This window comes from Alnus glutinosa, chromosome 7 (assembly GCF_958979055.1).
Source record: "Alnus glutinosa chromosome 7, dhAlnGlut1.1, whole genome shotgun sequence".
In the NCBI taxonomy this organism is placed as follows: Eukaryota; Viridiplantae; Streptophyta; class Magnoliopsida; order Fagales; family Betulaceae; genus Alnus; species Alnus glutinosa.
Window position 1 is genome coordinate 28,787,962 of NC_084892.1, and position 70,237 is coordinate 28,858,198.

The 70,237-nt window shown below is 34.6% G+C and overlaps 8 protein-coding genes across 13 annotated transcripts; 3 read left to right on the plus strand and 5 right to left on the minus strand.

Moving 5' to 3' along the window:
• Nucleotides 1–938: 938 nt before the first annotated feature.
• LOC133872955 (uncharacterized) lies at nt 939–3,743 on the minus strand. Of its 2 annotated transcripts, none has more exons than XM_062310642.1 (3): nt 3,533–3,743; nt 1,588–1,936; nt 939–1,223 (listed from the first exon to the last, which is right to left on the minus strand). In XM_062310642.1, the coding sequence occupies exons 1-3, from the start codon at nt 3,641–3,643 to the stop codon at nt 1,150–1,152; spliced, it is 534 nt and encodes a 177-aa protein (XP_062166626.1). In that variant the 5' UTR covers nt 3,644–3,743; the 3' UTR covers nt 939–1,149. The 2 variants fall into 2 exon arrangements, with proteins under 2 accessions (XP_062166626.1, XP_062166627.1); XM_062310643.1 differs by having other exon boundaries at nt 1,736–1,936; nt 3,533–3,737.
• Nucleotides 3,744–4,963: 1,220 nt separating this feature from the next.
• LOC133873591 (uncharacterized) lies at nt 4,964–8,897 on the minus strand. The gene is made up of 2 exons (XM_062311322.1): nt 8,655–8,897; nt 4,964–5,307 (listed from the first exon to the last, which is right to left on the minus strand). The coding sequence occupies exons 1-2, from the start codon at nt 8,763–8,765 to the stop codon at nt 5,080–5,082; spliced, it is 339 nt and encodes a 112-aa protein (XP_062167306.1). The 5' UTR covers nt 8,766–8,897; the 3' UTR covers nt 4,964–5,079.
• A 6,711-nt stretch (nt 8,898–15,608) lies between these two features.
• Nucleotides 15,609–25,365, plus strand: LOC133872911 (protein SIEL). 4 transcript variants are annotated; one of them, XM_062310566.1, is made up of 10 exons: nt 15,609–16,364; nt 16,731–16,808; nt 17,441–17,674; nt 18,605–18,796; nt 19,320–19,460; nt 19,558–19,647; nt 20,812–21,353; nt 21,831–23,377; nt 23,495–23,743; nt 24,800–25,365. In XM_062310566.1, exons 1-8 carry the CDS (start codon nt 15,696–15,698, stop codon nt 22,747–22,749), a joined length of 2,865 nt encoding a protein of 954 aa, XP_062166550.1. In that variant the 5' UTR covers nt 15,609–15,695; the 3' UTR covers nt 22,750–23,377; nt 23,495–23,743; nt 24,800–25,365. The 4 variants fall into 4 exon arrangements, with proteins under 4 accessions (XP_062166550.1, XP_062166548.1, XP_062166551.1 ...); XM_062310564.1 differs by having other exon boundaries at nt 24,811–25,365; XM_062310567.1 differs by having other exon boundaries at nt 23,495–23,635.
• A 258-nt stretch (nt 25,366–25,623) lies between these two features.
• LOC133872362 (uncharacterized) lies at nt 25,624–32,231 on the minus strand. 2 transcript variants are annotated; one of them, XM_062309858.1, is made up of 11 exons: nt 32,078–32,231; nt 30,803–30,978; nt 30,233–30,414; nt 29,373–30,065; nt 29,186–29,263; nt 27,925–28,249; nt 27,642–27,841; nt 27,363–27,439; nt 26,901–27,002; nt 26,115–26,301; nt 25,624–26,007 (listed from the first exon to the last, which is right to left on the minus strand). In XM_062309858.1, exons 2-11 carry the CDS (start codon nt 30,975–30,977, stop codon nt 25,909–25,911), a joined length of 2,118 nt encoding a protein of 705 aa, XP_062165842.1. In that variant the 5' UTR covers nt 30,978; nt 32,078–32,231; the 3' UTR covers nt 25,624–25,908. The 2 variants fall into 2 exon arrangements, with proteins under 2 accessions (XP_062165842.1, XP_062165841.1); XM_062309857.1 differs by lacking the exon at nt 32,078–32,231 and adding an exon at nt 32,011–32,073.
• A 10,404-nt stretch (nt 32,232–42,635) lies between these two features.
• On the plus strand, nt 42,636–45,126 carry LOC133873160 (patellin-6). Its single transcript, XM_062310893.1, has 4 exons — nt 42,636–43,558; nt 43,646–43,770; nt 44,118–44,259; nt 44,643–45,126. Exons 1-4 carry the CDS (start codon nt 42,830–42,832, stop codon nt 44,925–44,927), a joined length of 1,281 nt encoding a protein of 426 aa, XP_062166877.1. The 5' UTR covers nt 42,636–42,829; the 3' UTR covers nt 44,928–45,126.
• A 5,948-nt stretch (nt 45,127–51,074) lies between these two features.
• LOC133873438 (aldose reductase-like) lies at nt 51,075–52,144 on the plus strand. Its single transcript, XM_062311140.1, is given in 5 exon segments — nt 51,075–51,257; nt 51,372–51,407; nt 51,409–51,447; nt 51,536–51,784; nt 52,055–52,144. Coding segments are annotated over 5 exon segments (597 nt in total).
• Nucleotides 52,145–52,254: 110 nt separating this feature from the next.
• On the minus strand, nt 52,255–55,277 carry LOC133873975 (probable protein phosphatase 2C 73). Its single transcript, XM_062311787.1, has 5 exons — nt 55,206–55,277; nt 53,514–53,945; nt 53,302–53,419; nt 52,969–53,192; nt 52,255–52,750 (listed from the first exon to the last, which is right to left on the minus strand). Exons 1-5 carry the CDS (start codon nt 55,260–55,262, stop codon nt 52,463–52,465), a joined length of 1,119 nt encoding a protein of 372 aa, XP_062167771.1. The 5' UTR covers nt 55,263–55,277; the 3' UTR covers nt 52,255–52,462.
• Nucleotides 55,278–60,687: 5,410 nt separating this feature from the next.
• Nucleotides 60,688–62,752, minus strand: LOC133872672 (uncharacterized). The gene has a single exon (XM_062310250.1). It carries the CDS (start codon nt 62,420–62,422, stop codon nt 60,866–60,868), a length of 1,557 nt encoding a protein of 518 aa, XP_062166234.1. The 5' UTR covers nt 62,423–62,752; the 3' UTR covers nt 60,688–60,865.
• Nucleotides 62,753–70,237: the final 7,485 nt, after the last annotated feature.

The window sequence follows — 70,237 nt, forward strand, 5'->3', positions numbered from 1 at the left end:
AGAACCTCCTGCCAAAGAAAACGAGAAGAAAGAAAAAAACCAAACACAAACAAACACAAAAACTCCAGAGCCCGGAAGGCTCGAAGAACACAAACTCCACAACCTAAACGACTGGGATAACAATAACCATCCCCATGGAACACACCATGGGGAAAACAAAAAACACCACCGGGGAAGGGAGGCGTACAAGCCCCCCTTCCTGGCAAACAACAGCCTACAAGGTTGTGGTCAGAACCGGCACAATCGAGAGAGAGAGAGAGAGAGAGAGAGAGAAAATGATGGTATTCAATTGTGGTTATTAACATGGTGGAATGAAAGTGTAACGAGAATATAATATTTAATATTATTCTTATTTGTAATTGTCTATTCATACAATCGGGCAAACAATTATAAAAAGACTTTGATCAAACCCACTTAACCGCCTGTTGGGGGTTTCACAATTGCATGAAATCTCCTCATACATAAAATTGTAAGAAATTATGATACTAGAAATATAACTATATCTCGCTAATTACTTTAGCTCAAAAATTAGTGAGCGGCTACCATACTCACCAAACCTTAAAAAAATAAAATAAAATAAAAAATAAGAAAAAACTTTTGACTCATACATATACTTTGGAATGTTCTGAAAAAAAATAATAATATTAAAATAAAATATTGAAAGTTGATAACTAAAATAAAACATAAAATATAAATTCTTTAAAAAAAGTGAATAACTAAAATAGAAAATATAATTTTAGTTTATATAGAGAGAAAATTTGCAGAGCAAACCTGAGTACTCTTATTTAGTCACTTTCGTTTCACTCTCTCGCGTCTCTTTCAACGAATTTTATGTGCAGTACAAGTAACAACACCAATTCAACACATTTGGTGAAAGCAAATTGCCATGTTGACTAAGAAGCAAGCTAATTATTAATACAGAGAACAAGCCCCAAAAATGCAAAAAAAAAAAAAAAAAAGTTTTATTAAGGCAGCATATAAGATCCACAAATGTTCCACATTTCCTAACACTAATAGCACATAGAGAGGAAATCATATGTCCTTCCCAGCATTACATAAGTACTTTTGATACCAAATAAACTTCTGATACCAAAAATAACAGGATGGATATAAGATAGCCATATATATATATATATAGCATCAAGTCTATTAGGAATCACGACAGCATGCCAGAATTCCCACAGAATTTAGAAGGTCGACCCATTCCATCCAAAGTTGGAACCCTGCAAAAAATAAAAATGCGGCATTACCATCAAAGGTGAGAGCAAATAGCATAAACCGAATGCTAATGTGGACATAACAACCGGCAAGGATCCTCTCCATTTCAAATTTGGGGAGAAGTCATTTCATGGTTGAATTCAATGTTATTGCATCCAACGGTATAAATGATACTACATCATTTAAATTTTTTGAATAGTGTGCCAACATATTTATCACATGGCATCATTATCTACTCTGTTAGATACAACAATATTAAATCCTAAATATGAAATGATTGGATCCTTTTCCGGGGGGCAGAATATGGATTATTTAGAAAAAGCTAACAAGAGTTTTGCTGATGGTTTTAAACAGTAAAGATTTATTTACATGATCTAGTTCTGGTGTAAAGCATGCAAACACTGTGCATATTCTTGAGTTTGATGTGCCTAAACAAAAAGGAAAAATGCAATGAGAAGAAAGAAGTGCACAGCAACAACCCTTCTTCATGACAACTTAGGAAGTTGAGATAGCTTGCCTTGGTGTCATAGAATTTGAGGAAGAATCTCGACTTGGACACAGACAACTTGCTCTCAAGAATTGTGGCAATTGCACCACTCAGCTTCTTGTTTGTATCAGGGTTAAGACCGCCAATGGACACCAACTCACCATAGGCCGCTGGCTCCTCAGTCCCACCAAATGATATGGGTATTGATCCCTTCAACACAATCATCACATACTGCACATTAACAGATACCAAATGGTAAAAATTAGAGAATAGGTACAGGAAATATATATATATATATATATCAGGCTGACAAAACCACCATTCCTTTTAGTTAGGTAAGTGAAAATATGAAAACAACTAGAAAAAAAACTGAACTGAAATGGTAATCTACATACGCCAAAGGATCTCAAAATTTTCAAACTAAAATAAAGCCACCAGTAGCTCTGGCATAGATTGACCAAATACATTAAAGTAAGCTTAATCAAAGCACACAAACAATATCTGACTAAGTGCACGATATTAGGTTTTCACCATTTTAACGGAAACTGTCCTTGTCCTAAGTATGTCCATATGCTTCAACTACCACTAACACAAGTGAACAACTTAGGACATGTTCGAGATGAGTTACAGGTTACATAGCCTTATTACAGGGAAAGACACCCAAGTTGGAGTATCCACAAAGACTTTTCATCCCTGTAACACTGTTCAATAATCAATTCAATTTAATTCATGCATAGCGCAAGCAAAAGTATTAACCAAACTGACTTTACCTTTGTCAATGCCTAGTATCAAGCCAATTTCAGACCACATTATGAATCGGTTTGTTTTGTCATCAATCATGACTCAGTCACTAAAGACAGAAGCAAGCAGACTTTGAGACTCTTCATCTCGTTATAACTTTATCAATGCTCCCAGAAAACCATTCGAGAAAATGATGAAACCCAACTATTAACAGCCACAAACAAGATTCTCACTCACAAGCTCAATGATTGATCCTTCTTACCCTTTTTCCATTTACTATTACTTGAACAAAACCAGTAGGGAGTCAGCTAAAACAACACTAAAATTCTTTTTATCAACTTCCATTTTCAGCTAGAATACATCCATCAAATGATTTAACAACTAGGGAGAGAACCTGCCTAAACCATCTAAAATCTTTTCCTAGCTGATAAAAGCCCACAATATTATTAGCCCAGAATCAAAATAACCGATCTAAGGAGTTTCCAATGCACAAGTCCTAAATGGGTATTAGAGTTCGTTTCAAGGGTAACCATACTCAAGAACACTCGGCACAAATCGGTCCCTAGGAGACCACAAGGGCACACATTGCCCGAACCTTTTACTTTAACAATATAGTTATAAATCAAAATTGCAAAGATATTAGAGACATGTTAGACATCCATCACCTAACCATCTCCACCAAGTTTCAAATTCACCATTGGATTTGTGGGGACCTAATGTGGTTCGCACAAATCAAATGGTAGATTTGCAAATGAGATGGGTATGAGATGGATTTGTATCATTTTTCTAGTTATAAATCAAAATCGCAAAGATATAAGCGTAATAAAAATCTCTCCGCCCCAAATTCGCAGGAATAGAAAGTTATCTATCTATGCCCATTCTAACATATAGATCCAACTAAACATAAATTTCACTCAGAATTTATTATTTTAAAAAAAAAAAAAAATGGTAGACAAAAACTAGAAAAATGAAATGTTCGACAGCTAAATCAGTCATCAGGAATAGGAGAGAGCACTAGTCGCAATAATTTGAACAAATTTAAAAATCTCCAACAGAAAGTAAATATTAGAGAGAAAGGGAGCGTACGGCTTCAGGTTTGCCGATGAGCTTGGCGACGGTGGAGGTGGCTTCGGAAAGGATGGAGGAGGTGTCAACGCCGTCGAGGCTCACGTTCGTCGAGATGTTGAGGCACGGCATCTTTTCTCTCTTTCTCTGTGTCTCTGGTCTCTGGTCTCTGCTGGTGCTAATCAATCGCTGCTTCCAATGAAAATGAAACCCTCTGTGTCTAAAAATCTAATCCATTTTATAATTTAAAAAACAAAAATAAAAATAGTTGAGAATCGGAGAGACATTATCAACATGCCGAAAATACCCCTCTATTTTTGCTTTTTGGAACCATTCCTCTTCCTTTAGGCTTTATTTGTCTTTGCCCCCTATGATAGATACCCTAAAAATTCTGAAGAATATCCTGTTCGGGACATGTCTTCCAAATTTTTTAGGTACTGGGCCTACATGTCAAATCTTGGGCCTTATGCCTGGTTGTGTTTCTTGGGTTTATTTAGCAATTGTGGCTAAATTTTTGGAGTTGGCTTCAATATTGTGGGTTGGAGCCCTTTTTCTTTTTTTTTTTTCTTTTTTTTTTTTAAGTATAAAAATATATGTGATTGTGTTATAAATATATTACGGACAGAAATTTTTTACAAACCGGTTTGTAGGAAATTTCGTACAAACGACATATAAGAGTGACGTGTCTTTTAAACTTGTGAAACATGTTTTTTTTTTATTATTATTAATGTCATTAAAAAAACATGTGAGAAGCACATGCTATTAAAACAACATGTACTTCTCAAATGCTAATCTTAAATCTGGTTTGTATAAAATTTCCTACAAACTAATTTGTAGGAAATTTCTATCCATATACTACACTGTAGAATATAAGGGCACTGTTTGATAAACAATTCCACTCCCCCTCTCCTTTTTTTTCACTTCTCCAAAAAAAAAAAAAAATTAACTTCAAAACATTTCAATGCTAAAAAATAGAAAAAGATTTGGAATTTTTTTTATGGAATAGTAAAAAAGTTTTATTTTGTAATGGGTTTTTTATTTATTATTTGGATAATAATAAATAATGATTGACATGATATAAAAATTAAAAAAAAAAAAGTCAAAATGCTTTGAAATTGACTTAATTTTAGGAAAATAAAAAAAATAATAATAATAAAAAAAATTGTAGGGATTTATCAAACAGGGCCACTATAATTTAAGTGTGTTTGCTTCCTTCCTTCTCCTCATCAATCCCCCTCTCTAACAAAGCATATTCTCATCACCTTGGCTTATGGAATATCTTATTGATATCATTGTAAAACAATTGCACTAGGCACCCCAAAGCCTAAGCATCATACAAGCAAGTATGGGTTGATAGGGGAAAGTGTTTTAAGTGCAAGGCTTTAGACCCGAAGGTAAGGATAGAAATCATATTTTATTTTATTATTTTTTTTCATCTTGTTGACGTAGCAATGTCAATCAGAATTTAAATTTTTATTTTTTTTCTTCCAACAAAAACTGTTCCAATTACCACAATAACATAGGGAAATAAAAATTTAGTTCCCAGCGTAAATGGTTGTACTAGGTTGTCATATTTTGGAATAATTACGCCCAACAGTCGTATCATAGACTTTGAGGAAAAATCGGGTTCTGGGGATGGACAGCTTGCTCTGCAGAATTGTGCCGATGGTGGCAATCAGCTTCTTCTTCACTTCTGAATTAATGCCTCCCATTGATACTATCTCAGCATATGCAGCCGGTTCTTTGCTCCCGGCGAACGATATTTCCACCGATCCTTTTAGTATAACCATCACAAACTGCAAAAAGTTATTAAAAAAAAAAAAAAAAAGGATTAAATATTGTCTTCTGCCAAAAACATGGGCCGTTAGATCAAGTGTGAACAATAAAAAGGGGAAGGTATAAAGGAGCCGATTGTGTTGTATATAACTGGAAGAGAAATGGAGTTTGTAATTTGTGTTCGCATGTCGGGTTCAAGTCGTATTAAAATATAAGTATAAAATTATATAGGTCAATCATAATTCGACATATTAAATTAAAGGGGTCAAATTCCTCAACCCTAACTCTTTATTCTCGTGTTGAGTTTGTGTCGGATTTTTTGGTCGTGTCAAAAATTGACAGTCCTAGATAAAATATGAGAGATCACAATTTGCAACAATTATGAAGTGATAATCATCTGTTAAAGTGATGAGTACTATTAGGATTATGTCGCAATTTACGTGACACTTATTAAGTCAAATCATTAAAATATAAACGGTTATATGGTAGTCTACATAACACTTACAAAATTTACATAGAGACATGGGAGCTCACGCATCATTTATCACGTCAGTTACAAAAATATAAATTGTAGCAAAGTTTGTAAAAAATTGTAATAAAATTTATATTACTCCAAATACTTTCCTAAAGTAATTGTGTTGAGTGTTGACATATAAAAAAATAAAAAAATAAAATAAAAAATAAAAACAAAAACAAAATGGGGCAGTTATATATAGATTTTTTGCAACCATTATAGAGTAAAAATCATGGGTTATAGTTATGTTATTTGGCATCAAAAAACAAAATGGAGATTTTCTTTTTCTTGTAAAACAGTAAAGGTAGTGTTCTTTTCAGGTTTTTTTTTTCCTATTCAGAAGTTCTTTTAAGTTGATGGTGATAAATTATTAATTAAGAAAATACTAAAATTAGAACAAGTACATAACTAGTGCACAACTCCAAGACACAATGTCTCCCACATTGTGTCTTAGAGTTGTATACTTGTAGTGCATGAATCACAGCCCTATCAATTATAGTTGTCTAACACTCTAAAAAATGATGGTATGGTAGGAGTGGGGACCGTATATGAGTCTCCTCCTAATTTTTTTCTTGTGGTGCTTTTAGCCGCCGAATCTTATCTCTATTTATCTACTCTTAATTATCACTAAGGAGAATGGATTGCTTTAATTTGTTTGTTAATTTTTTTTTTCTTTATTTAGTTTTCAAAATAAAAATATTAACATTCAACCTATAAATTAGAATACAAAACACTTATAAAATATTTAAAATTATTTTTACTTTAATGTCAAGTCAAAACGCTTTTTCAAACTAAAAATAATAAAAAAAAAAATTCATTTAAAACAATTTACTTCAAAACTTGTCAACAAATAGAGTCAATTAGGTTAAGACTAAGAGAAAAGATATACGTAGTTAAACTTTTATAAATGAAGCCTTACTAACTGATGTGTAGCTTATTCATTGGAGATGATCAAAACAATTAATAAAAATAAGGACAAAAATTTCCTACAAACCGGTTTGTAGGAAATTTTCTACAACCCACTTGTAATAGTGATATGTGTCCATTGACATGTAAGAACTACAAACCGGTTTGTAGGAAATTTTTTACAACCCACTTATAATAGTGACATGTGTCCATTGACATGTGAGAAGCACATATTGTTTTAATAGCATGTGTTTCTCACATCTTTTTTTAATAGCATTAATAAAAAAAACATGTAATTCTCACATGCTTAACGGACACATGTCACTCTTATATGTGGATTGTAGGAAATTTTCTACAAACCGGATGTATCCATTAACATGTGAGAAGCACATATTGTTTTAATAGCATGTGTTTCTCACATTTTTTTTTAATAGCATTAATAAAAAAAACATGTAATTCTCACATGCTTAAAGGATACATGTCACTCTTATATGTGGATTGTAGGAAATTTCCTACAAACTGGTTTCTGTCCTAAAAATAATGCTTACTCTTCATAACCATTTTACATCGATTGACGTAACGTATTTTAATTAGTTTCTTATATCAATTACTTTTTTAAAAAAAAAAACGTGCGATTTGAATTTAATTATTTTTTAATTTTGAAAATTAAATGCCCGAGTTTTCAATTATTCGAAATAGATTCCTTCACAAGTTTGCCGTCCAAGTTTACTGTAGACCATTAGTGCCACGTTAACATTTTTACTTAAAATAATAGTTTTCTTTTTGAACAAGAAGCTAGTTCTCCTTCCATTACTAAACAAGCCAAAAGGTATTACAAAGACAGATAAGGGGTACAAGACACCCCTTCATCCATAATTAGACTCGGTCTGACAAAGCAGTTGCCTAAGCAATACACAAAAAAAAATTACATGAACACCTGTTGGAGCCCCTCTTTACTTTAAATAATAGTTAGATCCTAAAAAAGAAAAAATTTAACCGTTGAAGAAGAAGATGAAGAGGTTGGAGAATACTTTTTTTTTTTCTTTGTTTTCTTTTTTAACATTTTTCCTTTTTGAGGTTTTATATTTTAAATTTTAAATTTTAATAAAATAACAAAAAATTTTATTTTAAGCAAAAAAAATACTAACGTGCCACTAACGATCTAAAGTAAACTTGGATGACAGACTCACGGACAAATCTATTGCAAAATAATAAAAAATTTAGACATCTACTGTTAATGGCATATAAATAATTGAGGATAAAAAAAGTCCAATGATTCAAGCTGATTGACAGCCCATGATTCAAGAGACTCACAGCCCAACTCACAGCCATGATTTGCCCTCAAACAGCTCTCCATGCTTCCTGTAACAGCAGCCCCTCGATCCTTAGCCGTATTTTACTTCTCTTCCAGCATAATCTAACTCACAACCGTGGCAACCAAAGATATATTTCCTCTCAATTCCTTCTTGTGTTTACTTGTATCATGTAAAAGCTTTCCTTTTGTGTTCTTTAGTTTCTGAACTACTACTCTGTTTTTGGTTAAGTTAAACAAACGTTCAATGCATGACAAAGAGGCATTTCTGATTTCTCTTTACTGTATTGTGCAGATTAACTGTTTGTTTGAATGAAATTATAATCCATCCAATTGAAATAGAGAGATTTAGTTTAGAAACATTCTGATAAAATAACAATTAATGATGACAACTTACAATAAGAATATTTTATGCAGCTAAAACAAGTGCGAGAAGTTGTTATATATATACCCAGAAAAAAGGAGGAGGAGGAGGGGAAAGGTAAGAGATTCTGCTATAAGAAGCTTTTTCCGTTTCCGTGAAATATATGCATCAATGGAGGATTCTATTAAAGTGGGGGTTTGATACGCATAAAAAGCTAATAATTAATAAACTTAAATCGCAGAAAGTAAAGAGAGAAAGAGAGAGACTGTACATTTTCAGGTCTTCCGATGATGGTAGAGACGGCTTTGGTTGCTTCAGAAAAGATAGGATCGGTGTCAACTCCATCCAGGATGACGTTGGTGGAGATGTAAAGACAAGGCATCTTCGTCTACTGGTTTGTGTCGGAGGGGGTAAAACGAGTACGTGTTAAATGTTCAGTGGCCAAAGGAGCTCCGATTCTGGCTTAATCTTCTTCTCACGAAAGTCATATGCTTTTATAAAAAGAAGGCCTCAGTTAATTATCCTCGATCAATATAAATACACGTTTTTTTATGTCGCCATCATTTGTCTTTAATTTCTCATACAAAAATATAAATGAGAAATTAACTTCTCATAGAGAGGAGGCGCCGGGGAGGGGGGGGGGGGGGGGGGGGGGTAGGTGTGAAGATTGTAAAGATTGAAAGGAGATGATGATCCTTACAAAACAGAAAAAGAAAAAAGATATGATAGGATCTAAATTGTGATAGTAATGTGAAAAAAAAAAAAGATAATTTTTTAGGATAGTTCCGTCACACCCCTTATGATCGATTTAGACAAAAAAAAAAAAAAAAAAAAAAAAAAAAAGAAGAAGAAGAAAAAAGAAAATGAAAAAGAAGAAAGGAAAGAAAGTGATTCGGCCGCCTCAACAATTTCTCACAAGCTACCCTTTTTTATTTTTCTTTTTTTTTTTCATTGTTGTTACGTGTTAGATCCAAAAATCATCACGTACAAACTAGGACGGTTCTCTCATGTGAAACGAATAAAAGGTTGTTAACGGTTCTCTTAAAGCATCTCCAACAAAAAAAAGCAAATGGCTCATAATAGTTACATTTGACTATTATGAGTCATTTTTCATCTACAGCAGAATATAATTTTTATTTCTAGCGTAAATAGTAAAAATAGGTAAAGAACTTATTCACTATTTACTCTACAAACAATTTTTTATTGTTTTCTCTCTCTTCCTTTTCTTCTTTCACACACTCTCTCTCCCCAGTCTCCCTCTTTCTTTCACACTCTTTTCTACACAAAATAATATTTAAAGAAAATAAATAGTAGAATATAGAATCTGTTGGAGAGAATATGAAAACAAAGTTGCTAAAGTAGAAAGTTGTACTTTTTCAATATCTACTCTGGTTATTATTGCTGGAGATGCTTTTAGGTTGATAAGACTCGTAATGAAAAGGAAAAGCACAGGTGAATTCGGCGGATGTGTCGGAAGGGAAATACTCCAATGCCTAGTTAGGGTTTTCGCTTAGCGAGGAAGGAAACAAAGCTATTTGAGGAAAGAATGGTGTATATCTTATGAATGAACTATTATCTTTCATTTAAGGAGTTTTCCCACATGATGTTCGTTTCAAGAGAGGCAGGTCCAGAAATAACCAATTTGATTTATTGGACCTCACTCTGAAAAGTAATTGCTCCTTTATTCCTTAAGAATATCGGGACATTAGGGCACGCGTGGCCAGACTATAATCTTTTGTAGACGTTTTCTTCTGACTGGTTGGCATGTGCTGAATGATCAGTTTTTAAAAGCAATCTACTAGTTGAGCTACTTGGAGTTACGCATGCAGTACTGGCAAGAGATCTTAAATTGCTTTTATTCACTATTTGAGAAAATTTCTGTCTTTTGTTTTTTCTTTTCAAAACAAAAAATATTAATAAATAATTCAAACACAAAAACACTTTTATATCACGTGATAATACTTTTCAAATTATTAAAAATTAAAATCCATATAAAACACATTAACCAACTGATTTATATGAAAAAAAAGAAGAAGAAAAGGACCACTAACACACCTATAGATTTACAACTCCAACTAGGGGATGGTCAGAGTAAAGGGCGCATGGGAACAATGAGTGGGACGCATGCCCGATAAAAGAGGGGTGTGGGGGACAAAAAGAGGACCAACGAAAAGGTGAAAATGTAATGTGAAGTCTAGGAGTTAGATTCAAAGAATTACAACAAAAGGACAACGAGTGAGAGCAGAGATTTCTGAATCAATGAATTCGACATGTCACAGATTTCATTCCGACTGGACCGATTTGGAATTGACACCGACCAAATTATGAAAAATGTACGATTATAGCAAGCCTAACACGAAATGCCCACTATAAATGGTCGTGGGTCCTTTTACCTTAGCACACTAAATGCATTTTTTCTAGATGGTCCTAGGATGTTTGGCAAGCATTTTTTTCTAGATGGTCCTAGGGTGTTTGACAAGCATTTGTGTTGTTGCAAAGTTTTTGTTAGAATAATAATAAGAAGTGATTGATATGATATAAAATATAAATAAATTTGAAACAGTTTAATAGAAAAGTGAAAAAATTTTTGTTTTGTAGTGAGTTTTTTTTATTTGAATAATAATAAAAAATTATCGATGTGATATAAAAAGTGGAAAAAAAAAAATTAGAATGTTTTAGATTTGACTTTTTTAGGAAAAGTGAGAAAAAATAGAGAGGGATGAGATGCTTGCCAAACACCCCATAATGCCGAAAAATTTACCATGATTACTCTTGTCTAGTTCTCAATTCGAGATTTCTGTAAGATAATCAAAGATCACAGTGATCTGCCGCCAAACAAGGAGAGGGCGGCGGCACCAACTCTGATGCTAAAGTTCGTAAAACTATGAAGGTAAGATTGAGAAAATGATAGAGATTAGGGCAACAGAGCATACTTGGTCTAGTCTGTTACTGACCTTTCGTAAGTATCATTTATGTTGCTTTTATAAGGCAATTTGTCATTAATTCTATCACCCATTAATGGGTTGTTTCTCTATAATTTTCGCTATATGTTGCTTTCTATAAATGATTCTTCTGAATGTATGTTCCAAGTAAGCTGTGTTTTAGGTCTTGAGCAGGGCTTTAAGTTGGGCCTCCATTCTAGTAGATTCATTCCAACAACCCTCCATTCCCTTGAGTCATAGTTGTGAGCCAACGAAAATAAGAGTAAAATATCAATTTCAGTAGCCCTTATTCCCTTGGACCACATGGGTGGACCAACAAAAATGAGAGTAAAAGATCCATTCCAACAATCCCCCATTCCCTTAAACTAAAAGTGTGGACCAAAAGAAATAAGAGTAAAAGATTCATTCCACAATATCACAACACTATTTTTGTATTATCAATTTATAGATAGGAAAAAAAAAAACCAAGCTAGAATTTAAAATACCAAATAAAATAAAGAAATAAGTATTTGTAAAAATAGTACAGAAGAAAGAAAAGAAAAGAAAAATATTTAAATATCAATTTATAACATTTAAATATCAAATCAATTATTGTGATCTTATAACGAGCTCCTAGCAGGCTAGCAATCAACCCATTACTTTATTATTGCTATTTTTAAAAAATGAATTTAGAATGAATAATGGAGAAGCATTTGGTTAATGCGTGACCTGCTCAAAGAAGGGCTAATATGGAGGATAGGTGATGGAGTAATATTAGTGCAAATATGGAAATTAAAGATTAGTGGTTACATGCCCCCACCATATATATTTGCATTACAATCACTCAGAAAGATTTTAGAGGAAGATGTATGAGTGAAGGATATATCTGATTGATAAAGATACCAAATGGTGGAATATTACATCATTGATAAAGGAGATTTTTTCACAAGAATTAAGCTTCCGTTATATGTCACTTGTCACCAAGACTATATTTTCTAGAGGATCAATTGATTTGGAGGGGCACTTTTAGTGGCCAGTTTACTGCGAGAAGTGCCTAACATCTAAAACAAGAAAGACAAGTTGCGAATAAAGGGGAGGGCTCAAGACAACTGGGGTATAATATTTACAGCATGGAAAGTGCTTTGGTATTCGAATGTGACGAATGCGGTTAAGATGTTCCTTTGAAGAGCTTGCAATAATTTACTACCAACAAATTAAGGAGAATCTAATCTAAAAGTGGAGAATGTGAAGCACATTTTATAGAGTTTCCCATCATACCTCATACATGCATTGAAGGAGACGATAGACAGATGTAAAGCGAAAGAGTATGAACCCAATTGCTAGGAAGGACGGAAGAATCTCGAGCCAATTACATTGTGAAAAAAGTCCTCTAGAGGCTGTTTATAAAGTTAATTAGGATGCCGTGGTAGACAAGCAAAGCAAACGCATAGGCGTGAGTGAGCATTATTGTGAGAGATCGCAAAAGGAGTGTGATTGCAGCAAGGATTTCGACCAAATCTGTTTGTTTGAGTTCAATCCTACATGTACAAACGGAGAGTACTCCAAGCTTTTGTTCTTAGTTGAAGATGAGTTCGATCTCCTTGTTTTCTGACTACGTCAAAAGTCACTCACTTCATTGTCTTGGTGATGTATTTTTTGTTATTGAACTCAATAGAAAAATGATATATTACCATTTACCAGTATATTTTAGCAACTAAATGCCAGTATTAGGTGAACAACGGGACATCATGAGATGCCGTGGATATATGGTATATAATTAAAGAAAAGCACGTTCAGGATCAACTTGAAATTATCAAAATGATTATCCCCTAGATATGATCAAATGCCCTAATTAATGTTTCCAAATTAGATGTTTGAAATTGAATTTGGATAGTTTAATTATCAACTTGAAGTGACTTAATCATACAGTGATGATATTATTGGAGTGGTTGGTTTAGTAATATGATTTAGTGCTGGCTCCTAGCTAGCGGGAAAATCTTCGACGGTCAAGTCAATATTTTTGACTCGAGAAAAGAAAATAGGGTGGAGATAATTTTTCTAAAAGAGAAGATATACCTGAGTTGATGAGAAGAGTTTTTTTTTAATTAATTAATTAATTATTATTTTAGGCTTCCTTGGGACTTTGATTTGTCTGAATTCTATCCACATCAAAAATTAAAATTAGGCTATTATTAAAGCAATGAAACTAATGTCCATTAATCCATGTCCACTAGCTTAATTTCTTTCACTGTATCCTTGATGAGATTAGAATCCTTGCGTTGCGGGCCTTTCTAGATCCCTCTTGATTAATATCCTAATGCCACTATGGTTGCTTCTAGGTAGATAGTCTGAATCTCTAATCACTTCTCTTGCCTTTTTCACTTGGAAAAAGTAAAGTTTTACGCTATGATGGTGAAAAGCTACAAACACTGCACGGGTCAATATGCACAACGCGCAATGTCAATGCATGGTATCCACCATTTACTGCTAGATTTATTGGGATATCAATCTCATTCGCTCTTTTAGCTTTTGTCTCTCAATATCCATGTTGGCCTAGCAAAGTGCTGTTGGTGTCAGAGTTATTTTCGATCCCTACGCGTTTCACCGCTCCACTAAATGAAGTCATTTTTGAATATACAAATGCTTAAGTGGATAGTTGAATGGGTCTTATTAGTGGTCCATCAATCTATTGTTCCATTTTCTCTGCTTTTACAAACCCAGCCTGAGTTGGATGCTTTCCAACCCACCCCTCTCATGTTGGGTACCACAAACACTTGCCCCATTTTCTCTCGTCTTCTACCAACTCTATGATAGGTACTTTCTGCCACATAATATATATATATATACATTTTTTTTTTCCCTCTCTCCTAATTAAAATCTTAATCATTAGCTTTACCGAAATAGATCAAGTTAATCTCATTATGAAAAAGGATAAACCCTCATTAGAACGAGAATCACTCTCTCTGAAAGAAAAAAGAAAAAAAATAAACAAATAAAGCAAGAAAAGAAGTAACAACGACGAAGTGAAATAGATACGGTTCATTTCTAGAATAGATTTAGATTATATAAATCTAATTGTTACATATCCAATATATTTTTATGTCACTTAAAAATGGATATAAATTTCTTACAAATATTATTGCATAAAAATTTATCTAACTCGGCTTATAATGTTTCTCAAATGTTTTTTTAATAGCATTAATAAATTTTTTAAAATTAAAAGTGATTCTCATGTGCTAAAGAGACGTGACATTTTTAAAGACTAAATTTTGGAATTCCCACAACCTAACTTGTAAGAAACTTATGGGTTTGTTTGTTAAGCTTAGGGACAATACAGAATAGTGCCGGTCACTATTCACTTTTTTTTTTTTTTTTTTTTTTTTTTTTTTTTTTCATTTTTCAATAACAATCAACATCAAAATATTCTTATTTTTTTTACTTTTTAGATCACATCAATAATTTTTTATTACTATTCAAATAAAAAAATTAACTACAATACAAAACTTTTTCACTTTTTTATATAAATTCTTTTTATTTTATATCACATTATCATTTTTTACTAATTTCAAAACTAACAACCCACTACTCTGTTTTGTTCTGTTCTTTGTCTAACAAGCCCTATATTCTTTAAATTCTTTAAAGAGTAATACTATAGCTACAACTTTGTTACGACTTGTGTCAGCATGTGATTGAAAAGAGTAATGTTATACATTGCATTTTAATCTCATTATACTGATGTGGTACTGCAATTAATTTTGGATTAGTCTTTATTTAAAAAATAAATAAAATATAAGCGATGATTAACATTGTCATATCAGTACAATAAAATAAAAGTGTGGTATATAACATTTATCAACTAAAATATGTTAGCCACTAAAAAAAATTAACACCCACTAATCATGTAATTATACGTATCATCATGTTATAAAAAAAAATGGTAAAATGGCTATAAGGATAAGACTTTTAATTTTAAATAACGTGACACTAACAAAGCAAAATATTAACCTCACTTGAAATTAGAGATGATGCTCTTCCAAAGAAATGTCAGAAATTAAATTTTTATTTTATAATTATTTTATAATATTGACATGATAGTCTTAATTAATTCTTTGAATTTAAGAATTAGTTGAAATTTTTTTCAAAATAATAAATGGTTAAAACAATCATATCAACGTTATACGATAATTATAAAATAAAAATGTGATATATTAATATTATTCTTAACAGTTTCCACAAAAGGGTCTTGGTATTTACTATTTAATCAAACGACATGTAGTACACGTGTGTTTTCTTTTCACCAGACGACATGAGTATGACGCTGTTTCTCTGGTGAGACACCCTTCCTGTAAAGCCCTAAAACCACTTTCAGACCAAAGCTTCGCTCTGCTTCAATGGCGCAACACGTGCTCAGCACGTGCGAACAACCTCTTAGCAGCCTCTCAGCAAACCTCCCCGAGGAACCTCTCTCTACCAAAACCCTAGCTTCCTTCATATCCCTCATCATCGTACCCTCCACTCCCGAAGCCACGATTTCCTCAATCTTCGAAACCTTAACTCGTTCTCTCCAACTCAGTCGCGACCCAGTCGTCCTTCACCAAACCCTAAAGCTCCTCTCCGACATCGCATCCCACCGCCCTAACCTCTCTCGCCTCGTCTCCGACTCGGTCCGCACCCACTCGCCCCTCTCTTCTGAGTCGACCCGCCTCGCCGCTGAGTCGCTCGACGTGCTCGCCTCGATAGCGGAACGCGACGGAACCCTAGTGGAGCTCGACGACCGGTCATTCGTCTCTTTGTGCTTCGGTCCCTCCGTGTCTATACGGTCATGGCTTCTCAGAAACGCCGAGCGGTTTAGCATTGGGCCGTACGTGTTGCTCACTCTGTTTCTAGGGTTTACCAAGGATCCATACCCGTACGTGAGGAAGATCTCTCTGGATGGACTCGTTGGATTGAGCAAGGCCGGTGATATCGAGGACCCTGGTATGATTCAGGGCTGTTATTGCCGTGCCGTTGAGCTTCTTCGTGACATGGAAGATTGCGTAAGATCTGCTGCGGTTCGCGCTGTAAGATATTTGTCTCTAAAATTTATTTTCCTTTTCTTTGTCATTGTAAATTGTATCTAAAATTTAGGATCTCTCTATTTTATGGAAAACATTTCATCGTCCAGATTAGATTTTATAGATTTAATGGTTTATGTATTATTGCTATATCATTTAAACTGAAGCACTATTTCTTGAGTTCTACCAATGAGAAGTAGAGTGCAAAGGCTATGATGACGATAACAATTTCTTTTCCTTCCCCTTTTAATTATAGTTTCTTGTTTGTTATATGTTGCATGGGATCAACAAAACGGTGGGTTTTCACGTTTTAGTATGTAAACCCTGTGGAAGGGATTAATGCTAATGGACTTTCTCTATGCTGTAATTTAGGTGAGTGCATGGGGTCTGATCCTCGTAGCATCCAACCCAGAGGCAAAACTGCATTGGTCGGATGACTTATTCGTCAAGGTATTGCTCAAGACTTTTCTTTGTCATTTATATGACATTGTTGTCCTCTCTTGTTTCTGCTGTGTGCATTAAATTTGATCGCGCTATTGTTCCTGGCGCATCAACAGACGAATGCTCATGTAACTTTATTGTCAGTAATATGTTCTGTGGAATTAGCTTGACTGTCCTTGTTCATGATGCTGTTGTAGTTTTATCGTGCATCTTTGAGAATTTTGTCTCCATCAAGTAACCTTATAAAAGTTAGAATAAATAAAGAATACTTTTGTTCAGGCAGTAGACGGGAAGGAACTGTCATAAATTTGACCCAATTTTATTGCATAGGTGCCTGTGATTTTTGTGTTAGGCATCTCATGAGTTCAACTGTTATTGTAATCTGGCATTAATATTCTCTCTCTTTCCCCCCTGCGATGTTCATGCTTGCAATTTTGGATAGGCGCACTAATCTGATTGAGTCAAATATTGTCTAGGAGCTCTTCATGGAAATAAATCATCACCCTTACCTTGCATCAGGTGTATGGTAGGACATTCCCTTCCTGTCATATATTGTCTCAATGTATGTTATTTCATATGATTATTTTAAGCATTTTGTGGAGTTCTTACCATGATATCTCATGCATTTTGTACACTTGCAGCTCTGTTCTATGGGAAGAGATATGAGCATGGAGGTCCGAGTTGAAGCTTTTGATGCCCTTGGGAAGATACAAATGGTGTCTGAGCATATTCTTTTACAAACCTTATCTAAGAGAGTGCTAGGGATCACAAAGGAGATGAGATCTCTTGGTCAGTGCCCTGCTGAACAATTTGAAATATTGGCATCGAGTATGGCTGGAGTTTTAGTGCATGGGCTTGAGGATGAATTCTATGAGGTAACTTTTGTTGCCTCTGTCGTTGCACTTTCTTTTTATTACGTTTAACTATAGATGTAGCTTTGATATCTTTTATGTTTTCTAATCAACATAACCTCAGACCACGGCCTTTTTCTAGAGATGCTTATGCTATGATGGTTTGTGAGACTGCTGTCCAGTCCCCTAGATTTTTTTCCCCCTTAATTGCTTTTATTGTCAATTTGAACTGTGATTGGACTGAATTCTTGGTTTTACATTTCATCCAATTATGCTCACTATCATAAATATATCTATTTTTTAGATATGTTACTTTGGGAAAACTTCACTTTAACCCTCCTAAACTTTCATCACATTTGCGATTACCTCCCTAAATTTAAAAAACTCTCAATTTAATATATTCATATTTAATTTTTTTTTTTCAATTTCACTACTTCGTTAGGATTCCTAACGGATGGGTGTCAAAATTTCCAAAATAACCCTCATTTTTTAGGAAAGAAAAAAAAATTGCAAGGATTTAAGCGTTGGTCATGATTTAACGGAATTCGCAAAAATACACACGCTTGAATCTTTGAAATATATATATATATATATATATATATATATATATATATTGAAAATTTTGAAAGGACGTAACTGAAAATCCTAACGAATGGGTGAAATTGAAAAAATTTGAAAGATGGATACACTAAATTGAGAGTTTTTTAAGTTTATGGGGGAATTGCAAAAGGGGCTATAATGCAGGGGGATTAAGTGAAGTTTTCCCTATTAGTTTAGGAACCATTTGATGATTTTATGTCACTTTTGGGAAACTTGTGATATTCGTCGATAGTTTTGTGTCCCACTTATAGAGATCTTGTTTGACTTTGACTGTGTTTGTTCTATATGGATTAGATCCACTTTCTCATACACATTGTTCTTGATTATTTGCTGGTGTTTGTGCTAAATCTGAAGGTTAGAAAGTCTGCCTGTCATTCCTTCCGGACACTCACCATCATCTCTGCAGAGTTCGCTGGGAAAGCATTAGATTTGTTGATGGATGTACTAAATGACGATTCAATTTTTGTCCGATTACAAGCTTTGGAGACTATGCTGTATATGGCAACCTTTGGCCATCTAAAGGTCCAAGGAACACACATGCATATGGTAAATTTCTGATCCTTCAGGATGACCCTGACTAGATTTCCAATTATACCATATATTAAATGTTTGATGAATTCGCTTTGCGTACGGTCTATGAACGCAAGATGCACCTTCTATAATGAGGTGAAACTAGCCATTTAGATGGTTCTGTGAGTGCTAGGTTATCTCACAGGATTTTATTCCATGGAGTGACTGTGTGACTGAAATTTTGAGTGTGGAATACCGATGGAGTTGCTTTGGATAAAGTACTTAAGTTTTCTGAACTCCTAACCAATAAGGATTTTTTTTTCTCCTTTGGATATTCCTAAGGTTGTTCTTCCAATTTTTTTTTGTCCAAATAAATCGTGATTATATTCCCTCTTTTGGTATATTCTGTTTAACATTTGTTTGGTTGCATTCTTAACAATTTCAACTTGTTCATTGTAAGTTGTGACATATCCATTTATACTTGTTTTGTGCACCATGTAACCTGTTGAAAATATGAGTAGCATACTGGTCTGATTATGTACACAATTTGATCTTGCAGTTTCTTGGCACTCTAACGGACAGTAATATGATCATCAGATCTTCTACGCGGAAAATACTTAAATTAGTGAAGCTGCCAAATATAGAGTTATTTAGATTATTTGTTGATGGCCTCATTGAAAGTTTGGAAAAACATCCACAGGTTTGCTTTGTTGGACCAGCGTGTATATATATGTATGTATGTAAATTTCTTCTTTATTCTGTTACTTCTTTGGCTGATTCATGTTACTTCTTTCCAGGATGAAGCTGGCATATTCTCTGCTTTGTTTCACATTGGCCGTAATCATGGGAAATTTGTGGTGTCCATCATCAACAAGGTGTCTGAGGAGGTTCGTATGCTATTACTGAATCCATTACCTAGATAATCATGGATCACCCATGCCCCAAGTTAGGTTTTTTTTTTTTTTTTTTTGGGGGGGGGGGGGGGGGTGGGGGACAATTTCTGTGTGTGCTCATCCTTTAAGAAAATTGTATTTCACTTGTCCTTGTACAAATTCTGTCATGATGCATAATGCAAGACTTTCATTATAAAAGCATGTAATCCTTTCCTGTTCTCCTAGGGTCCTGTTCTTCTAAGGCTTTGGCTACGCTTGACAACCAACTTTGCCTTTGTTTTCACTTCTCCCAAAAAAATGTCGACCTCTTTTCAAAACTATTACCAAACAACTTTCTTCAATTTTCTCTCACTAAAAAAATTCAAATTTCATCTTTATATCATATCAATCACTTCTTATTACTATTCAAACAAAAAATCCACAACAGAATTCTTTACCAAACTCACTATATTACTTTGAGTTGGTGAGGTTAATATTAGCATCCAACCCCAAGATCATACCCAGCCAGCCAGATGCATTCCTTCCAATGTAGCCAAAGCAAAATTTCACAAGAGTTTACTATTTTAGTTAATGTGTTAATCCGGTTTAAGTAAAGAACTTAAGCGTTATCAGGACTAGCTTTCAACTATAACATTTGAATCAATCATCTCTATAGTTCAGTTATTAATTTTGAAAGGACATGAAATTAAAAACTTGGATATCTGGCAAAGTAAATTAAAAAACACAAAACAGAATTTATCATGTAAATAAAAACTTTTCCATGCTGATTACTACTGAAAAGTCAACTTAGCTGAGCTGTTGTCCTGTCCAGTTGGGTCCGACATGCTGAATACATCATATTCCATTGTTTGTTTTAGTTAAATTTGAAAAAGAAGTTAGATAAAGATGGCATTAAATAGCAATGAGAGCAAACCTTGAATCACAGTTCAAATCTCTCTAGTTTGATCTCTTTTTTTGTTTATGATTATTTCAGTCTTTCAATTATTTTTTAAAATATATATATATATCAGTCTCTCAAATTTGTCTGTATTCATCATTGGATTGAATTTCTCAAGAAATTTTTTTTGGCAACCCCTTTTTATCTCAACTATGAACTTTAGTATCTATGAGATCTAATTCAACTATTGATCCTTTTCTCTGCCTTTTCATTTACTTCAGGTAGAGCCGGCTTCTGAAGGCAAGCTGGGCTTTGATAGTGCAAGAGTGGCTGCATTGCTAGTTTTGGCCATTTCAGCTCCTCTCTCACATAAGCAGCTTGCTTGCAGTATTCCACCTAGAATATTTTCTTATGCAGTTACATTGTTGGGAAGGATCTCTGCTGCTTTGACTGATGTTATGAGTCAAGATGCTCTTTTGACGTACTTGACTCGATGCAGTAGATCGACAAGATTCTCTGCAACGGAGTTTAATTTCAGAGAGGCGGACCCAGGCTTGCATGTAATTGATATTCCAAATAGCACTAGCGATGAGATCAATGATACTGTTGGGACACCATTGCAGCAAGAAGAAGAGCATGGGACCTCCAAACTTCAGTCTTGGACAATGATGGAGACAATGGAAGTAGCAGCTCCGCTTGTAGGATACCAGCTGGAGGCTCATCATGAAGTAATGGAGGCAATGAATCTTATCCTTTCAAAGGTCAAAGTTATTTGGCCATTAATACTATCAGGATTTACGAATGAAGTACTAAGGACTCTAAGGTTGTAATATTGTTTTCTTTTCCATTGACATGTTTTCTGTTTCTATTTATGGTGTTTGGCTTTATATATGGGTCCTAAGCCTTCAAGCCTCCTTTAAAACTCTGTTTAGCCTTCATGTTTTGGGCTGTATACCATTTTTAGTCTATATAGATAGATAGTAAAGGAGAGATAGGAAACTCTCAGCCATAGATGTAGGCTGGTTCATGGGATTGAGTGACATCTGTCATCACAGGGGCCTGCATGTTCAACAATATGAATTATTAAGTACATGGATTTCATTTTTTAGAATTTTTTTTTAAAAAATAAAATAAAATAAAATAATATATATATATATATATATATATATATATATATATATATATATATTTGAATGGCCCTCATAACCTAATACTCTGCATGTTTTGATTGCCATTGATTGCCAGATTTGTTTACAACTTCCCAGTATAAGATCCTTTCTCCCACTCCTCTCTAATGCAGGAGTTTTAAGGAAGAGTTGGCAGCATTCACCTCTGAGTCACTTGGATCTGGTGGCGCTGTAGCATTTACATTGCAGTATCTCCGGGTAATGAAACAGCTTGCAAAGGTTTGGGAACACTTTCTGCCTGCAAAAAAGCTTTGTTCTTCTGGAATCGGAGAATTGGACCTTGTGTTGGGAAAACTAGACATTGGGCTTAGAGAACTGAGGAGAAGGTTTACAGGTTTGTCTTTGGAACAAGAGTTGCAAATCTTGGAGCTCATACTTCTGAGTTGTACTCTCAGGTTGTGTAAAGTTGAAATCTGCTGCCATTTTGCTTCTTTGAAAAAGCTATCTGCTACACTGTCAGATGTAGATTCCATCCTCAAATCAGGATATATTGAGCCATCCAATTTCGTTAGTGAAGTTGGAAAATTGTTGTGCCTAATTGGAACCTCTGGCAGTGGAACTTCTTGCAGTCCATTTCTGTTTAAGGAATTGCTTAAACATTTCTCCCTTAAGCAGTTTGTGCTTTGTGGAAGACTCGATCAGGTTAGGGCAGAACTGGTTGTTCCTGATAATGACTCTGAAAATCCTCTTCATTTTGTTTCACGACTACCTGTTGGTATACCATGCAAGATTACTCTTCATAATATACCGAGCGAGAATAAGTTGTGGCTGAGAATGACTACGGATGATGAATCAACTCAGTTTGTCTTTTTGGATTTGAACCTCTTTGGTAGCAGTGCTGAGGTCAGAGAATTTACATATGTCGTGCCCTTTTACAGAACCCCAAATGCAATTTCTTTCGCATTGAGGGTCTGTCTAGGTATGGAATGTTTTTTTGAGGATGTTTCATGTGTCAAAAGATATGGAGGTCCAGAACGTGAGCTAACATACCTTTGCCAAGAAAAGGAAGTTTATCTGTCCATGATTATTTAAGACTGAATTGTTTGTTTTAGTGTATTATGGCAGTTCAAAACATTACTCTTTATCTTTACATATAAGATATCTGCTATCGGATAATCAAGAGTAATGTTATTTAGTAGATTGCTATATGACTGCCATACAACTGAGATGATGTGACATTAAAAATCAACCATTAGTTTTTTTTTTTTACAAGTGCTGATCCAAGGACTAAGTTTCAGTACCACATTGTCGAATTGTATGGCAATCGTATAACAATTTACTAAATAGCATTCCTCAAGAATCAATGGATTGAATGATTGTAAACCCTAGAAGTATTTCACTCATATGGAAGGCCATGGAAAATGGCACTCATCAGCCTGAAGGCTCTAGACCTGCTTTATATGCTAGTCTTGAATAAGTGTGGACTTATTTTTAAGTTATGGAGGTAGGTACATTGATTTCAAGTACAAGAGTATGGCTGATGTTTGAAAGAAGGAGATAGAGAACCAGCTCATTTCTGCTCCTCCAACATTTTACCAAAGAATGCCTTATGGTTACCACTCTGTTCTTTCAAGTTGTTTGCGTGGCAATTTCATCAAAGTTTGCTGACTTGGAAGCTTTTGAATTGAATATTTATATATTCTGTTTATCTTTTCTAAAGGTATGTTTCGGCCCTAAAGTTTTGAGCCTTTTATTTTGATTCCCTTTCTTCCCCAACCTTCATATCTGCAGTGATTTTCTAGCGAAGAACTGACATATTTTCTGTTATGGAAATTAGCACGTTACAAGTATGAAGAATGAGCTGATAGCTTTTGAGAAGATGAAGACGGAAGAACTGTCTCTTCCTTCGATGTTCCAAAATCTTCTTTAGTATCTAATCCCTTTAAAGATGCCTGTCTCTGCATTTTTGTTGAATATGGTATGTTTTGACCCCTCAAATTTGTTTACTTATTTTTTTCTCCTTTATGTGCTAGGTTGGATTGTTGTGAAGGGATAAAGCAGCCGGAGTGGCTATACTCGTGCAGAGGTAGCACATATTTAGTGTTTCTTTTTCGCAAGTACATAAATAAATAAATAAGTACGCTTTTCTTGATGCTGTGATATATCAATGCATTATCACATCTAGAGGTTTTTGTTAATAATGGAACCATCTGAATCATCCCAGCCTAGTTATGCAAGAGAATTTTATTAATTGAACGAAGATGGAGTATCGATTTTATTTAACATCAGACCCAAAAGCATAAACTTTTCGAAAGTAAATCAAGCTCACGCCACTCCCTTCTCTCCCCCGTCCTGTTAACCCTGTATTAAATGTGGGCATTGCACATGGAGAACATATGCTATCTTCAAAATTGGACATCTAGATCTCACTGAAAATAAGACTCTAAACATCTTTGTAATGGTCAATATCACAATCTGAAAAGCGTAAAAGCTTTCAGTTAAGGACAATTTTTATTTAATTTGGGTTGGGGGAAATTCTTTCAACGCAGACTGTTAAGCTGACATGTTTTCAAAATGCATGTGAGAATATGTGTCATGTTAATAATTGGATGAGAGAAAATTTCTCGAACCCAATTTGGAGGAAATTGTCCTTTAGGATATGGGCCAGTATTTTTTTTGTTATATAATGGTTCTTGCTAAGGCAGAGCAGTGCGTTGATGCTTAGCCAATCCACATCCTTGTTCATGTTCCTTCTCTTTTGGAAGAAAAAGTGCAATATTAGTCCTTGTGGTTTTGCTGAGTTGTAAATAGCTTTTTGAAGTTTAAAATGTGACTGAATACTCTCTGGAGTATGCAAAAAATACAAATAGGTTTTAACACATTTTCTGTTAACAAATTGGACGGAATTCATTAACAGATTCTTTCTAATTTGCTAACAAAAAACACGTCAAGAGACTTATTTGTGTTTTTCTCTATCGGAGGGATTTTTCAATCACTTTTTAAACTCTATGGAGCTATTTGCGACTTGGTAAAACCACGGGAACGGATTTTCCTAATCTTTAGAGCTGAATTGTTTACAACTTCATACGTCATTTGTTCGGCCAAAAGTGTTGTTCCTCTATACTTACTCAACTCATACTAGTTCACTTGCAGCTTATTCCCAAATAAAAGCTAGTTGCTTATAAAAGAGGGCCTGTTAAAAGCATGGAAAGGTATCAAGAAAGAAAGCACAGTAAAGAGGCTAATAAGAGCTACTCAGGATTGAAAAAGAATCTCCTTTATTTCCAGCAGTCCGAAGCTTATAAGCAGGAATCGACCATTTATGAGCAGCATTCCTGCAAGGAAGGGAAGCTTGACTACAAAGATGCTTACGGGAGTACTTTATTTGGGCTGCTAAGTGGAAGTTGAATTAGAAGCTGACTATCTCAGTTTCATTCTCTTAAAAGTTTACTCTGCTTCCCTTCCATATTTTTCTGACAACTTGATAAATTTTATTTTCTTTTTTTTGTATTAGTATGTCGTAAAACCAGGGAAAAAAAAAAATTAGAAAAATGTTGCACATAGATTGGTTAACTTGAGATAATTTGAATTGCTCCAAGACTCGCAGAGCCTTCATATTTGAAGCTGCTCTTGATGGCTGTAAAGCCCATTACAAGACTGTCAACAACTTCGGCTTAATCTATTAAATTGATGTTTATCTTTAGAATATGTAATTCTCATATCGCTTTTTTAATAGAATTATCGGATCATGTGATTCACGTGTTCTTTTCAATTTAATAGATTGGATTGGAGGAATACTTTGTCCAATAGAAGATGTCACGAGAGAGGAAAAAAAAAAAAAAAAATCCTTCCATGCTCCCTTCTCAATGGTATAGAAATAAAACATGTAGGAGTTGCTATTCTTTTCAACTATTGGTGATTTGAGACCATCATGGCTACCACTCAATCGTTTGTCCATCAGAAGCGTGACAAAACTCCGAACAAATTGATGGTGTTTCTTACTAAACTTCAAGATTTAATAGGGCATTAAAATATTCAAAAATATTAGAAGCCCCAAAAACTGATGGCCCCTAAATTGATTCAGATAAAGATTCATATGCAATCCAGAACATTTCTTCCGCATGTGCATTTCCATCCCATAAAATCTACTCAAAAAAAGGCTGAGACGAAGTTGCCTATGTCAATGGCCATCATATCAATTAGCAGCTTCTTCTATAAACTTGAATAATATCAACTACGTGAAGCCTCCTTTCATATCTGATTATAAGCAAAAGCTGACAGGAAGCACCTTTTCCCAATGGCCCTTGTGGGGGTTTCCTGCCAACCCTGACCATCCTTGTAAGTTTCAATCTGTCATTACAATACAAAGGAAAATCAGCAGTTCAAATTGATGTGACAAAAAAAAGAAAAAAAAAAAAATTGTGCACCAGAAAAAACCATAGCAAAATGTAACTCACTGTGTCAACAATGTTTTGGCAAACTTGAATCCCTCCAATTACATAGATAGATTCATTGACAACACCAACGGCAGCATACCCCCTCGGGTTTTTCATTGGTTCCCCAGTCATCCATGATTCGAGACGTGGATCAAATATTTCCACACTTGGAACCATTGCACTTCCATCATATCCACCCAGAGCATATCTGTAAAAGTAAACATCCATAGTGAAGACATGAATGCGCCGAAATTTAAATATCAACATACAATTAGAGAGGAGTAAAATGTGTTCTTGAAGAGAATAATTTCAAACACAATCAATGGCACAATAATTCTTTTCAAAAGTGGCTCGCGGATCTGTTCATAGCAGCCCTCATTCATCAACACATCAATCTACAAATTAGGTGTCAGATTGTTGATTATTTGGCAACTTCCCAACAGCAAACAAAGTTTTTTTATGTGAAATTTCTCATCCTTGTTAAAAAAAATTATTAACAAATAAAGAGCTTAGTATTATGAGTTCCACAACTGAATATGAAAAAATATAGCTTTACTTTGGACAGAATGATAATTATCTATATGCCCAAGACTCATATCTAATAATCTAGTGCACCATCATCTATTTCCTTGGACACCCATGTGCAAGGTCATTGATAGAGTACAAATGAAAAACTTAGGCTCTATTTGTTAATGTGTTTTTTTTTTTTGGGGGGGGGGGGGGTTTATGAGTGATTTGTGTGGTAATATTTTTGTTTTGAAAAGAGAAAACAAAAGACAACAAAATTTTTAACAAACGGAGCCTTACAGTTTTTCATTCAAAACAACCAGGGAATGGGAGCCCCTCTTTGTACTCATACTCGCAATTCTGGTCCAAGAATGTTCTCTGGGGTCAAATCTCTCAGCAGACCTGAGGCAGAAGAAAATTCCAGTCAGCCCTTGATACAGAGGCATTTAAAAATACAAAAAGACAATCTTCAAGGTGCAGTAATTCTACAGCTTTCCTTCTTTTTAAATGTATTAAAGCCCTCTTAAACTATTATGTACCTCATTTGTGTAGTGTGTGTGTGTGTACATACCCCCTTTTTTATAGGTGTGCATGCTGCTTATGTGTATGCGGGTGTGTATCCACAAATATTTTGCCGGGCCAAAAACACATAGATATGTTCTTCTGAATGTATCTTTTGAGTTCATGCATTTAGATGTGAACACATGGATATGTAAACACGGGTTTAGAGAGAAACTGAGAAGCAAAGAAGTGATATCTTACTTCAAGTAATCGTTCCCATCATATCCACCAGTAGCATAAAGCACTCCATTCAGTTCCACTACAGCAAGAGCGAACCGCTGGAAAAATAAAAGAAACACGTCTGAGGACTAAGTGTTAATCAATTTGCACAAACATAAAGCATTTGAGAAACAGGAGGATGTACCGTAAGGGCCAGAAACACATAAAATAATGAATGAGGCATGAGATAAGAAACACAAGTAACTTGTACCTTGAGCTAAGCAATATACATTACCTTTTAAGCTAACCAATATATATTACCTTTTGTAACATTGACTGCGTTGGGATCCATCTTCCAATGTCTAAATCAAGCATTTCAACATCTGAAAAAATTTCGACACCATTCCCCCCACCAATGGAAAATATTTTGTTATCTAGAGTAGCTCCGGCTAAACTTCCCTTTTTTTGATTCAGTGAAGGGCGCAAGGTCCACTGATCATTAGCTGGGCTGTATGACTCAACTTCACAGGAAGTTGATAGAAATGTTAGCAAAACTTGAATTCCAGTTAAAACATTTTTTTGAAAAGTCGGTAGGAGCTCATACCTGTGTCATACCACATATAACCATCTCCACCACCAAATACGTAAAGCTCACCATTCAACTGTGCAACTGAAGCATATGAACGGATAGAGCTCATTGGCCTAAGAGATTTTATCACATCCTGAGAAGGATAGTAAGTATCAAATGCTGCCATCCACGATTCACCGTCATATCCTCCGACTAGAAATATTGACTCATTAGGATCCAAATGGAGCTCATCAACTGCCTCAATAACCATCTCATTAACAAGTGCCTCAGTAGGATTGGGTACAGGTTCCAATGTCACACAAGAATCTTTCAACTGCTGAATTTCTATTTCAGCCTCCATCTACACAACCAGGGTAAATGGTGTTCATCCAAACATGAAGTACAGGAGCAAAATAGAAAGTTGAGTGTACACCTCCTACAAAGGGTGTGCAATAGCAAGTTGCAAGAAAAAAGAGGCACAGCATAAGCTTGAAGCCTCTGGCGTATGGATTGTAATTCTAATTTGAAATGAAAAGTTTAGACATATGAACTGTACGTTACTTGCAGTTATCATTTATTTAATATCTAGATTTTGAAATAAATTTTATTTCTAATTTCTCATCCAAGCTTCTTCCACGTTCATGGGCCTGAAATTTTCATTTAGTTGCCTAATCAACCAATCAGAGCAACTCTCTGTCCTCATTTTCCACAATCCAGTGGGAGTATCATCTCTACGTGGTTTTTTCAACTTCGATCAACCTTACAAAAGCATCTTTAAATTCAATAATCCTAATTTTTGACAGAATCCATTCAAGTTATCATTTTTCTTTGTCAAACACCTTTTGTTCCTTTTCCTTTCTTTTTTTATGAGTCAAAATCATTGTATACAACGAAAGCAAGGTACATCATTTATTTATAACTTACTTATCAAAAAAAAAAAAAATCATTTATTTATAACTCCATGCAGAAATATCTCATACTAAATAGGGCATTTACTGGGGAAAAAAAAATCATCAAAATCAGAAAGATTACAAATTTGAAATGGCAACATTTCGTGAAAAGTTCAAACTGAATTCATACCATCCTCTACAGCTAACTGCAGTTTTCAAATGGCCACATGTACATTCCTTCACATGCCAATCAGAATAAGATCAAGCCACTAAATTCCCATGGGATGATCAAACAACCCCTCAGTGCATGCTTTTTACTTTGCTTATTTAACAATCCAAGATATAAGGGTCTAAAAATAGTTATAGAAAATCGAAAACTTAAACATTAAGAGCATAGCAAGGAATACCAGCTTCTGCTCCAAAATACCCATCTTCTGAGTTTGTTCTGCAATAAAAGCCTTTAGCTCTTGCACCTCTTGACTCAACTACATATGCACATAAGAACATATGAGAATGGTTGTAAACAATACCAGACCTAACAGAGACACCACGTTTAGAAGTCATAGAATGTGGAGAACTGGCATCCTCAATTACCTGAGCTATGGTTGACTGACACTCAGCTGATGAATGAGGGCTCTCTTCTTTTTCCTCTTCTACACCTGTTGGCTTCCCTTGAAATGTTTTGTCTTCCAATTGAATACCACTCATAACAGCAGTATCATCTGCAAAACCCAACATAGGCAAGTCTTGGTGTTCACAGCGAAGAATTGGAAATGTTTCGTCTTCCAATTGAATACCATTCATAACAGCAGTATCATCTACAAAACCCAACGTAGGCAAGTCTTGATGTTCACAGCGAAGAGCCAATTCTTTCAGTTTCATTAATATGACGTTTTTCTCATCTTGTTCGACTAACTTTGCATCTAATTGAGCTTCCAACGGCCGGTTGTCTTCATCAAATGAAGAAGCAACATCTGTAGAATCTGATTTCTGATTTGAGTGATTAGAATGCTCAATTTCCAAAGCAAGTGCCTTAAACCCGTTAACTTTCCCTCCTGCATCATTTTGGGGAAGAGCTTGAAAACTAGTTCTCCACTTTGCAGCACTCTGTGTTACAGAAGTACCTGGGGCAACCGCTAAAGATGCTAATAAGGAAATGAGCCTACTTGTTTGAGCATGGTCTAGCTCAAACCTGAAATGGGTCTGAGAGTAGTAGTTGTCAGCAATTATAGGTTTAAACTGGTTTTCATGAAGTGGTTGGCACTGCAGGCGGACACGGACCTGAACCTTCATGTAGAAAGCAGCACAAAATCAGTATCAGACCCATCTGTTGAACAAAACTCAACATATAAGGTTAACTACATTTACCCTCCTCTAACTACCATTATTTTTGCAATGTTCCCCAATGTTTCAATTTGCAATTAGACCACGTACAAGAAAATTTCATATGATACCTGTGCAGGATATAATGTTTTCTCTGAACCATCAGTGGTCCAGCCATATGGGTTAATATTCATTTGGCCAGTGCTAGCAGCCTCAAAGATTCCGTGAAGTTGTCTATCACTGTAGTTGAATAGGAACAGGGGCAAGCCAGGATCAATATTCTTCACATATGAAAAGTGTTGAGCTGGTAACCCTGTCAAAGTTGAAAAATATATTTCATATTTTGTTGGAGACAAATATATGAAGAAAATGACAAATCAGCAGCAAACATGCTGCTCACAAATTAATAAGATTTATAGTTTGTAATGTACACAAATAATGCGCTTCACTTTTTCTTCTGATCATGATGCTTTTGTGCTTATAGAAGGAAGTTCAAGGTACAGATTGCAGTTACGATTAGATTGCAATTAATAGGAATAAAGTCAGTATAACTTTGACATAATTTGCTCAGGAAGCATTTTTTTTTTTTTTTAATAAGTACTAAGAAAAGCTTCACAATACAAAATGAAAATTGAAAGCCCAATGAGAAAGACAAAATCAAAAGTAAGTTGCTAGACACACAACGAGGGTAGATGACTGACCAAAGAGTTGTTTAAAGAAACATTCTTTTATGGTGCTGTTCTTGCAACCAAAAATGACCCCACCCAGGTGACTCTTCCCCAAATTTCTGGTGGAGACAGAGCTGCTCAACGGATTTGGAGAAGAAGATGCACTTTCATTAATAATAAACGTCTGTGTTTTCCTCCCTGAAACCATTCTGTAATTCAGAGGCAAAACTATATCAGAAACCCAGACAACTGTGAAAGAAGAAGCTATTAATTAAGCATATTTAATTCATGATAGTGAGATCACTGGTGAAAAAACTATAGGGGACAAAAGTTGAAATGAAGTCATTGACTTTCCTCGTAAGGCAAGTCACTAAACCACATTAAAGGGGATCAAAAATGAAATTTTGACAATTGTATGACAATTTACAATATGGCGTTTTATGTGAGTTATCCAAATTAATTATGATAAGGGTTTTGAGGTATTGAGCTCAGTTTAACTCAGTACATGAAGCACAAGCCTGAGACACATTGAATGCAACTTATGTAGCTCATGAACATTTAATCAGGAATGGTTCGGAGCAGAGAAAATATTATGAGCTTGAAGGTTCATTCCTCGGGCAATGCCACAAGAAGCATAATTTCAAATATCATTCACAAAAAATAAAAAAGATCTTGAACACTGTGATCCACATTATTGCTCTAAAATATCAGCCAACAGAAATATAAAAGCATAATACTTTCAAATAAATGAAAAATAAAATAAAAATAAAAAATATCACATTGACAATGAGTAACATGTTGAAGCGAAGAAATCAATAGTAACATATTAAATATAGCCCACTATTCCACTACACACATATAGTTCCTAAGAAACCACATAGCAAATAAACAAACGAAATGCGAAATAGGCAAATAGTATTCAATACCCGATGAATAAACCCCAGAAGTACCAAATGGCTAAAAAAGTTATGGTTCATCAAAATCTGAAAGGATTCATCAAAAACTCAATAATGGAAAAAGTAACATAAAGAAAAGGAAAGTAGACAATAAAATCGCACAAACCCAGTTCTCTTATTCTAATAACCTAATCGACCAGTGATCAATACCCTAAAACCCAATAAACTCCGCGGCAAAAAAAAAAATCCAAAAAATAAAGTAACCAAAAAAAATTAAGAAGAAAAAAGTTGATCGTCTTAATCAAAGCAATCCATTCACAAAACTCCTCGCATTGTTTGCCTTACTTGTTCAGAAACATAAAGCGATCAAATTTTCAGAGAGAGAGAGAGAGAGGGAGAGAGGGAAACGTACTCTGAGAGTGGGGTTTCTGGGCACCAAAACCTTCGAGGAAACTCACGCGAAGCGCGAAATGGAACGACAACGACAGCAACTTATATGACAAGCAATGACAGAGAGTGGAGCAGAGGCAGGTTGACACGTCATTACCCAAAATGGAAACTTTGGGTTATTCAATTTTGAGCGGAGAAAGAGGAGGAATTAATTTATTAATGTGATATAAAGTTGAGATAAAATGATAAAAGTGTAGAAAATTGTTTTTATTTTTATTTTTATTTTTATAAGTGTATAGAAAATTGTTTGATAATGTGAAGAAATGATTGCCAAACATAGCCAAGAGCCTCTTTGGAAAAATATTTAAGAACCCTGCGTTTTTTTTTTTGGATTTTGCTTTTTAGATCTCAAATTTTTAATTTGATCAATTTGAGACTTTAGTTTACAAAGATTTTAAATGTGAGATTTTTGTTTAATCTTTTATTCAAATAAAACAAAAAATGAGATAAAAATTCTATTATGTCATCCTTATTCAAATTTTAAAAACAAATTTTTCTAAAAAAAAAATTCCAATCAGGTGCATGCCACTCCAAACAAAAGGGTGGTCCAACCACCACCCCTAATACAAGCGGAGTTGTCATCAAGGGATAGTTCAATCGGCTGGAAACCACGCCTCATAAAGCGGAGGTCACTAGTTCGAATCCTCCCTCCCCCTCTTGTATGGACATGTCAAAAAAAAAAAAAAATACAAGCGGAGTTCACGTCCACCTCTAACAAAGAGAAATGGCTTGCAGTCATCTTGTTTAATAAAATTATTTTTTAATTTACAATTTTTAATAGAAATGACACAATATGTTTGCTGTTATTTTATTATTTGTTTGAGAAAAAAATTGATACAAATTGACAAATTTAAATTTCATAAACTCAAATCTTAAATAGATAAAATTAAAAATTGAAATCTGAAAGGCAAAAATTGAGGGAAAAAAAAAATATATATATATATATATATATATATATACATAAAGAATTCCAAAATTTCTATTTATTTTATATGATCATGCGTTACTGCGTGTGTACCTTTTCCACAGAATGTTTTCTTCGCCGTGGGTCAATGTATTTGTTGCAGCCCACATGGTTTGCATGTTGTGAGTTAAGAAAATACACCCTTTGACCAGCCCTTTATTTTATTTTTTTTAAAAAAAAAAATTTTAAAAAAAACTAAATACTGATTGACATTATAGCAAAATAAAATAAAAATATGATGTATAACATTACTTGTGAATTAAATCAATAAATAAGTATATATAATACGGACCAATTTATGGTTGGCAAGTGATGCGCTTAAAAGAATAAAGATAAAATCTCATAATGTCGAATTAACAATTAAAGGATATTATTGGTAAGAAAAATTATTGGGATACTACAGTTTCTACTTCAATTTTATTACAAATTTGTGTGTGAATTGTCACGTCAGGTTGTAAAGAATTTGTAACAAAAACTATATTGCCTCTAATAACACTCTTCTTAGTAATTATATACTCTAGCATCAAATTTATATTGAGCATAATTTTGAAAGAAAGAAATCTAATTAATTATAGCGACAGATGGTGAACAAGGAAGTGGGAAACAATGAATAATGATATATACCATCATTTTATTATACAACTATCTCTCAATGCTTACGTGGCAATCACAATTAACTCTTAATTATTATTTTTAACAAGAATTGATCTAAGGGTTAATTACTTAATTAAAATTGTACGTTAGCATTATGAGATAGTTGTGAAATAAAATTATAGTTTCTAGCCTTACTCAAAAACTATATTAGACTATGAGTGAATATAATCAATCAAAAAAGTGAGGTTTTGTTGGTGTAATATGGCCATGGCCCATATGGGTCTATGAAGAGAAAGGGACATTGGGCCTAGAGATAGGAGGAACCCCAATCAGAGCTCAAGGCCTGAGTTCTGTTGACTAACTGTTTATGGGCCTAGAAAGTTAACGCTTTGTGGGTTGCCACAAGACAGTTCCAGAGTATAGGTGTAAGATTGGATGGCCAGAATTGGAGTTTTACCCTTACAGATGCAGCCATTGATAAAATGCTCAACCCAAGAAAAGAAAAAGGTTCAAGATTTGTGCCTTTCGGAGAAAATTTGTTTAATTGAATCTGGCGAAGTCGAAATCTACACAGCTACTTCTTCGGTAGAGGGACTTGCAAATATTGAAAAGAAAGGCTTAGAGACATGTCGGGGGTGAGACGGTATCGAATACTTTCGATGTCTAAGTCAGTAAAAGACTTTTAAGGAAAAACTCTTATTACTCAAGTAGAAGAAGGTTTGATCTAGTGTGTATTTCGAATGAAATAGTGCAAGGTATTGACCTTCCCTTTCAAACCCTGTTTCCCTCGGTCGAAGACCATGCTTTTCTTGTACAGTTAAATCACGAGTCGCCCTTCGGTTGGGTGTTGTGTAATGAATTTGTGAGGTAGTTCACCGGTTTTGGCTAAAGGTGTGTCTTAGCAGCCTTCCTTTGTTACTGGTTAGGAAAAATTTAGTGACAACTATTATTGCGACGGATGAGAATGACATGTCCCGTTTGACAACCCTTTTCATGGCTCCGTTTGCCAAACGAGCTTCCTAAAATAGTTTGATGACACGTCATGAGTTTCTCTTTTTTTCAAGTAAATAAAAAGATTGAATGCTACGCGGTTTTATTGTAATAAAAGCTAATACACAGAGAACGATAAAAAAACATCAAAAGACATTTTTCATTAAAACTTGTTTTTTTAATACAAAAGGTCTGCTAGGACTGTAAACCGTCTCCTAAAAATCATTTTCCTATTGTAATTCTTGTGCAATTGTCAAAATGGGTCGATGGGCTAATCTGAATTTGGACTACTCATTTGGAAAGTTGGAAGGGCTTCTTGGTCCAAGCCCAACGGGTAAAATTCAGGTATGTTTCAGTTTATTAAATATAACACATTATTTTACATGCATTTTTAAAAGATTGAGAATTACATGCTCTACAACTAAATCTCAGTTTAATGGACCGAATTAGACTAGCTAGTCCTAGACTCCTACTCCTAGTCCTTCAACTTTGTCCTGTAAACGGCTCGTTAAAATGGCTTAAACCAAACGGAACCAAGTGAACCCAAAGCCCAAAGGTTCGATGGAGGGAGGGCTGGCTGCAACGTGCAATTAGCCACCGAGGCCTGAGAAACAGGTGTTGGAGACGTGTAGTGGATGTAAGCGTCTAGGGACTTGGAACGCGTTGGGTAATGGCAGGGGTTTCCCAACATCCATCGATCAAATCAATCAGTGGCTTTGCTTTAGAATTCAATTTCCTACGTAATATGATATGTGTTGATCATGTCACAGGTAGAAAAATTAATTCAGATTTTTGTTGATCGGGTCTGTCATGCATAGAAACAAAACTGTGGGTAAATCCCTGCACAAAGAGAGAGGTTTCAACTAGGGGTGTTAGATGCATGAGTTCGGTTTTTTCGTAAATTCAGTTCGACACGATTGGTTTAAATTCGATTCCATTTCGTTCCAAAAAAAAACAAATGAACAGTTCATAAATATATATATATGTATAAAAATAAGTTTTATAAATATAAAATCCTATAATTTTACTATTTAGTGTATAAATATTAACATAATAGACATAATATATATAGGAGATGTGTTATTTCTACATCACATTATTATATATCAACTTTATACCAGGACACATTAGATGTGAAACCCATGTATATGGTACCTATATGCATGGGTCTCACACCCTGTGTATCTTGGTTTAGAGTTGATATAAAGTAACATGATGTAGAAAAATCATTTCTCTATATGTAATGCTATAAACGTTCAATTTAGAATGTGAGATGTAGATCAAAGTTAAAATTGTACTGAATTTTAATATATTTTTTTTATTTTTATTTTTTAAAAGTTATTATTAAAGTCCAATCAATCTCAAGCTCAATTGGATGTCGCGTGTTAAGCAAGTTAAGTTTGAGCATGTTCTTACCCAGTCAAATTCAAACAACCATTCAAAATTCGGTTCGAAGTCGAACCGAACTCATATTATGTAGTTGAGACGAATTTGACAACTTCAAACTCAACTTGCCTTAAATACAGACCTATTCTTTCAAAACTCATATTTTATATATAAAATAAGAACTCAAACCAAACTCATGTTTTATATATTCGAGGCGAATCCGACAACTTGAAACCCGACTTTACTCGGATAAATACTTATCAACACTCATATTTTATATATAAATTGCTGGTTCGGATCCGTGAGCAAATTTCTTTATCAGCAATAGTACGTACTTTGGATTCTGCTCTCCTCCGTAGCAACATGATCTGAAACTCGGGGCAGACAAAACCCACGAAGAAATTCAAAGCTAAGGGGCACCAAGTCAACGAAGTCATTTATTCATAAGCTTACTTGTTCAACTCTGCATAATTGTTTGTTGCACAGGGAAGCGGCGATGTTGGGCCAAATTAGAGTAAATAGGGTCCCTGGCCTGTTCAAAGGGTCCTCTCTGATATTCTGCAACTCTGCCGGTCTCACCGGCAATTATAAGATTTTGTATACCTACTGGCAGGCTTTTGGTTCAAACATGTATTTTTTTTTCTCCCTTTTTACTGTGGATAAACTGTCAAGATTAATAGGCCAGTAGCTAGAAAGAAAGTTTTCAGTTCATGGAAGTATCTTTGATCAGCATGGGTTTTCGATAGATTTTGTTCATATTCTTACTGCCCTTCGGTTCATATTCTTCTTGTTCTTGTGTTCCGGAGTTTAAACAAACACACAACGCGTTTTCACTAGCATTTCTTTTTCTACTTAATTATTTCTTTTGTTCTATTTTAAATTGCATTTATCATTTATGTTTTATACAATAAAACATAGTATTTAAAGAGAATAATAAAAAAATTGTTTCACTATTATATTTTACTAATTTTAGTCAACCTCCTAAAAAATGAACTTCTAACTCCACTAATAAGGATGGTTCGACCCTCTCAAATCAGTCTATGGAGGCTAAGGAAGTGACTGAACCACTTCTGTTGTCAAAGGAGGTGATTCCGCACGAAAGCCACCCACAAGCCAACTTTTTCTTCTTTTATTCTTTTTCTTTTTTGTTGTCACAATCTTTACTCATGGGTGGCTCAAACCTTAGGCGATTTAGGCGATTGCCTAAAGCTTCAATTAATAATTATACAATAAATATTTTTTTTAAAAAAAAATTAAGGCTCCAAAAAATATTTGAAGGCTTTAATATGGTAAAAAGTTAATAAAATACTCTTTAATTAAGACCTCCACTTAACAATTGTACAAATAAATGTTATTTTTCAAAACAAATTTTAAGATTTTAATATGGTAAAAGTTTAATAAATAGTTCTTAATTAAGGCCATCAATCATGGTAAAAGTAATTACAAATTAGAAGTCTAAAAAAAAAATTCTTAAATTCTTGTAAAGTCATACTTATTTACTTTTTCTTTTTAAAGTTGATGCATCTAATATATGGTACGGTGTACATGATTCACATGATGATTCAAATTTTTAAAAGACTATCAACATTGACTTCATATACACAATTAGATACATCAACTTTAAATCTTGACCTTTTATTTAAAATGGATAATATCTTACAAGCTTGCAAATTTAAAGAACGTGAAACTTTGGACAGAATTCAGACATAAATAAAGAGGTCCAAAAGTAGGTAGGGTAACACTTCGGCAAAGGTGGGTTAATTTGCTTTGTTTGGACACGGCATGGGTCATGACTAAGAATGATTGAATGCAGTTGCAGGAATTTTCCGAGAAAAAGAAAAGAAAAAAAAGAAAAAGAAAAGAGTTGGAAGGATTACCATTGCCATATATATTAGATCAATGATGAACACTTAAGGAAAAAATATGTATAATGTTTTTGCTTCAGTCTTCAAATTCACATCATTTTATTTATTTAATGAGAAGGTTATAAAAGTATTTTCCCCATATATTATAATCGAAATCCTCGTTCTCTTATCCCTGAAGTAGTGGTAATAGTAATATGTGATGTTCTCCAATAAAGAAGCGCAAATTAAGAAAGGTAGCGAGGAAAATGATGTCTACTTTTTTCAATGTCCCGAAATCGATAGCTTTAATCACATTCTAATCCAAAATGAGCTGTACTCCTTATGTACCCTTGGGTTAAGGTTAAGGTTTAGTCGTTATGGACTCAATGGTGGGGGCGTGAAGAGTTTATAAAATATCGATTATATTCCTTTTCCTATGCAACTGTAGTGGCCGCATTTTGAAAACCTCTTCTTTTTTTTTTGCACAATTATAGGTTTGTTTACATCACTAATGATTATTTGTTAAACCACTATTTGTTGTAAAAAATTAATTCGATGAAAATAAGTAAATGTAATCATTTAATTAATATTTTAATATTATTAAATATATTTTTTTATTTTTTATATTGAGTTTATTTATTTGAGCAAATATTCGGACAACTTAAAATGTCTTCAAACATATGGGTTTACGAGGAGCCTCTCTTAATTGATTGGCATGTTGCACTGAAGGCAACAAAAATCATTAAAGTAATGAAAATATTATAACCTTCCACATGCAAATTACAATCAAGAAAAATGCTGGTTGAAAGAAGCAAGAGCCACGAATATTTTTCATTTACTTTTCATCTTCTTCTTCTCTTTTGTCTTTTTTGAGCAATTTTTTGGACAACTAATTTCACCTCAAAATAATGCTATTTAGTGACACCCACCATACAAATGCATGACTTAGCAGTAATTTTTTTTTTAACAACAATATAATAATTAATTTTTACTGCGACATATATCATCATAATTATATGACCATCCTATAATAATATATTGAATGGCATTATCCTGCTTGCAACAGCATGTTAAAACATAGAAGTACAACATGTTGGTTGGCTTTTTATGATTTTTCTTTTTTTTTTTTTTTAAAAAAAAAAACAGTTTGAATGTTGGCACAAAAAAAGTATAATTAGGAGGCTTGAGACCTTTTGAAAGAGCGATGATTAAAGGGGATTTAATCAGTGAGGTTTGTATTTGGAGTCAAAAGTGAGTTTGGTTAAAACCAAGAAAAGTTAAAAGAAAGAAAGAAAGAATTAGTTTGATAATTTGGTATCATACAACTTTTTACGAGTTCCCATGCGTATGTGAAATCTATAACTGTACTTTATATGATCGTTGCCCTTTCTAGAATATCACTTCCCTCCAAAAACCCCGCCAATACGATCCTTAGCCCTTAGGGTTAGGGAAGCTCGTTTTGTTTTACTTTATTTTCTTTCGAATAGGTATAAATGATAGAAACTAGCTATAAATCAATATAATAAATTGTTATATATGTTAATGTGTTCTTTAATAGGGGAGAAAAATATGTGTTTTTTCAATAGTATATGATTTTTAAAAATTTTTTTAATAGCATTAATAATAAAAAATATGTTTCTCACATGCTTTAATAACACACGTTAATTTATTAAACTGATTTGTAACTAATTATGTCAGGCAAAAAATTTGTATAATTGCCGTTAGATTTTTAAATTTTTTATAAATTTATATCTTAACTCATTTTATTTATAAAAATGTCATGTATTATTTCTTAGCTTATGAAAATCACATATAATTTTTTAATTAACATGTAAGAAACACATGAATTATTTAAAAATAAATAAAATTACTAGATTCACACATGCTCAATTGAGATATGACAGTGTTATAGAGCGGGTTGAACGAAAATCCTTAAACCCAGTTCCAAGAAAATTTACATTCCTTAAAAATTTTGGTTTGGATTTTAAAGTCATGCATTTTTTTTAAAATGCATATTAAATCTGATTTGCAAAAGTAATTTCAAGCTCGTTGTTTTGAAATGCTCTTTCAAATGGGATATTTTTTGTGATTTTATTCAAAAATATATATCTGGCCGGTAAAATCATTGAACCGAACACAAAAAAAAAAAAAAAAAAAAAAATCCAATAAGCTACCTTCATTTGTTATTTAGATATTTCCCCCCATTAATTTGAATTTATTTATGCCGGCCAAGCATGGTTATTATTCCTATAGACCCACATTTGTTTAGTGGTGAAAAGGTAAGAGAGCTTAGGTGGGTAAAATGATGTTGAAGGGGGTCCAATGAGAAGCATGACCACCATGCCTAATCAGCTTTAGTCAGATCCCCAGAAATTCTCTTAACCTCCTTCTTCCCCACACATAACTAACGTTTCTTATTTCTTCCTTCTTTTTCGAATCCAATGCAAATATTCCAGCTTTCCCTCAAAAGTGGGGCCTAAAGGTCCCCTTCCAATTCCATGTTTTCATACTACTAGTAAGTAAAGGATGTAAAGGCCGTCTGTCAAATTTTGCCAATTCCGCTCGCACCCTCAACGTTGAAATTTATTTCTTTATTTCTTTATTTTTACAATCATGGATGGGTTAAGCTCAAAATTATTTTATTTATTTATCTTTAAGTTCTAAGTGATTTTATTTTTTATTTATTTATTGAGTAGGTTGAGCTTTCGTCATATGTTGGGGACATGGTTTTTTTTTTTTTTTTTTTCTTGTATAAATGACTTTCTTTTTATAAAAAAAATATTTTACCAAATAATGAATCCTCTCTCTCTCTCTCTCTCTCTCTCTCTCTCTCTCTCTTTTTCTTTTTTATGTTGAAACTTGTTACATTTATGGCTAAAGTTCTAATAATCTCGAAAGTAGGATGAAATTATGATCTGAATTATTGACTTTAATCAGTGTGTATTTAAATTGTAAGTTATATATTATAAGATTTATTCTTAAAAAAAAAAAGAGAAAATTATCTAATAGCATGTCATTACTCTAAACAAATAATAATCAGTATATCTTATAATTAAGGGTCTATTTGAGTTTGCAATTTTAAAAAGTCTGATTTAAAAATAGCGATTTTAAAAACGCAGTTAAGTGCTTGACAAAATCATAATTTAGCCTTTAAAATCATAGGTTAGTCTTTAAAATTATGCGTTTTTAAAAAAGCATCGCATTTCCTGCGATTTGAAAAAACAGTTTTCTACATTTTCAAATTGCAAATTTTTAAAATGCAATTCACAAAAGACTCATTTTCTACGATTTAGTTTGAAATCACATTTTTTGTCTACGAAAACACAATCTTAACATACCCTAAGTGTAATAATAATAATAATAATTAAAAAAAAAAACTAGTATAAAAGCATGTATCAATGTGATGGGCATTATTAATTACTTCCCCTTTGCTTCTGAGCAGCATTATTGTTAGTTAATTCACTTGATAGCAGATCCCACTATCAGAGTAAACTACAAGAAAGAAACATTAGAGTAGAAACATGATGATTACTGTTTTCTACTATCACTTTGTCTCCAAACTACAACCCCTTTCACATTACAAATCTAAATTTTTTTTTTTACAATAAATCAACTTATAGGCTATGTTACGTGTGAATCGGTGCACATGTATCCTGGATGCATCTAACGATTTTTGTCGAACGACTAATGGCAAAATCCATTTTAAACAAATAGCTTTTCTCATCATTTCAACACTCTCTTGCTTCTAAGGCTTTAGTCAAATTTGATGACCACCTCACAAAAAACCACTTGATTAGAGAACAATTTTGCATTTTGGCTATATTACGTGTAAATCGACAATTGGCCGTGATGTGTATAAAACCAATTGTAATGCGTATACAGACATGATTTAACAATTTTTGTCTAATTACCGACCGTAAAGATTATTTAAACAATACTTTTTTTCAGCTTTTTTAATAAGTGGGACGGCCACCTCAATCAAACTCGCTTAATTATCGAATAATCATGTGTTTCAATTACGTTACATGTGAATTGGAGATTATTTGTGAGGTATGTACAACCAATTACACTTGTATATACATGTATGCATCTAACAATTTGTCTAATAATTGACAACAAGGACTATGTGTTAATTAGTTGATTCCAGCATATAGCTTATTCCAGCATTTCGGCCACCTCACCAGAAGCCACTTAATTAGAGAACAATTATGTGTTAATTAGTTAAAATAAAGTAAACCCTGCCCCAAAGTGGAAGGCAAAATACAGTCAATTTTTTATTTATTTATTTTGTGTTTTCTTTGGACAGTTTATTTGGAAGATTTTCAGAAAAGACAACACTGTTTCACTGTTTGTGTGTAGCCCGAAATTCGAGCTCGGGAGGCGTGTCAGAGAGAGAGAGAGAGGGCCCCACACGTGGCGAGAAAATGAAAAAAAAAAAAAAAAAAAAAAAGCAAAAAAGAGCTGATGGGCAAAAATGGCAATTCGGTTTTTAGTTTTAAGGCTTGTTGGTCCCACTTTTGACGCAATAAACCCGTGCTCTCTGCACGGCTTACTCGTGCGCCGAGTCCTCAATTATTATTACCCCCTCCACACTCCACCGCTCGCCTCTCAACCGTACGAGTAGTCTGAAAACCGGCTCGGCTCGACCGGTGGCTTGATTTTGAAATTCCCAGTCGCACCACGACAGCGCGTGATGTCACACCCTCTCACATTCAAAATCCTTTCCTTTTAAGCTGTTTTTGAATGTTCAAACCAGAATCGCGGCTCAAATCTCTCGTTTCTTCCTGTGTGTGTGTGTCTGTCCCTATCTCTTTCACAGGATAGGGAATCGAGAGCAGAGCTTCATTACACACATTGTCTCCTTTCTCTTATCTCCAAACGCTTTTGCATTTTTCACACACAGATTCCATTTGGGTCTCACTCGAAACACCCATTAATGGAAGCCTCATCGCCCATCTCCATCCAGAAGAGCCCACTGCAAGACCTCCCAGAGGCGTCGCCGAAGCCGTACAAGAAAAGCTTCGTGACCACGCTGATGGAGGCCGCCACGCTTCGCTCTCCTTCCTTTAAGGAGGACAACTACCTCGTTTCCCACCTCAAGTCCTCCGAGAAAAAAGCTCTCCAGGAGCTCAAGGACAAGCTGTCGGCCTCTGAAGCCGCCGATGCCTCCATGTGGGGCATTCCTCTCTTGGGCGGCGACGAGAAGGCGGATGTGGTGCTTTTGAAGTTTCTGCGAGCCAGGGATTTCAGGGTCTCGGACTCGCTCAACATGTTGCTCAAGTGTTTGTCATGGAGAAGGGAGTTTGGAGCTGATAGTGTTGTTGAAGAGGAGCTGGGATTCAAGGAGCTGGAGGGTGTGGTAGCCTATATGCATGGCTATGACAGAGAGGGTCACCCTGTTTGTTACAATGCCTATGGGCTTTTCAGAGACAAGGACATGTACGACAGGATCTTCGGCGACGAGGAGAAGCTCCACAAGTTCTTGAGGTGGAGAGTTCAGGTGCTTGAGAGAGGGATCAAGCTTCTGCATTTTAAGCCGGGTGGGGTTAATTCCATGATCCAGGTCACTGATCTCAAGGACATGCCCAAGAGAGAGCTCAGGGTCGCTTCTAATCACATCCTCTCTCTGTTTCAAGATAACTACCCCGAAATGGTCGCTCGCAAGGTAATTTTCCTAATTTCCTATTTTATTTCATGATCTTTTAAGCACTCAGTTCTCAGTACTGATCTTTGTTGATTTTTCTGGGTTCAGATTTTCATCAATGTTCCGTGGTACTTCAGCGTGCTGTATTCGATGTTCAGCCCGTTTCTAACTCAGCGAACCAAGAGCAAGTTCGTGATCTCTAAGGAAGGGAATGTGGCCGAGACACTCTACAAGTAAAGTTCCCTCTTACTATCAATAATTTACTGTTGCCCTCGGCATTCTTTGTCTATTTGCTGCTCTGCTCTGAGTAATTTGGTTGAGAATCTTCTTCCTTTCAACGTTTTCTGCAAAGATGTTTATGGTTTCGAGACGGCTTTTGATTTTCCAGTCTACTTTTTGACATTTCTGGTCCTGGGTTTTTGTTTCTTTTGATCAAGACAAGCTGTTCTTTCTCTTTGATTTTTGCCGTCTCTGTACAACAACTCTTTAGTCTTTTCCTTCGTACTCTTTTGCGCGGTAATTTCGTCTTTTACCTTTCAGGTTGCTTGTTTGCTAAACTGGGTTTTGCTTTTCTGGGCAGGTTTATTAGGCCTGAGGATGTTCCTGCTCAGTATGGCGGACTGAGTCGACCCAGTGATCTGCAGAACGGTCCCCCAAAACCGGCCTCCGAGTTCACCGTCAAAGGCGGAGAGAAAGTTAATATACAGATCGAGGGGATTGAGGTTCCTTTATTATCTCTATTTATTTCTGCTCCATTAAATCTGTTAGTGAATCCCTTAAAAAGGCTTTTAAACCTATTACGGCCTCCTTTAATTTTATCTTCTTATCTTTAATTTAGACGGCAAATTGTTGCTAGCTTTCAACTTTTACTATAATTTTCTAAGTAAGCTGACAATGTATAATCAGTTAAATGATTAAGAATAACAAAGTCGGATTTTTTATTTAATTATTTTATCAATTATGGTCTGAACTTTTTAGAAAATTTGTAGTGACACTTGTTCATGGGAAATGAGCTGGTTAGTTTTGGATCATGGTCAAAGCTCTATAATACAAAAGAATGGGAGATATAAAAATGGTTTAATTGTAATGTAATTGGGTTTATTAGGCTGGAGCAACGATAACATGGGACATAGTGGTGGGGGGCTGGGAGTTGGAGTACAGTGCAGAGTTCGTGCCGAGTTCGGAAGGCAGCTACACAATTGCAGTGGAGAAGCCAAGGAAGATGGCCGCCTCAGAAGAAGCAATTCACAACTCCTTCACATCGCGTGAAGCTGGCAAAATGGTGCTCTCAGTAGATAACACTGCCTCCAGGCGGAAAAAGGTTGCTGCTTATCGTTACATCGTTCGCAAATCCACTGCCATAGTACCATCTAACTTCAACTATGCTTAATTATATATGTCCAAAAGGGTGTTTTTGATTTTTGTTTTATCTTCTTTTTGAGGGGTTTAATTAAATGCTGTTACTGCTGTGAACTTTACTTTTAAAAACTCTACTTGATAGTACCAATGTAATGTATAAAAATTGGTGGTATTATATATTGCCTTAGTGTAGAAGAAAAGCAGCTCAACTTTGCTTATGTCAGTGCATATATCTGTTTGTCCGTATCTCTAGTTGTGTCCAGAGACACAGTTTTACTTTGCCTTGGTGTGTGGGTGCGGATCTTTGTTCTACTATAGTATCAAGATACTCGACAGCAAAGATGCAATCCATTAGGTCAATTGCGTTCGATTTCATATTTTACGTACCCGACTCTGATATGAGATGATACAAACTTTGGCTTATAGGAAAGGAGTGCCTAGTCTTAAAAATGCTTCCCCAACACTAGAGGAGGGTGTGTTGATGGAGAAAGCCTTTTGTTTTGGTGGAGTGGTTTCTGATAAAGGAGGATTGGTTGGTGGTACCAGGGCATAGTGAAATTTGCTTTGTGTCTGGGTCCTGAAAGGGATTGCTTAATGGTCACGAAGTTTTGCTTTGATTCTCTCTATGGTCTCTTTCATTGAGGGGTGGTGGTGTTGGGGTTATCAAAAGTGGGCCAAAGTGGGGAAAAGATATTGACTGCACTCTGGGGTTGCTGCTTTGGAAGGTTTGGCCATGATATGAGACTACCATCCAAAAGAAAACAAATCATATTCTGCTATTACGATTTTGTAAATTCCAATCAAGATGATGGGTTAATGTCTCGGGTTTTGTCGAACCATGCATATAAGACTATATAAGTCAAGTTTAACCTAATCTGTTTAATGTAATAGGTCAGACCTCTTCTTAATTTTAATCCAACAGCATAGGTTATCTGGGAATGAAGGGAATCCCAAAAATCCAAGTAAAAAGAAAATAGATTCCTATCTAGATGGTGAAAATGTTGAGGTCAAGACAAGGGTTCACGTTTTGAGGATGATTGAACCACATTGTGAACTTGCTCACTTCAGTCTCTCTTTTCTTCTTCATTTCATATAATATCATGGTTCAAACGCTAAAAATCAAAGAGCGGTTCGCATGGAAATGAACCCAGTGAATCATCTGTCAACTGATCAATTAATTACTCGTGTTAGATTTACGTCGGATTTACGAGTAAAACATTGTCGGCACAAATGATCACAATTTTTCTTTATTCTCTATTGTCTCTTTCAGTAAGGGGATAAGATATTGACTGCACTATGGGGTTGCTGCTTTGGAAGGTTTTGACATGATATGAGACTCCATCCAAATGAAAGCAAACGACTTTATGGTATGACGATGATGGAAATACCCATGAATATGATGATGGGTCACGGTCTCACGTTTTAACAAGCTAGCCCAGGGTTCGAAAACTGTGGTGTGTTGTCGAATGTTGTTGATGTATGAGTATCTTATGAAAACTGTCCTGTTCTTTGTTTCTTTCTGTTGGACCTTTTTGGTGAGATTTAACTCAATCTATTTTGAGGGGTATTTTTTTTTTCGCTTAAAAAATACATTTTAATAAGACATAAAAGTAAGGCTAGAACTGCACTTTTATTGTAAGTGATAATCATTATTTGAAATTTTTTCTTTCTTTTTTAATAAAGGCATCACTTATGGTTACGTTGGCAGAGTTGAATAATAATGGGATAAAAGTGATTTTAGTATTCCTAGTAACATAAAGGTGAAATTTTGTTTTGTATCTTTAAGAGCATTGTGTTTAAGTTGTTTGCTAAAATTTTTGTTTTGAGAAAAAAAAAAAAAGACAAGAAATAAAATTTTAACAAATGGAGCCTTAGCCTAAATGTATTGGACCAAGTTTGCATGCAATATGTAAGGTATATATATATATATATATATATATAGAGAGAGAGAGAGAGAGAGAGAGAGAGAGAGAGAGAGAGAGAGAGAGAGAGAGGTTAATATTGGGTTATTAACTTTTATTTTTTTAATTATTCACTTTTATTATTCTAATTATTATTATTTTTTTAAAAAAAAAAAAAACAATTACATTTCAAAGTGATGTGCATGCTTGATCAGAAATGATATTTGTTTAGGCTTAATTAACAAGCCGGCTGCAGCTACTTTAACTCCCACATTCTTATCTCCATTTGGGCAGCGGGTGTGAATGCTATAAAGTTAAGCCATAAATAATGCAGAATTAAATTATGTGTGTCTGGGACTGGGGGTACCTCCCGCCCATAAAAAAGAAGGACAGAGAGAAAAAGTGGAGAGGCATTTATTTATTTATTTATGTATCCTATGACTAAGAGAGAGGGGTGTATGGTAACAGTAGTATACTGCAGTATTAATAGTACGTTCCAAGGGGCCCTTCGTTGGTTTCTTCTTAAAAAAACTAGAAAGTGGTGTACACTCTCAATAATTATCGTACGTTTTGTTGCAGATCAGGTGGCACCATGCCTGCCTTCCCCTGTTGAGATTGTACCATCCACCCCCACGCTTTTTACTGTGATGTATGCTTCTTTCTTTCTTCTATTTTTTTTTTTTTAAAAAAAATTATGTTAAAATATGAAAAATAAAATTGAAAATAATGTGGATGAATAATTTGGAGAAAATAAAAAGAAGATAGAGGAGGCAAGAATTTAAGGTAGTTTGTGTAAAAACACATAAACTAGCAAAGAGTTAAAAATAAGAAGAGAGATATATAATTAAGGTGGTTCGACTTGTGGTTTATATTCATATGTTAAAGCATTTTTGTTAGTTACATTTTTCATTTATTTAATTGTATTTAAGACATTATTTATTGAGAAATAATCTAAACGTTACAAATCTCTTCTACTTTTACATTAACAACAATAAATTTAAATTATTATCTTGTAGCTTTTGTCTCTTGAGTGCTTATAACTCTTGTTTCTTAAATTCTTATAACTCTTGTATCAACAATTTGACTTTAGATTATTCACATTTGACTTAACAAATGTTCAACTAAAATCTAGGTAAATAACATAATTTCTATTTTACCCATCTACTTTTTAAAAGCAATGGCTCGCCATTTTAGTTTTTCACTTTCATTATTCCATTTGAAATATTATTATTTTTATATATTTTAACTATTCATGTATAGGAAAGATAATCGTGCCTATATAGGCCCTGTTTGGAAAACCATCACCCTAAAGTTGGCTGACGTCTATCAGCCAACTTTAGTCAACGAGTAGCTTCTTGACCAAAATGCCCCTGCAGATTGGATGTGTGTTGATCGTTTCAAGGGGGCTTTTTTGACCATTTCAAGTGGGCTTTTTTGTCATGCCAGGGATAATGTGGAAAAAATTGAAAAAAAAAATGGTTTTTCATATTACCCCTGGTATGACAAAAAAACCTCCTTTTCAAATTGAGTTGACCGTTTCAAAGGGAGGTTTTTTTGACCATTTCAAGGGGGCTTTTTTGTCTGATAGGGATAATATGGGAAAAATCAAATCTGTCTTACCTTGTTTCACACGCCAGGTGCTGATTTTTTCCAATGCTGAAATTACAAGAGCCTGGGACAACTGAGCATGTCTGGAGGAAATGCCGAAATGGGGGTGGGGAAAGGGGGGTGAAGGTTTTCCAATCAGGACCATAATGTAATAGAGCTTGTTAGTACAATGAATAGTGGAAGAAAAAAATGTATAGTGTTAGTTGAGGTTGTTGATAAAGTGTTAGGTTTTTAGAGCATCTTTAATGGAATCTCTACTTAAAAAATTTCATCAAATTTTGGTGAAAGTTGTCAAAAGACCTTATGCATCAAATTCTTTAAAGTTTCTCTAAAATGGTGAATGACAAAACATATTTTAATTTTAGTTTTAGGTTTAGGGTTATGCCCGAGTAAAACGAAGGTAGATATCTTCTAATTCTGATATCAAATAAAAGTAAGCTTTGTAGCGTTAAAAAGTTGATTCAAAGGATTATAATTTTGTATTTCAGGAAGATTTTTTAATTTTAATTAATATTTATTAAATCAAATGAACCGTTAATAAAAATTTTAAAAAATTGGACAGAATGACCCGGTGATGGTTCAGCGGCTTGGCCCATGCTCGGCAGTGTTTACAAAAACCGAGACACAAAAGAAAAAGACATTCTCGGAAGTTAAGTGATTGTTTATGAACGTCCAGATCACATTAATAAAAGTATAATAAGAGTTTAAAAAGATTCTTGGGGTCCAGTATTATTTTTTATTAGGGGTGACTTGTGAATATCAATAGATTATTAATTAGGTCCCTCCAAAAAACAGAAGATTATTAGGAGATATGAAAATTAAGGAAAAAAATAAAATATAATCTTAGGGACCATGGCCCCTCTGGTCTACATGTGAGGCTCCGCCACTCGGCATAATAAATTGGAGTTCCCTAGTGTCTACTGTCTAGCCTATATATTACAAGGCAAATATTCATTGATATTTAGAAAATTGAATAGATTATTAGATTAAATATGCTAATTTTTTTTTTTTTTTTTTTATTAAGTAGATTTGCATTCTATAAATTATCACAATTTAAATATACCATTCTATACGAATAATATCAGCAATACAATGAGAAAATTCCTTAACGAATACATGTTCCTCACTAAGTTAAAGTGCTTCATTTGCAAGACTGTAGGTAGACTTACTGGCGATTCACAGGACATGAATAACCTTCTACTGTTGGAGACCGTTTAAGACCTCCCGAGCCTCTTCAATTAGATGACCATATTTACTCAAATTACAACCTTCCTTTCGCTTTGTCGAGAATCTCTCTTTTTATTTAACTTGGATTTAGTTGTGATTAGATTAGGTGAGATTACGACACGTGTACGTTGTATCTTGTTATGGAACACGTGTCTCAAGTCCAATGAGTTATTCGGTTCCAATTGAAATTGGGCTCAACCCAAACCCTTTATAAATTTGATTTGAGTTCAGTTTTAATTAAAATTGAATCCATTGAAATTGAAAGACGTGTCCTTCATAACTTATAATGAGACACATGTCTCAGTTTCAACAGATTCAATTAAGGTCTAGTTCCAATTGGAAATAGATCTATTAAGATTGAGACATGTATCCCTTACGTGACTTGTCACGTTATAAGGCACATATCTTAATCTCAATAAATTCAATTCCAACTGAACCCAAGTCAAATCAAACAACAATGGAAAAATAAGTGTCCATCTAGATTGCCATTTCAAAAAACGTTTAACTAAAATTAACTAATGATCCAATTTCAGTTGAAATTGAGCAGTTGAGATTGAAACACTAAAAGTGTCGGCCCTTTGTCCTCCTGGTAGACATGTTCCAAGGCCGAATTTCTGACACGATTATTCTCATGGCCCATCAGTTACCCCAACTCCCCTAATCAACCATTTGATGGGCCAATTATGGCCCATTTAGATAGGTCCTTCTAAGAATGCTTCAGCTTTTTATAAAAGCAAAAACACCAACAGCATTGGATTCTTCACGATGGCACTGACAATTGATAGAACTTGAAAAGCCCCATTTAAGGGATAATTTAGCTAATTTGTTGGTAAACTTGGAGTAAACATTTAAATTTAGGTGATGAAAGTCCCATGTGATCAGTTAGAAAAAAAATTCCTCTGATCTAGTCTATGAAATTGATATCTATTATTTGCGTGATCTCACATGCAATTTTAAAAGCATGAGAGATCGAATCATAAGCTTATGTTAGTTTATATTAAAAATATATATGAGAATTATATGTTCTAAAAACAAATGTCAGTTTAATGTACTCAATTTGATCTTATTATAACTAAATTTAAATTCATAAACTTGATTGAATTGATGTACGTCCAATGAGGAAATTAGTATATAAGGCCTTATTTAGAGAGCTTCTCAACTTTTGAAAAAAAGGTAAGATTGGAAGCTACACTTTTATTTTAACACTATCTCATCCCAGTGACACGATATTGTTAATCAGCTATTTTATTTTATTTTTTTTAAAAGAAACAAGGACTAATCGAAAGCTGATTTACACCGACACATCAAAAAGGTGAGATAAAAAAGTATCTGATAAAAAATTGATTGACACTACCACGTTAACACATGAAATAGTAGCGGAATAAAAGTGGTGAAACTTATATTTTTGGAAAGCTAAAACCTCCTAACAGGGCCAGAGTTAGATGCGCTTGCTCACCGAAGACAACTACTACAATGTTGTGAATTCTTGCAAGTATCATGGGAAGGCAGAAAAGAGGAAAAATGATGAGGGAAATCTCGTTAGGGACATTGGCATTTCCAATTTCAGTCTTAAGAAGCTCAATAAGCTACTGGGATTTGCCGAAACAATTCCCACTGTGTGTCAGGTGATGGCATTACACTAATATATATATATATACAGAGAGTAATAGACAAAAGAACTTGGTATATTTATTACATAAAAGAAACCTTGCATGACCAAAAATATTTTCGGGGCTCAGATGGAGATGCATCGTGGTTGGAGAAATGACAAAATGTTAATTGGAGGAATGCAAGAAGAATGGTATTCATGTCACTGTAAGGTTATTACTGATCTCATCAGGATGAGCTTTTGATATTTGTTGTATGCTTCTGCTGATGATTTCTGTGCATAAATTCCTGCTAGGCATACTCACCACTGGGCTCATCAGGAGGAGGCAGAGATCTGGTCCATGATCAGACAGTTGAAAGGATAGCAAAGAAGCTGAACAAGAGCCCAGGACAGGTGCTGGTGAGGTGGGCCATCCAGAGAGGGACAAGTGTTATCCCCAAATCAAGCAACCCAGATAGGATCAAAGAGAAGAACATCAAGGTCTTTGGGTGGAAAATCCCAGATCGAGCAAGACTTCAAGCCCTCTGTAGTATCCCGGATCAAGTACTTCTACTGCCATCTTTTTATATATTCTTGAATTTGCTCCAGTTTAGTATAGTTTCTCCTAATTCTATATGTGAATATGAATTAGAGTAATGCTACTAACCGATGTAACGTGTTTTAAATGAAGGTATAATCATTTAAACAAAAAGAAAGCCACTTAATTAATACAAGTTATGTCAATTGGTGTAAAATTATAGTGAAAAGTAGCATTATGAATTAGGACTTGTGACAGAATCTGTGACATTTTTTTTTTGTTGGTTCTGGGTGCAGAAACGAGTGCTGGATGGTGAAGATTTCTTTGTGAACAAAGAAGCAGGGCCATTCAGAAGTGTAGCTGATCTCTGGGACCATGAGGACTGATTGTTCAGTGATGATATCAGAGGGCTATGCTTTGTTTTTTCATGAGTAATAAGGGCTGATGCTCACATGGGATAGTGAAATAGACTCAAATAGTTATGAGATTGAGATAATTATGAGATAAAAATATATATTGTTTTAATAAGAAATGATAAGTTTAATTATTTAAGTACAATTAATTACTCGGACAAAACACACCCCGACTAAGGGGGGTTCAAGATAAATCTGACAAGGCTAAAGAGCTTCGTACTCCTAAAAAGTGCTTTGATGGCTTGCGCCAACTCATAAAGATGGCAGACCCAGCAATCTTCAAAGGCGAGTTTATTTCACTTTCTTTGAGCCTTGCCGTTTACATCTGTAGGACATGGATCTATCTAGCCGTGAGCATCCGGCGGCACACGACGTCACTTCCGGCACCGGTTTGGTCAACGGAGTGGGTGGGCTTGTGAGGAACAAGCATATGACCGCACAATCATCAACACAGGAACTTGGATATTTACGTCTCCAGGCTCTAACCGCACGGGTTACCAACAATTTGGCCGCCATGGATCGCTTCTTTGCTGAAGCAACGATTCTTATAACTTCGTTGTTCGTTAACACATCCCATACCTGCGAAAGGCAATCAAACCAATATCTTCAGCTCCCGTAATTCAATACAACTGGGATATGACATAACTTTACTCAGATATCACGTCATCTCAATTATATATCAGTCTACTAAATAAAGTTTCTCATTTTCAGGACATCAAACTACTTAATGGGTGTCATCACAAATAGTCTTATATATAACAAGCTTTTTGTATTGAATTGTGCTTTCTAACTCTTACTCCATCGGTTGCTAGAACGACAAATTCATCATTGTCTGTAAGCTTCCTATAGGAAACTTCAGGAGTTGAGATGAGGCCATGATCTTTGAGGCAGAAATCTCCAAAAGCCCTTGACATAGCAAGACCAGGGCAATCTTCATCAGGCATCCATATTCTATGAGCATCAGGTTCTTCCTGCATTGCAAAAACTCTGCCTCTGCAGCTCCTGATTCTTTCTGCTTCACCTGATTCAACATCAGAATAAACAATGTTTATATAGTTTGAAGAGAGAGAGAGAGAGAGAGAGAGAGAGAGAGAGAACATGTTTTAAAAAACAAAACAAAAAAACCCCACTTGGAATATCAGGTTTCATGTCAACTGTGAGTTGAATAGGAAGAAGTTGATTATTGTCCCCTCTGGTCGAAAGAATCGCACGAGAATCTCCCAAGTTGGCAATTATCAAGTGGCAACCCTGAAAACTTGGAAAAGAATATATTAAAAAACTAATGAATAGTGATTAGAGTATGTCAAAGATCAGGCTCCTTCAACTTTGTGTCTAAAATTACCTGTACAACAACAGCTACGGCTGTGCTACCACTGCAAAAGCTATCAATGGAGGAATCTCGACCAAGTACTTCATCAGTTTCCTTGAAAGATTCAACGAAACTGGCCTCCCATAAAGGGAAAGACAGATTTCTTTTTTTAGATGAATGAAAAGACAGATTTCGACTGTTGTTAGCATTGCTAAGACGATCTATGGTGTCGCCAGTACTAATGTTGTGATTATCATCGTCATCATCATGATCATGATCATCGCCTTGATCATCAACAAAATCAACTTCGACACTACATCTGCAGCGGTTGGTTCGTGAGAATTTAAGCGATGCAGAGAGATTTGAGGGTAAAGTGTCCCGTACATGGCGTGCAACTTTGTGACCGGCGGGACCATGACCATCGAACACACCGCAGAATAACATTTCTTTCTCACCACTAAAACCCTGAAAATATTAATTTTAAACTTCATATATATATATATATATATATATGGTGCTTAACGAGTTCAATAACATGACACTCAACATATATCGGATGAAAAAAGAAAATGAACAAGTCCCTTACAAATTGACATAACAGTTCACGTGACACTTTACATATCGATTTAATTATTAAATATTGTGATAGAAAATTAGTGGTGAGGATAGAGGATATATAGCTTCATATATTAATGATCATATCGTGATAAATGCAACATGCATGGATCATGAACTTAGGCGGCCATGAGGGTCATGGGTTACCCTGGTTTTGAAATTTTTCTTTGAATTTTTTTTATTCAATTAAAATATATGTATATATATTTTTAATTTTTAGTTTACAAAATTAAGTTTGGTCCCTAGTAAAAGTAGGATTGGCCCTTGATTCATACTTGGACCCTCTGGATGACAAATCTTAATTTCGTCCCACATAGAAGATTATTAGGTGATGATTTATTCTGATTGCTCCTACATAACACAAACACATTTATTCAACATAATTATATTTCCTCTTGCTCTATTTTTTGGGTTCCAATATGCTTCGTAATCTGATTTGGTTTTCTTAACAGATCACAAATTACAAAACAAAAGTAATTGTGTCGTTTGGATTAGTGTTGTTTGTACAAAACGGCACTAAATAGCATCGTTTATTGTTCAAACGACATTAATTTAAACAGCGCTAAATAAATAGTGTTATTTTTTTGCCCATAAGCAATAATATTCGAGCGACACTAAACCACCATTTTTTTTTTGTTTGGTAGTAGCAGCAGATTGATAGGGAAGACGTAAAAGAGACAACCAATAATACTGAACAAAATTCTGATGATCAATAAGAAAACACAATTGGAAAGGATCTAGATCAGTATATGAATAAACAAAATTACAATGAAAATGTAGATTTCACCAATTTGGCCACGCGCGTGATCTCTTATGTAAAAGTACGGTTTTAAATAAAATTGTAAAAAATATATTGCTTGGAATTTCATTTTAAAAAAATTATTGTTTTAAAACACTTATATATATATATATATATTCAAATCGCAGGCAAGTGGATGCTTCGTTAAAAATTCATAATTTTAAAGGTTAAACTTCGATTTTAAATGTCAAATTAATTGCAATTTTATCCAACGTTTAACTAAATTTTAATAAAACACATATTTTGAAACCGCTATTCCAAAAGAGACTTGTATGCGTAAATTGCATAACATAGAAGTTAATGTTAATTACCTCCCAAACTGTAATGGCATCTTGATTGATTCCTTTTCTTCCTTGCTGGGTGTACATTGATGTGAACGTAGAAGGTCCTTGCAACCTTATACGAGCCCCGCCATCTCCATGCCGTATATCATCCTCTTCATCAACTTCGTCTTCCTTTACATCCACATCATCCTCCATGGACGACTCTCTGTACATGCCATGCTTACTGCAGCAGTCTCCCATATATGGAACTCCACAAATGACAATGCCAAAACAAAGAAAACCCACCAAAATCCAAGCAATTCCACAGAAAATCCCAGAAAGATTAAGCGGGGAATGAAGGAAGAAATTTCTTAATTACCATAGAAAAACATGATTTAAATGTCCTTTTAAGTTAGGATTTTAGGACAAATTAAACTCCTAAAGAGCTTTTTTCTGACAAAATACAAGGGAGACAAAACCTGTTCCACAATTACCGGAGTACCGTCCCTCTCATAATCTCATTTATTGTTGACTAAATTGAGTAATTAATTATTACATTTATGCCATTATCTTATTACATTTATTTTTCTTAAAATTATAATAATTTTATACTAGTAATATTACACACACTCCCAATTCTCAACATCCATTTCTCTACACTCTTAGGTGGCTTTTAAAATTACCATTAGATTAAAATCCAATAAACATTCATATTAAAGCCAATGGTAATTTTAAAATCCACCTATAAATATAGAGAAATAGGTGTTGAAAAGTATAAATGTGTGTAGCATTACTCATTTTATATATTTTATCATCTTATATAGAGTACTAATAGCAGATGCCCTATAAGTTGTTTTCTTCTTTAAAATAAAAAAAATTTCATAAAAAAATCAAAATAGCTCTCACAGCAGATGCTCTATATTTAATCTAATTTAGATAACTTCATTGGGTAGCTACAGTAATTCCCTATACATGAGACTTACTGTAGCTACCCAATACTTAATTTAATAATAAAAAAAACACATTTCTCTCTTCTCGCACTTCTTTTCTATTCTGAATCAGCCCCCAGTGACTCCTTTGGTTCGCTGGCGATCACGAGTTCCTCGCCACCGGCCACCGGGAACATCGGCACTGGCTACGCCGGCCTTCTCTGGTCCATCTCCAGCTGAATCTTCGTCAGCCCAATCAAAACCTTTTGTTTTTTTATTCATTTTCTTTCTCCTCTCTTTCTCGTTGTCTCCGTCTTATTTTCTTGCCTGGTTGAGATCTATGCCGGCGACAACAGGGCGAGGTGTGAGGCATCCATCTCATCTTGAGAATCTGTACAAAAGACTCCTTTGTAAAATTCCCAATGGGTCTTCTTTGAGTTCGTATCATACAAATGGGTCTTCTTTGTAGAACAGATTCAGAGACAGACATCAAATAGTCCTTAAAAGCCTCCCCCTTTCAAGTCAGGCCGTACTGGGAAAGAAAAAGTAAAAGATAAAAAGAAAAATATTGTTTTAATGGTACAGGGAAAGATAAAGGGAAGTTGTTGTGAGTGTTTTTATATAGGAAAAAAAAGTGGTTTGATTCCCTAAATTAGAAAAAATGGTTGGGTGTCTGCTGCGAGTACTCTTAATATTTACCACCTATATGGATGTTTGGATGCAAATATAGTTTTTAAATCATGTTAAGCCATATGTACAATTTAATATAAAAGTAAATAAAAACTTCAACAAAAACCAAGTGGTTGAAAGAAGTACATTCCATTAGCGCTCTCGTCTCTCTCTTCGACGAAAAGAGAGAGAGAATACATGTGTATTTGGGTTGCTGGGGAAGGGAGGTTCCAAGCCTCCCTCCTCCCGGATTTTGTTCCTCCCTGGGTTATTCCAGTGGAGGCTAGAGTCTCTCAGTCACTAGGGCTTGTGGAGTTTTGAGTCCCACTGGACTTGTTCTAATGGTGGTTTTAGTCCTCCTAGTCTTTTTGGACTATGGGGTGTGGTTTGGTTTTTTGGTTTTTTAGTTTTTTAAAGGTTTCATTGGTTCTTGGCAAGAAAACACTCCAGAGAGGTGCCGGAGGGGGGAGAGTTCGTCGTACGTGTCTCCGGCGGAACGATTTGGGGTGCTTCAGTTTTATCATTCTTTAAGGCCAAATCTGCTCTGTTATGCCAATCTCTAGTCGACACGCGCCCCCCAACCTTGCTCGCCGTCGTCCTCCAGTTCCTCCACTGCTTGCTACGGCTGGAAAGCTCACCGTTGACCAGCGCGTGGTCATCACGCCCCAAGGGGTTCGTCACTCCTTGGGCCGCGCATGATGACCACGTTTCCGTCTCTGTTGCCTTGCTTGGTGGCGTTCAGTTGCTGCAGGGGATACTCCGGTGGCCGCGTGTGTTCTACACGCGCCATCTCCCGCGGTGCTTATTTCTGACGACAGCTCCTGTTTTTAGGTGTTTTCTTGTTCTTGAATACAGATTGTATTTGATAGTTTGCTCTGTGTAAGATTTAGCCTGGTCTTTGCTTTTTAGCACAGATTGTTTGTGACCGACTCCATAGTGCAAGTAGAGGTTCATATGTCAACGCAGAGGCACCTTTCTGTTGACTAGGTTCATTTGTAGCAACTATCGATATGATCTGAGATTTGGGGTAACTGTAATGAGATATATGTATTGTTCTGAGTCCCTGTAATGGTCCGAGCTTGTCTCTGGCTGTAACTATGTTACCCTTTGGGTGTATTAATGAAATGATTACATTTTCCCCTTAAAAAAAAAGAAGAAGTACATTCCATTAGTTGGATATTTGTTGTTAGTATTTTTTTTTTTTTTTTTTCAACTTTCCCACCTGCATCATCAAGTTACCCACACAAAATCAAAAAACAATATAATAATAACTTAACAATATAAACAAGGGCCTGAAATGCTCGAAAAAAAAAAGAAAAAGAAAAAGAAAAATCGTATTATTGAAAGGTTAGTGGTAGATTTTGGTTTATTGGTTACACATATAATAATAAGATACAAAAAAAAAAAAAAAATCCTAATTTTTGTTGGATGGCAAAATCATATTTATTTATATTAAAAAAAATTATTTCAATAATTATTCCATACTAATTTTTATAACCCTAATTATTGATCTACACAAATCTTTATAACTCCAATCATTGAATGGTACCTTAATATATGAACTTATTTGAAATTAGAAAAAAACCTAAAGGTCTAATTGTCAAAAGTGAAATCCCAATGATTAAATTGAAATCACATGAAGATTTAAGGACTAAATTTTGTTTTTCATTTTTTTTTTATTTATTATAAAATTTAAATTATTCAATCAATAAAAATAGTTAATATTATAGCCATTTACCACAAAATTACTCTAGAAAATTTTGGTATCCTCCAATCGTATTCCATTATTGGTTAAACAAATATACAATCATACTGCATATGATCATGTTTCTTTCATTTAAGGTGTAATAAAACCGCATTATGATCTGCAACCATGAGAATCAGATAAATTCTGTTACCCTTTTAGCTGTTCAATCCCTTTGAAGTGAATTGTAACATTTGCTTGAAAATAACTCTTCATCTAGTGGCTAAAATTTAGGAATGAATACTTATTTATTTAAGGAAAACATCATTTATAATTTTTGATTTAGGTATTCAAACTTTTAAAAATGTCAATTTAAAGTATCTATATTTTATTTTATTTTATTTTTTAATTTCAACCCTTTGTTAAAAGTTTGCGTTAAATTCTGTCAAAATTCTCAAAATACTCATTATTTTTTTGAGAAAAAAGAAACAAAAAAATTGTTAGGATTTAGGTATTGATCAGAATTTAACAGAATTTGTAAAAATATCCATGCGTGAATCTATGAAAATTTTTATAATTTTTTTTAAAAAAACAAACACAAGAATATTTTGAAAATTTTGATTAGATTTAATAAAAAAATTCTAACCATTAAAATTGAAAGTAAATTTGAGAGTAAAAAGGGTAAAAAAATAGACAGGCAAGAGGTAAAAGAGGCAAGCGAATCACATCTCTGGATCCCACAAAGCGCTGTTGTTGGTCCTTTCCCGTAAAAACCACGGTCTTAGGCCCATTGGTTTAGTGGGTCTGCCGTTGACATACGATGGTTGTACATGAGAGAGAAAAGAGGGTCATGTCACGGGCTTTCGTCTATAAAACAGAACCAATGATCAGCTTAATTAATTTAGTTGGCTTAAGTTAGGTAAGCTCCACGACACCAAGTCAAAATCGGTATAGAAGTTCCAAGTTTGAGCCCTTTTCTGCCAATCCCTGCTACTTCAACAACCCCACAAGGCAACATCCCACGGGCCACCAACAGGCAACATGTATCATTTACAGTGTTCCTGTGAACAGGTCGACCACGCTTTAGTACTTTCCTTTTTTCTTTTTCTTTTTTCGCCCTTTAAACTTGCATTAAAACTAGAGAAAATTACATAGGGTTAGGGTGTCCGAACAAGTCTTCTATTGTCAAAACATGGATAGGGTGATACTTAAACTTAGGGTTTAGTAGTTTATTTGATTACAGCCTATCAATCGCCACCCGTAATTGGAATTAAAAACTTATTTCGACGTGGATTTAGTTCGGTAAATAGTATCATTTTTATTTTGTCGATTAAAGAAACTGAACCGACTTATTTGGCCCAAAAACAACACATTTTGACCAACATAAAAGGCTTGACCCAATATAAAAAGCTCATAACTAACCGACATGAACCGATTTAATTGAAATTATCAAAATTTATTATTGTCAGTAAAAAATCGGTTAATTAACAAACCTTTTTGATTCGGTATGAATATTTTTGCCTGCCGAACCAAGATAGTTTGTTAATTAACCGATGCCTACCTTACTTAAATCCACGATCTCACCTTCCACCTTGCTAGTTGCTACAAATGGAGAAAGTACCATTTGAACTAAAAGCCCATTGACAATAAAAATATAAGCAGCCAATCTAAAACACAAAACACTCCTTAATAATATAAAAACAATTTTCGCCTTGGTCACATCGGACTATTTTTTTCACTAATTAAGAAGTCTTTTCCTTGAGAAATATAATTGGTAAAGACAAGAAAACCTTGTCAAAAACATGTTGCAGCAACAAAATCCCTGTCAAATGATCCCTGTCAAATGAATGTGGACTTTCCCGGAAGCTGTTGCAAATATGATTGTTGTTACTTTAACTACACAGAAACATATATATATATACCACCTTTTAGTACACATATTCTCGAGCTTCTCAATCATACAAATAGATTCTGCAGTATCACAGGCAGCAGTGCCCGTAAATTTAGGCACTGATCAGTTTGCAATTGAGTCAAAGGAAACAGACATAAATGATTTACATACAGTCACTAGAACTCAAAAAAAAGAAGAAAACACCAACAACTAGCCTCCTCATCAAAGGATATGATACTTCAACCCCAATTCTTAGACGGTAAGATGAGTAATATAATGCAGAAAATAGCATTCTTATAAAATGACCAAAATGGATGTTATAAGGAAATCTAAAAGCTCAATTGAAGAAGAAAGCACTTTCAAATTGTGTTCACCTTTATAAGCACCTTTAAATAATTGAAGAACAATGAACAAATAAAATTTCATTTTCAGCTACAATCCTTAACATAAAAATCTCAAAAACAAGAAAACTACAACATTTCAGGTGTAAAAAACAAAGAAAAAAGATGTGACAAGAGAATGTGTGTAGTCGCTGTTACCACCACTGATGAACAAGAATCCCACTTTGCCTCAAAGAAGAGAAAAGCTCCAAGCATTGGCCATAGGTTTTTTCATACTTGGGACTCCTCTCACCAGGGCAACATCTCTGCCACCTATTATAATGACACTCTAGAAATATCTCATCGATCAAACAAATTGCTCCGGTCTCAAACAACCTCGGAATCAAATCGAACTCGGTCCCTTCCACATCCATCTTCATCACCACAAAGTCCTTCTCCGACACCGTGTTCTTCAACCACTCTGCAAAATCAAAGCCCACAATCTCATTCACCTCACTGCCATTACCGCCGCCGCCGCCGCCGCCGCTTAAATGTCGAATCCTCCCCATTCCGCGACCTTTATCATCGACATCGCTCTTGCCTGGATCGTGATTAACCTCAAACAACAATGTCTCATTCCTCACCCACGCCGCGTAAGGCAACAGGCTAACCTTTTTCTTCATCCTATACTCCTCGTGAAAAGCCTTATCGGCCTCAATCGCATACACTTCGAAGGTTCTGTTTTGCTTTGGGTATTGCTTCCTGAACCAACTTCCTATACTAGACCCATAACTCCTAGCCCCAACATCAATGTACACATACCTATTCTTAAAGCTTATATCGGCCATTGATGGTAAATACATTATCTTCTTTATATTCCTCTTCAACGTGATCCATGGCTTCAACGGCTCCTCCGTGATCAAAGGCTCCGCTTTCCTGACCAGCTCTCGCTTGTGCCCCGGAACCAAGCACTTGTTCTCCGAATTGCCATCCGGTTCGGGCTTCTCAAAGCCGCGGCCAAGATTATCGGTTTCGACCCTTTTTCGCAGAACAACTTCGCGTATTTGAGGCGTCGACGAATCCAAGCCGTCGATGTCGCGTGATTTGATTAACTCGCAGGAATTGAACAGTTCGAGAAAGGAATTAAAGCTGTACGTGTCTTTAGCGCCGATGTGGACCACCAGAAACCCTTCGGGTTTCAGCGTCCTTTCGATCTCCGACGCAAGATCCGACGGCCGGGAGGCCTTGTCGAGGCGGGCCCCGCCGGAGAAAACGAAGTCGAGGGTGTTGTCGCCGAAAGGGACTTTGTTCGGGAGGGCCTTGATTACCAAAGGCCGCGAGGCTTTCTTGAAAATTCCGATAGAGTCCCTGACGCCAATCTGCCTCAGGGCGTAGACGTCCTGTCCCGTCGAAGTCTCCACGCACAGGGCCTTCGATCCCGGCGAGAGGCGGCCCTCGGTGATCAGATCCTGGAACACCGAGGAGTAGTAATGGACGGCCTTGATCCAGTCCTTGCTGGTGTAGAGATCCCCGCCGTTGGTCGCCTTCACGGCGTCGGTCGCAGCAATGGCCGAGGCTCCGGTGCCGGCGCCGGCAATAACGAAGTTGAAAGTCTCCGGCAACGAGAAGAAACAGAAGTCGCCGACGTTGCACGACTCGCCGGCAATAGTAACAACGTAGGCGAATCGGACGACGATGATGAAAACGCCGAACAAAAGCAACCGTACCAGAACATTCTTCAAACAGCCAGGCTTCCCTGCAGTAGGCTCCATGTTTGTTATCTTGCACCCTCTTTTAAAAAAATACCTACTGTACAGACGAGAGAGAGATTGAAAGAGATACAGAGAGAGAGGCGGAGATTAGCGAGAGCAGAAACGAGCAGAGGTGTGGTTAGCTCCGACCAAGGAACTTCTAGGAGAGAGGTAGTTGCACAAAACAGGTAAATAGAGATGAAAAGGAGGGGCAAAACGGGAAGACATGGTTGGGGTTGTCGAGGGTTTCTTTTATGGGGTGGTGGTGACGAGATTGGAAGCCATTTCTCTCTTTCCTTTACTCGGAGGCCATCACTGAGTCTTGGGACGGGTTGTATATGAGGGGAGGAGATAGAGACGAAAGCTTGAGGTGTATGAGGACGAACGCGGCGCGGTGACCGGTATGGCCGGTTACAACGCGTATAAGGAGCGGATAGTGTTGCGTAGAAAAATTGAGGACTACACTCTACCAAGACTACCGTCATTATCGCTAATTAAAAGACGTATTTTCATAGAGAAATGATTTTTTTTTTTGAAAGGCCTAGAGAAATGTTCTCTTTTCATTTATGCTCAGTTTGTTTCGATGTAAAATAATTTTCGTCGTAAAATAATTTCTTCGAAATAATTTTCAGAAAATATGATTTTTTCAAAAATATTTTTCGGTGTTTGGCTCGCATGAAAAAATTACAAAAATACAAAAATCAGAGTTTGACAAATGTCGCCAGAATCCGGCAACGTCCGGTCGCCGTTGCAGGATTCTGGCACCGGCAGGATACCGGCGACCGGATGTTGTCGGACTCCGGCGCCGGTTGGATTCCAACGATTGACAATTGCTAAATTCTAATAATCGGATATCAAACGTGCGTGTAAAAACAAAGAGTTCAATTTCGAAAATCGATTTACGGTTTTAAAAATCGTAAATCGTTTTCCGAAAATTAAATAAGCTTTTACGGTCAAACTGAAAACGATTTTCGTTGACAATTATTTTTGCCCTTACCAAACACCGTAAAATGTCGAAATCATTTTACACCGAAACAAACGGAGCATTAATGTACATATCCTTTATATGAGAAATGATACTTGGGGGACGTTTTACTGTCCCCCAACAGACTGATTTAATAAAAAAATAATTTTTTTTAATAAAAATAACTTATAATGTCACATCAAAAGCTATTTTTTATTAAAAAAAATCCATTTAAATGGAAAGTGCCAGGCTGAGTCGGTTGGTTTGCTCATGCCTATCATTGCTCCTTTTATATACATGTGTGTGTGACGTGGAATAGACATGTTACATGTATTCTTGTACATATCTCATATATATTATTTAAAAATTAATTATTGAATCTGTATGATTAATTTAAGATTGGTTTTAAAAAAAAAAATGTACCAAAAATATACTAAAGATGTAAAAAGATAAATTTTTTTATAATAAAGCAGATCCTTATCCCACGAAAGCATGCTGAATTGTTAATGGATTATATAGTGCATATAACGCAAGCTAATGTGTAAGGACAAGGATCCTCTATATTTTAAGCTAAATAGGCATGAATCAGTTTATGATCAAAATTTTATTTTATTTTATTTAACGGTGTACATAATACCGCACGATAAATATATTGTTCCGAAATTTAAAAATTTTAAATGGCGTAACATCATCAAACAAAATAAATTATTGACCATAATTTCATTGTAGAATACAAAATAATTTTTTTAATGGTTAGTTAATAGATTTCATTATTGTATTCAAAATATCCAACTGCTACCAAGTACCAACATAATTTCAATTGGCATTTTGTATGGAAAGGTTGTTGAAGTTTCATAAAACTAAAATCTGCTACCAATTATGAATAACACTTGGCACACCCTACACTACACTCAACAGATCAGTGGGATTATGAGCTGTTGAACCAATGACAAGTAGTAATCGAAGAGGTCATTATCTTTCTTTCTTCATACTAGTCTCACACCCTCAATTCCTACGCTCTCTTTTTCCGATTATAGTGGGGGTGATGCAAGCAAGTCCAATAAAAAGAGATAAGTAATTATATGGGCAGATATTTTTTTTCCCCGTTATTCGGGCGGATGGGATTAAAAAACGCTCAAAACTGTGAACATTAAGTTAAAGATATGCGGTTACAAATGAAAAATGATTGTTATACAACTTTTGACACAATTTCAACAATTTCTTTTCAAACTAATTAATAAATTTGTTTTTCTACGTGTGAATCCTAAATATTCAATGGTTGATCTTAAAATAAGTTGTTAGAGTTGTATGAAAGTTGTAAGCGTATCATATCTTTTTACAAATACTATTTACCTGCACATTTGAGTTATGATACGTTTAGAACTTCTATAGAATGAAAAGCATTATCTCCTTAATATTTACTCCATCTAAAGAGGCATCGTGCCGTATCCTTTTCATTTCTCCTTTCCGTCTCCTCCCTCTATTCCGCAGCCACCTCCCCACTGGTGTCCATGACCACCACCTTACACTCCTCCTCCCTCCGATTTGGCTTCTCTTCGAAGAATCTAACAATCCGTTGCTAGTGATTTAGACTAACACATTGTGTATGCATCATAACATTTATGGGACATCGCATCCACAAGGACCCCACTACTTATTTTGTTGATGTATTTTGCTATCATAAACAAAAGGAGCGCTTAATAATTTTCCGTATAAATATTGTTTCTTAAAAGAACAAAACGCACCGGATATGTCGGTCAACCCACGGGCCTTTTTGGGAAATACCAACACGCCAAAAGCCGAAGACACGCATCAGGTGGGGCGCACCAGACGCCGAAGTAGCCGTTAGTACCCAAAAAAAAAAAAAAAAAAAAACGCTTTAGCAAGAAAATATCGTTAGTACCCTTCAACGGCAGGTAGTTTGGACCACCGTGGGGATAAAATTCTTGCGATGCAAATTGGGTATTTCCCACAGCTCACATGGGCACACACGGGTTGTAAAGAGGATGCCAAACCTCATAAGTATTGTTTGTTTGGTTGGCAAATTGGCACAGCTGGTTGCTAACTAAGAAAGATGAAGAACATTACACATTGTTCATGCATCTTCAAATTTCACCATTTTAATGCTTCATATTTGGGGCAGAATTAGAATTCTAAATTTGGGAGGACAAAATTAAAAAATATAAAAAATGTAGGCTAAAAAGAAATTTTCAAAAGAATTTATATATATTTTTTAAAATTTTTATGGAATCGATCAGAGCTTGGGGGGCAGCTCCAAAGCATTTTCCCTCTTCCTCCGTGCTTTGAAGTGTATTTATCTCTCTGGCAAAATACTCCTGGAAGACTAGAATCAGAACAATCATGTGATCAGCATGAATTTAAAGGTCGACTCGGATATCATTTTTTGACTACTAATCATGGTCTGTTCTACATTATTAATTAAATAATAATTTTTTTTTTTCATTTTTGTATAAGTTAGAAACTTTTGGAATACAATCCAAGTGCAGATAAATATCTTAAAACAAATTAGTGCTCTGTCACATAAGAACATGGCACAAACTTATTCACAGTGTCCGGGTCCCCATAACATAAACATCTCTTCCAATAATACTACCATGACAGGTAATTAAGTAATGCTATAGTATGTGTCTTGTTCCTGTGTGTACACAAAATACAAGTTAAAGAGTGTTACATGTGTTCAATTATTGAGGTGGCACACATGCTTTCGGTGTGCACAAAATACAAGAAACAAGATATATTCTTAGACTAATAATACAATCTCTGGTTAATGATTGATCACAAATTATATTGTTTGTTGAAACAATTCTAGCATTTTAGACAGTAATTATGATAAGGGAAATGATAAAATTACAGTTCTCACAAAATTATCTTACAATTTTAAGATAGACCGGGTGTGGCTCATATGTGAGACTCACATACATGGATCCTGCCTAATATGCCTTTAATTGTGAGATAATTACACAATATGAGTTGTGCATTAATCACTCCCCTTATGATAAAACCTATTTGAAATTTACCAATCTAAATAGGTGATTAAAGAATTTAAAATGCAAATTACTGAATATCCGTTTCCAAACCGGAAAAGGGACCGGCTCTCAAATAAATCGGCGATAAAACAAAGAAGAATATAAGGTGGACCCAGAGCCAACCAAAAATAGAAAGAGCCAACTGCCAAGGTCCCAGAGCACCGTTAATAACGGCTTTTTGGCACGCAGGAAGTCGCCCAAGGCCCAAACCAAAGCATTAAAAGGACGTCCACATCTGTTAAATGTAGCCGGTTTCAACGGCATAATTGACTGGTAGCTTTTTACATACGGCCCGGTATTCATGTTGTCTTCCTTGGAGCTATCCTAGCCTGGGAGCACAGCATCTTGATTCACCCTCATCCTCAATTACGTAATACCGGAGTTAAAAATTCAGGTTTCGGGTTGGTTCAGGTTGTATCGAGATATGGATATAAGACTATACAGATTAATAATAACTAAATCCATTTAATAAAGCGGATAAGACCCTCGACCTTAACATATTAAATTCGTGTTAGGCTTATGAGTTTCTGTCAAAAAATTGATAGCCTTATCTGATACCAAAAAATGCAAACATTGTATAAAACTCACTCTATAAAATCGGCTTACAATTAAGGGTGCTCGAGTGCTTAAATACACATGATACTTAATGTGAGGTTTTTTTAGTAATTTTAATTGAATTCCAATTAAAGTGTATGTGTTGTTACCAAACTAAATATTAGGAATAATCATTTATTTCACTCTCTTTTATTTTTGAAAATAACTACTCATTTTCGTAATAAAATACTCATTCTGCAAATCAAACGAGACCTTAAAATGTTAAGGTTAAGAATAAAAAAAAAAAAGGAAAAAATGTTAAAGATTAAGAAGTGTGGTTATAATATTAATAATAAAAGTATTTTAAAAATTAATGCGACAGTTGGTGTAATATATTTATCACGTTTTTACAATTAAATTTAATTGTGGTTGTGATATCATTTAATAAGGAAGAAGAGACTTAAAGGTGAATAATATTGTATTTCTTTATAAGATTTGACTATAAGATTAGTGCTAAAGCCTAACTATAATACATTTTTAATCTTATTCAAATTTAAATGATTGTACTTGATTACATGCCATGTGAAGTGGGGTGTATATGGATTTGTGATCATTTTTATAAACCAGAATTATAATTTATACCCCCTTTTTTTAATTTTTTATCTAATCTTGAGACAGATCAAGAAGCAAACAATAAATAAGATATTTATTTATTTATAATCTATTCACAGAACTTACTATAACTTACCAAAGCTTTACTAATGGATAGACTCAATCATGAGATCCTACTTTCAAGCTCGTTGATAATGCAAATGAAGACGAACAAAACATTATGAAGCATGTGGAAGCATGTGATCATAATGATTTATGATCACAAAATATGCCGGCCTCTTCTCCTAAATAAAATAAAATAAAATAAATAAATGACCAATTTTGTTAGGAGTAAAAAAGTCAAAGTATATGTTTTTACATGAAAAACGGTGCAAATATTAAATTTGTTTCTTGAAAATTTCACATGTCAAATTATTATTATTATTATTATTATTTACTTTTCTAACTGTTTCATTTAGAGTCTGTTTGATCATGCGATTTTGCAGATTAAAAGTGCTTTTTAAAATCAAATCGTAGAAAGCATCTCGTTTGAGTGTAAGTTTTTAAAAAATTGCGATTTGAGAACGTAGAAAAATTTACATTTGCTCATAGCAAGCAATAATGTGTGTTCTAAAAAACGTACGATTTTAAAGGCCAAACGATAATTTTACCAAACACTTGAAAATCTTACAAAGATTTACAGAAAATTCGGTGTTAGACACCTACATTCACCATTAGGGAATAACTCAAAAGATCTACATCTTGCTCTTATTTTTTAAAAAAACTTACAATACAAAAGTCTCTCACTAAGAAAGAGCCCAAAAGGGCTACATGATCTTACTCTTATTCTTTTATAAAATTTACAATACAAAAGTCTCGTATTTATTGAATAATTTGGACAGATAAATATTAAGATAAATAAATATAGTAATCAAATCAAAATAGTTTGATTACTATTAAACCTAATTATAATAAGAGTAACGTTGCTTGCATAACTCTTATACAATTTTAACAACTTTTTTTTTAGGATCAACCATTGAATATTTATTGCCCAAATGTTGAAAAACAAATCCAATGGTTGATCATAAAATAATAATAATAATAATAATTAGACTCGCGCAAAAGTTGTGTAAGAGTTGTGCAAAAATCAATACTCTTACAATAAATCCTATAAGTGAATAAGAAATGATCACTACACTCATTTCTCACAACAGCCCCACAACAAGCTAAGGTGGCTGGTAATATTTTATTATTTTTTTTGTTTTGTTTTGTTTTCTTTTTGTAAAAAAATAATAAAATATTACCAGCCACATTAGCTTGTTGTGGGGCTGTTGTGAGAAATGAATGTAAGAATCATCTCTCTCTCTCTCTCTCTCTCTCTCTCTATATATATATATATATATATATATATATATATATATATATATATATATATTTGTGGAACCATATCTTATATTCTAACGTCATTTAATTGCGTTTTTAAATATTTCATTTTCAAATCCTGTTTTTTTAAATTGCATATTTAGAAACCTCAAAACCAAAATTCAAATCTAAAAAAAGAGTAGATAAAGTTTTATCTCAAAATATATGTTTTTAAAGCATATAATTCTTACATGCATTTTACACATGGTATTTAATAGATAGAATTGAAATAATTATTTTATGACAGAATTAGAAAAAAAAAAAAAAAAAAAACTTCATCCAGAAAGAGTTTGCATATTGTCGAATTTCATTATTTTGTAATAAATACAATGATTAATTTTACATACTATAGGATAAGCTTAAAATTTGAGTAAATTTTTTAATTCATAACATATAATTTATCAAATAATAAATATAATAATAAAACATCTCATCTCTAAGCCAGCTCTAAATTTCTCTCCTCAAAAAACATATATGAGCTGCTTCCTTCTATTCTCCCTTTTTCTTTCTACTCCCTCTCCCATTATGTTTTTTCTTTTGTTCGTAAATGTTATCCGACCAGATCATCAATTTTGGCCTCTCCGCTATGCATCTGTCCATCTACCTCCATATTATGTCGTTCATCTCTTACCTGCTTGCTAGTTGTGTTTTTATTTTGAATAAGAGTTTTATTCTCTTTAGATTTGCCCTCATGAGCAATCTATGGGATAAAGGTTAGTCAAGTGTGATGTGTTATCTCTTACGGTCTGGATAGTTCGGTGTAAGGAATTATCTCTCACGACCGGTTTAAATAAAATTTTAAGATATTTGACTACCATTGTTTTAGATCTAGTTTGCTCGGAACAGATATGTTCTTTAACTATTTTTATACATAGGTTAATTAGCGGAAGATGAAAGTCATAAATAATACTGTATTGTAAGAATTTTGATTGTATTTATGACTATGTAACCTCATAGCACGAGACTATGATTTTGTGAAATTTTATACTTTATGATGTAAAAATTTTATGTTCATGATCTTTGATCAATAAAATACTCAAATTTTTTGTTAAAAAAATAATAACAATATAATAATAATCAAAAGCGAGCAGCTTTGAAACGACTATATACGTATCCGGTGTGAGATCGTGGGTCCAAAGAAGTTTCTATTCTTCTTCTCTTCCAAAAAGCATTTCAATAACTCAATAAGACAAGAGGGTCCACTCAAGAATATGATTCTCAAAATCAAAATAATTCTAAAGTCTCATTATCTATGTCATCGTTATTCTATCAACTTTA

What these genes read in the sequence shown, in the direction of transcription:
- LOC133872955 (XM_062310642.1), bottom strand. Translation starts at nt 3,643, where the DNA reads ATGCCGTGCCTCAACATCTCGACGAACGTGAGCCTCGACGGCGTTGAC. An exon ending in TCATCGGCAAACCTGAAGCC is followed by an intron (nt 1,937 to 3,532) that starts GTACGCTCCCTT and finishes GTTAATGTGCAG; the next exon opens with TATGTGATGATTGTGTTGAA. An exon ending in TTACACCAGAACTAGATCAT is followed by an intron (nt 1,224 to 1,587) that starts GTAAATAAATCT and finishes TATTTTTTGCAG; the next exon opens with GGTTCCAACTTTGGATGGAA.
- LOC133873591 (XM_062311322.1), bottom strand. Translation starts at nt 8,765, where the DNA reads ATGCCTTGTCTTTACATCTCCACCAACGTCATCCTGGATGGAGTTGAC. An exon ending in TCATCGGAAGACCTGAAAAT is followed by an intron (nt 5,308 to 8,654) that starts GTACAGTCTCTC and finishes AACTTTTTGCAG; the next exon opens with TTTGTGATGGTTATACTAAA.
- LOC133872911 (XM_062310566.1), top strand. Translation starts at nt 15,696, where the DNA reads ATGGCGCAACACGTGCTCAGCACGTGCGAACAACCTCTTAGCAGCCTC. An exon ending in GTTTGGAAAAACATCCACAG is followed by an intron (nt 19,461 to 19,557) that starts GTTTGCTTTGTT and finishes ACTTCTTTCCAG; the next exon opens with GATGAAGCTGGCATATTCTC. An exon ending in GAAGTACTAAGGACTCTAAG is followed by an intron (nt 21,354 to 21,830) that starts GTTGTAATATTG and finishes TCTCTAATGCAG; the next exon opens with GAGTTTTAAGGAAGAGTTGG.
- LOC133872362 (XM_062309857.1), bottom strand. An exon ending in AAACATTATATCCTGCACAG is followed by an intron (nt 30,066 to 30,232) that starts GTATCATATGAA and finishes TTCTACATGAAG; the next exon opens with GTTCAGGTCCGTGTCCGCCT. An exon ending in GTATTTTGGAGCAGAAGCTG is followed by an intron (nt 28,250 to 29,185) that starts GTATTCCTTGCT and finishes CTGGTTGTGTAG; the next exon opens with ATGGAGGCTGAAATAGAAAT.
- LOC133873160 (XM_062310893.1), top strand. Translation starts at nt 42,830, where the DNA reads ATGGAAGCCTCATCGCCCATCTCCATCCAGAAGAGCCCACTGCAAGAC. An exon ending in CCGAAATGGTCGCTCGCAAG is followed by an intron (nt 43,559 to 43,645) that starts GTAATTTTCCTA and finishes TTCTGGGTTCAG; the next exon opens with ATTTTCATCAATGTTCCGTG. An exon ending in TACAGATCGAGGGGATTGAG is followed by an intron (nt 44,260 to 44,642) that starts GTTCCTTTATTA and finishes TGGGTTTATTAG; the next exon opens with GCTGGAGCAACGATAACATG.
- LOC133873975 (XM_062311787.1), bottom strand. Translation starts at nt 55,262, where the DNA reads ATGTACACCCAGCAAGGAAGAAAAGGAATCAATCAAGATGCCATTACA. An exon ending in ATGCCATTACAGTTTGGGAG is followed by an intron (nt 53,946 to 55,205) that starts GTAATTAACATT and finishes TAATATTTTCAG; the next exon opens with GGTTTTAGTGGTGAGAAAGA. An exon ending in CCGTAGCTGTTGTTGTACAG is followed by an intron (nt 53,420 to 53,513) that starts GTAATTTTAGAC and finishes CCAAGTTTTCAG; the next exon opens with GGTTGCCACTTGATAATTGC.
- LOC133872672 (XM_062310250.1), bottom strand. Translation starts at nt 62,422, where the DNA reads ATGGAGCCTACTGCAGGGAAGCCTGGCTGTTTGAAGAATGTTCTGGTA.